Here is a 72,089-nt window from a genome sequence, read left to right as displayed (position 1 = left end):
GAGGACGTCTCTTTTCTATTCGTTTTAGTTACTGTTTGTGGAGTTTTTAGGTAAGACACTCCCACCAAAACTCAACAGATATGTAAACACGATCTGTTTGGGGATAAGCTTAGTTAGTTGAAGGAAGCACAATGTGTCAAGGCTCTGAATGGTGCGTCCAGTAATTCTTTGTTTTACTCACATGCAGAGGTTATGAAATAAAAGCTCTCGACAATTCCTATAAATTACGCAGTGAGTGACCAGGTCCAACACAATCAGCCCGGTCAGGAACAGCGAAGAAACATCAGCAGAATACACCGCACATCACAAGGCAGCATAATATTATCCTTTGCTTCTTGCATGTGAGTTGATCATTGACTATTTTGTTTATTTCTCAAATCTAATGTACTATCTCGCTTAAGTCTCTGCAATATGCTATTCTGTGTTCATCATTCTGTAGCATGTTCGTCTATGAATTCGTTCACTTTTTTTTTGTTACACGAACAAGGTTTGTCATTAATTGTTTTGGTTTGTCAGTAATTGTTTCGGTAAAATCGACGGCAATCTCTCCCCAACATATGCACTCTTTGAGATATAAGTCTCGTATTTGAAATTAATGATAATAGAAACATGGAAATGGTATATGTTCTCAAGGAGGAACAAATCAAATCTTTTAGGAGACCAAGGGGTATTCTCGTAAGTTTGTTAAGGAGAATAGATAATGCTACCTATCATAGGCGCAGGGTCTTTATAAACTTGTTAAAGACTCATCACAGAATGATCGCATAATAATAGACCCTATTCCAAGGAAAGCCTCAATACTTATAAGCACATTCGCCATAACAGCTACTCTATAGACCCATTACCATATAATCTTCATTTGTATACTGCTGCGGTTAATATAGGAATAAAATGATTTTGATGAAACACCTTTATGTCCAAGAATGTTTTATGCGACGGGTGAATGCAGTCTCACGTCCTCTTGTTCCTTCGCTGTCAGTTTTTTTCCAACCCTCAGCTAGGATTTGATTAGCATTCATGCCATTTTCTGGTATCTTTTATCCTGTATTCATGCATGTATCTTTTGTTATGTATTATGCCATGAAGTAAAGATGTGAATATAGATAGATAATAAATTTCAACTCGAAACTTCCAATCTTCAAACTTCAAACTTCAAAGGAAGCCTTTTCAAAAGGCTGTGACCTAGATAGAGCTCCAATAGGTCTACTCGAACCAGAGCAGTATAGCACTGTGGATCTATAATGTACCACCTGGGCATCTCCCCGAGGAGTTCAAATTTATTTGCATCTGGTTTACTCATTACAGAGAAACCCTCTAGATATCACCATGGCAAGACTTCTCGCAAGCGTCGTCCTCCTCGTCGTCCTCTCCGTCAGCCTCGGCCACGCGATCAAGCTGAAGGCCCCGGCCCCTGTCGAGGCCAAGGCCAAGGCACCCCTGCAGCCCCGGTCCGAGTCGGGCCCCAGGCAGTGCAAGGGCCTCGAATGTCCCCGATACACCGTCATCAACGACGGAGAAGTGAGTACTGAACTCAACAATATCTGAATTAAAGCGAACAGTCTTTGATTGAGTTGTGACTGCACGTACCCACGTTTTGTGATTTGCAATTCAACTCAATTCAAATTTTATTTCCAATATCACCGTTAGAAAAAATTTCCAAATTCAATGATTACAAAAATCCAATGTAAAATGACGGATTTAGGGCCTTTTGGAAGCAAGCTCTTCATATATATATGTACATATATATAAATTTGAAAGCGAAAAATTGTATAACTGCAATATGATATCAAACTATTTGAACAAACTTATTGTGTTACCATGGTTACTGAGAAAGAGAAAATACAATACTTTGAAGATTTTATTTAAAGCATTTTTTTTTTGTAGCTATCTTACATTTTTTTTTTTCAACAGAAAGTCGATGATAATAGACCAGACAAAAAATAGGGATTTATTCCCCATCATTTACTGCTCTTAAGGAAGGACAGATTGAAAAGAAAAAAGGCTCATCAAAACAAAAATCGGCATTTTCGGAGTCCAGTTTGAGCCGATCAATTCAGGAGAGGTAATAATTGTGTTATTATGAATCATTCGAATCCATACAAACAATTCTCCTTAGATGTGCCTTTTACCCAACATCGAATTCCGTTATGTGCTTACAGGGCTACGAGGAACGCCAGTATGAGGCTTCAATGTGGGTCAGCACCGAAATCATGAGCATGAACTACGAAAGCGCAGTGAGCGAGGGGTTCGACAAACTTTTCCACTACATCGACGGACACAACGACCGAAGTAAGCTTTTGAAATATTGATTATAGCAATACGAACTGTCATCAGATCGTAAATAACAGATAAAATGTGTAACAACTCTTCTTTATTATATTCATCACATTTGTGCTTACCAATCGCATCCTGTTTCAAACTATTTTCCTTTTATTTTTTTTTCCGGACGATAACAAAATACAACCATCTATTTTCCTAAGTTTATTATATTCCGCATTTACTATTGATTACGAAATTCAGAAATACAAATATACAAAGAACGTAGGTCCTATATTATACCTTCTAAAAAGCATATTTACATACCAATCATACAAAACAAAACAAAAGTTTAATTGATTATGATCACGATGTGGAAGGAGAAACTCTTATACCATAAAACTGTAATAAAATTGTTATAGAGAAGACTGTCGTAACTATATCGTCGTAAAAACTATATTTACCCCCTAAAAACCCGTGATGTGTTTGTTACGCATTGAGCGTCTCTAAAATGATAGTAATGATCGCAATGACGAAGATGATAATGATGATATGAATGATGATGATACAAATGTAACGGTGATGATAGTTGCAGTAGTTAATAGTATTGTAGTATGCATATTATCATAATGATAACTGATACTGCTACAAGTATATTGCACTATATATACTACAATACTAACATGTAAATTATCATAATAATTGTGTATAACAAGTTATCATAATATTAATAATAATGATAATGATGATTATATCAATGACGTATATATACGTCACATATCTTCCTCTTCAGTTGATGTCTGACTTTAATCCCTTTTACAGAGGAGAAGGTCGAAATGACCGCCCCTGTGGCCACTCGAGTCATCCCCGGCCAGGGTCCCGCCTGTGAGAGCAACTTCACCATCCACTTCTTCGTGCCTTTCGGTGTCCAGTCCAACCCACCTCAGCCCAGCGATCCCTCCGTTTTCTTCACCAACTACCCGGCCTCCAGAGCTTACGTCAAGTGAGTTAAATTCACTGGATTGTAACCATTCTATAAACCTCCCCTTCTAACCACTCTCTTCCTCCTACCACTCCTTCTCCTCCTCTTTCTCTTCCTCCTCCTCCTCCTCCTCCTCCTCCTCCTCCTCCTCTACCTCCTCCACCTCTTCCTCCTCCTTCTCCTCATCCCAATCACTCTCCTTCTTCTCCTCCTTCTCCTCCTCCTCTTCCTCTTTCTCCTCCTTCTCTTTCTTCTTCTCCTTCTTCTCCTCCTACTCTTCCTCTTTCTCCTCCTCCTCCTCCTCCACCTCCTCCTCCTCTTCCTTCTCCTCATCCCAATCACTCTCCTTCTTATCCTCTTCCTCCTTCTCTTTCTCATCTTCCTCCTCCTTCTCCCCTTTCTGCTGCACCTTGTTCTTTTTTCTTTTCGTCATCATCCAAGCACTTTATCTGTTTCTTTTCTACTCTTCCTCGACCTCTGTTTCTTTTTCTCTAGCGTTTTATGCCTTTATCCTCGTCATCCATCCATTTTTTCTTCCTTTGTCCCTCCTTCTCTTTCTCCTATGACTTGTTAATTGTCTTTCCTCTCATTATCATCCACTGTCTCGTCATCTTTTGTAATTCCTATACCTTTTCCTCATTCTCTTGTAGGCCTGCCTTCTTCACAATTTCTTCTTCCCCATCCCCTGCCTCACACTCTCTTTCATCTGCTCTACCTCGTCAACCCCCTCACTTGCTCCTCCTCTTTTGCTATCTTCTTGTTTCCCCGTCATCATCTCCTACCCCTCCCCTCCTCCTCCTCCTTCCCCTCCTATTCATCTTCCATGGTATTTGCGGCAATGCCGTCATACGCTGTGAAAGTACTGTATACATCACTACGATAGCCTACGGGGCTAATTTGTACTTGTGCAGAGCTCAAAGAAGTGAAAGATCGCCCTCTTGTGTTGACTGGTGTCGCTTTAAATTGCGCGGTAGAACCGAAAATGGATAGATTCAATGTCAATATAATCATAATCATATTCGTTAAATATAAATTCGATGATTTTTTTTTTTTTTTTTTTTGTACTCATGCTTCGGACCTGTCGAAAAACATAAACTTCTTTATTTAATACTACTTTGTATAGGAATCCTTACGTCATTACATTTCGCATTCACAATTTTCAACGTTTCATGTAATTTACAATATCAATACTTAATTCACGTTTACTTCGATGCCAACCGGGCTGAGGAACAGTCGATGAACGAAGTTAGCATCACTGCTATTATATAACTTCTTCTTACCCTAGCCAAAAAAAAAAAGCGCATTCGTTTTGATATAGAGAATCGTCTTCTGTTTATACAGGACCTAGTCACACTCTAAATCTCGAAGGTTGTGATTTCAGTAATGTCATAAATGTGTGGTTCTAAAAGTCATTTAATTTTGCTTCCTTTGACTGCAGTTGCATGCAATAAATCGATCATTATTACCGTGATCATTGACTAAGTCATTGCGTGGTTCTTGTTACCCCCAGGTCGTTTGGTGGCTTTGCCTCACAAGAAGACTGGATCTCGGCCGCCTCCGAGCTGGCCGACGCGCTCGAAGCCTCTCAGACGTACGACAGCTCTTACTACTTCACTGCCGGCTACGACAGCCCGTTCACCTTCTTCAACCGCCACAACGAAGTCTGGTTCATTGCAAACTAACATGACGACCATTGCCACTCACGTATTTATATCATAATTACACACTATGTGTATCATAATTATTATTTGTGCAGAGTCAGAGCGGTTATCCAAATAAGACTGAGATAATTATTTTTTGCAGATTTATTTTGACGCAATTCAAGCCTTCTTTGAGAAACTTCTGGAGCAGTTCAGAGCTGAGACGATGCGCATTTTCGTATGAGGCGCTCTCTTGCAATGGTAGCCGACGTTTATAGTGGGGTCGCACTTCAGGAAGTCCACTTTATATTTTCTATTATGGTCCTTTATGAGGTTATTTATGATTTAATAACGAAATCATTTTGATATAAACGTCGGCAACAGGGTGCGGGGGAATAGGTTAGTTAACGAGTATCAAAACAAAGGCATTATAAATTGAGGTTGTTTTGTTTTGTTTTGTTAGGAGACCAGAAAGATGTGGAAGACATTATAATGTCAAACGTTGTTCAGTTGACTAACTGCAACATACATGTTTTTCTTTGTAAAGGCGTCAATAACCCCCCCCCCAAAAAAAAAGAAAAAAAAGAAAAAAAGAAATGATTCAGACCAATTAAGAGCATGCAACCTAACGGCTTTAGGAAAGTAACGGGGTATGAAAGACACCTTCAACATCATTATGTGCTGACACATAGCAGTACAGTACTGCCTGTGTCAAGCACACACACACACACACATAGTATAGCTTACACAAAATTGTAGTGATCTACCACACGGCATCATCCATGCGTTCATCACTTTATGTAGTTTTGATGAGTTCATTAACTTCGAATGCTTGCAACCTGGCCAGGCATGGCTTAACTATGTCAATATCTTCTATCGTCTAAGTATCGAATGGAGTAAATGTCTCAAGGACGGATAAATGACGCGTTGTTACACACGCAATAGCACACTGCCTATCGCATGCTAATTATGCCTTGGTAATTGCTTCTGCAGTGACGAAAATTTGAAACGGAGTATCGGACGGGGTTAAAGTCTCCTGGATATTGAAAGAGTTTCATGTTTTGAGTCACATTGTAAGCACTGTGGAAGAAATAAGAAGCTTAAACGATGACATCTCGCGCATGAACTTAGAGAGAAATGGATATTTTATTGATGCCTACTTACTCCTTGCTTGTACGGAGATGTTAAGGGAAGAATGATATGTGCTAAAACTGGATATAGTCATAGTTTGTGAGCAGTAAAGGATTATTATTAGAGGAGGAGGAGGAAGAGGAGGAAAAAGAATAAGAGGAAGCAAAAGAAGAAAACGCAAAAAGTCTCATTTAAATTCGTACTGTGCTCAAAGATTTAATTTATATATTTATATCTTTTTCTTTTCAAAACGAAAATTCATGTGATAACGTTTGTGCAAAATGATTCGTGCATGTCCCATCCCGGAATAGACCGATCAGACGCTCTATGAGACACGCACAGAGGTAGAAAGGTGGACATTAGGGGTAGACTATTTGTGCGCTTTCGCAGACAACAGTGATTAGTTGGCATATCAGAGTCATACGTCACCGTGTTTTATCTCTTAATGGTAAACCAAATCAAACAACTTCAAGCAAGTTACTACGATACACAGAACAAGGTGTCTATGCTAGCAACTATCATAGGGCCTACACTGTCTTGTCTGTTCCTGCTTTCGTATTGAAGATGGTGTCTGGATAACAATGACTGTGTCCTCTTCAGAACTGTGAATATTGTAAAATTATGATAATGTGTATTGATATGCAGTCAAGTTCAAACTGTTCTTTGTACAGAATCTATATGTAAATAAAGACGCTTGAAGCAGAGTAATATGTTTATATACCAAACGACTTTATTCACCCCGTGTTGTATTATGACGTCATGTGTCTGGTATGATTCAAAGATCATACAATCTCTCGTTTAAGTACTGAAAAAAAAAAACGTTGAGTAACACTGAAGTGGTTCTGGAATGATGATTTGAACATAATCATATCTCAGCGATCTCAATGGTTTCAATATACATAATTACATCGATTCTCGGGAAATTGTACCACAACAACAATAGTGTGCAACTCCGTTTCATGCTCAATTTTATATTTAACTAACAAAAAGATTGGTCAAAGACTCATTAGAAGTGGACATGAAAGTGCAGAGTGACGAAATTCTTGATTATAATCAATGTTGTTACACAACCATTCGACAAAGGTGATTTTCAGTTACATTATTATGCAAACTAAACATGGTTATGATGTCATCACCCCACAGTGTTTCCCATTGGTCCGTATACAAATATAAATAATGAAAGCCAGGGCCCTGTTGCATAAAAGCTGCGATCGAGCATAAGTCAGAAAAATCAAGCGTAAGTCTCTGAATACGCAATTCTGATTGGCTGATACCTGACTTATGTTTGATTTCTGACTTATGTTTGGATGCATCTTTTTAATGCAACAGGGCCCGAGTGTTAGTGTAATAATTTCACCAAATAACACCTTCCATTTGAAAAAAAACAAAAACAAAAAACTTTGCTGTATATGGATATTCATGCATATATACTGCAATGATTTCAGATTGCAGATGACATTCGTCTACATACATGTTGTACTTGTCTATAATTAAAGAAATCAAAGTTAACATCTGTGACGAGATCAATGGGACACTATTGAGAAAATGACGTCATCATCAGATCTCATCTCATTGCATAATTATGAAGAGTTTGATCGCTAGTTTTAAAGTTCCACCACTTTGAGCTATGCAGGCCTCATCTTCTTTTTATCAAAGTCCAATAGAACGTGATAGAGAGTTGCACTTTAATTTGTGGGTAAATCACTACTCAGGCTATAAACTACAGCACGTCAATGACACATCAAATCACTTATAATCACCAACCAATCTAATTACATTTTTTTTTCTTACTGTACTATACAAAATACATTGTACATCATATACACCATGTATACACAAAGGCGATGGAATGAACGAATTTTAAGATACTGAGATATGAGGATGTGGCTATTACCATGGCAACGGAAGGTAAGCACCCACAGGGGTTATATCAGAATTGTATGTTGCAATATTATTTCATTAACTCATGATGTATAGAAACACCAAAACCTTCATACAATAATGGCAATTGGCACAGCGGGATTTGAACCGCTTACAGACAATTCTTAACAATTGCCAAGCTCTTACTTATACCAACATTGTCTGTTGAGAACAAGAAGGACGTTATCGCAATTTTAAGGGGTATTGAGTTGTTGGCATCATAATTGTAGAGTTCGATCTCTTCTACATTGCGGTGTAAATTTTAAATCATTTTCATTTTTAGTAAAATGTTAAAAACCAAAAACCACAAAGGCACTATTTAACCCGATATTTGAAACAATACTTATAAATCTACCAACTTTTGATTAAGTTTTTATATCATGAAAATTGATTGTTTCCTTTTTATTTATGCTCATAGCAAATCTTAGAATGCAATAGCGCCCTTCTGGTTGTCAGCTGACGACATAGGTTGAACATGCCGCTCCTCGAGTGAAACGGGGCCCTTGTTCACTCTTGAGATCGAAATTTGACATATTAGTATTATACTGAAACAGATTTCTTCATCTTATCATGAATAGAAATTAAAAAAAAAAATCAAAAGTCGCCATGAAACAATATCGCAATATACAAAGACATTAACATACAAAATGTACATGGAAGCACATAATATTATTTCTTGACTGGTCGAGATGACCGGAAGTAAAGAATGATCAGAGGCGATGTCACAGAGGAAGACGTTTTGTCTCCCGTTGATGAAGTTTGGGTCTACCGGTGGGTAATAATATACTATATCCTATATAACGTTTAGATTTTGCAACATAAAAGCAATACCAAAGCAAACGAGAATAAACTGATTTCATGACATCATGATCATAATTATCAATATAATGGAATGATTCTCCTGTTTTATATCAAACTTAAACACGTTTAAGCCACACTGATATCAGATTAACCGTGTGTGTTTCAAAAAAAATAATTCCAACGGTGCAAACCGGTAAAATTAGAAAAAAAAAAATTACTAACATTTAGACCTATCTCAATGGCACATTATTCCAAAGGTGTTTGAAAGAAAGTCGAATTAATCGAAATGTCATGAACGACACTTTACATAATACTCGACCATCCGTGGCATCATCAGTAGATCTGAACAGAACAGCTATACACTTTTGTATACGTATTACCTCTGGAAAACGATTGCAGTTCGTTATTTCAAAGGTTCGGCAATCCGAAAAAGAAAATGTTCGTTATTCCGAAGGTTGGTTAATCCGAAAATGAAAGAAAGGTTAGTTTTCCGAGGGTTCGTTAATCCATGAAATTAGGTTCGTTACTGCGTAAGTTCGTTTAGTTAGCACCTTCGCTTCATTTTCGGAAATACTAACCTTCGGAAAAAAAGAACCTTCGAAATAAGGTCGCAAATGTTTAAATGAACGACCCATTTTCACTTCGGATTAACAAACATCATCGACGTATACGGTGTTTGTGTGTTTCGGAATGGCGAACCTTTTAATAACGAACCTTATTTTGATTTCGGATTGACGAATCTTCGGAATAACGAACATCAGCCAGAACAACACGCCACGCCGAACAAAGACCAAAGAGCTGTCAAGTCACCTTGATTCTGTACAAGGCTTCCTGAAGGTCATGTCTACATCTCCATGTCCTGACAAGGAAATTTAAAAGACTCCCGATGGAGGACATCGTCGCCTACTGAATTAATCGATGAATTTATAATCGAAAATCATTTTTTTAAATTTATTTTTATTTTTTATTTTAGACCTCCCTCTACCCCACTGCTGAACCTTCCCTTTAAGTAATTAAGTAATTAATTTTGCTTACTGCCAAGTAGACCTTGATTCACAGATTGAGTGACGGCTGACAACTGTATATACATGTATATTTGTAAATATGTTCTATATCGTTATAGTATTATATTTTGTTTATAATTATTATGTACGTTTAAGCCTTTATATGCCCCCACGGGGCCAAAAGGTGTTATTCTCAATAAAGTTCAAAGTTCAAAGAAATGTTTGCGTTACAACAGTTCCGTCCCTGATAGTTTTTCTTTTCTCCCCTCACCTCCCTGATGTTGCTGCGTGCATCCTGGCAGCCCTTCAACTACAAAATAATTATGTTCTAAGGACAACATAAGAACTTACACGTCACATCGGTAAGGCATCATGCATTTCAGCACAGCAGTCATTCACTCAAAATATAAGATACATACAAAGAACAGTTTTGTCATTCATGCACTTACTGTACGTCTGAAAGAAGATATCTTTCTCTCTGAAAGAGGTAAAGTTGAGAAAAATAACATTGAAACGGGTATCTATACAATGGGTCATGCAGTCATAGTATTTTGTAAGGCATGCTGGTTCTTTACATCATAAGTAAAACAAAGATGTTTCAAAGTAAAACAAAACAAGTATAGCAATGAATAACACCGGTAAGCAATAAGAGACGCCAATACACAATAAAAACATCAGGACTGGAAGATCTTGGACAAAGAAAGAACGACTGATTGGCAATCACAGAAGGGTCCTACACTTTGTACTAGCCATTCTAACCTAGAACCAACATTAGCACCTTATCTGGATGTACACGTGGGACTATGCTCTTACTCGCGATTAACATTCAGGACGATATACCACGGGTATATGTGGTGATCATAAAACGATAGCATACGAAGACAATCACAACAATATTAACATATCGCCTGGTTGATCGGTGAAAACACCATTCTGGTCAATCATTGGCGTTTATAACGTGAACTGCAGTTCAGAATGATTGTGTATTTATGGAAAATTGCATTTTTTCCCGGGCAGGAGTCACTCGGCAGGACGTGTATGCATTCTGCAACAAGAGTCCTTATTTCATTATCAAATCAAGCATTCAATCAAAAAGGTAACTTAATAAGAGATCAATTCATTACCTATTTTGTAGATAAACCATTCATCATCTACATTTTTGGCCGTACATTCTTGTCAAAAGGTATAGATGCCTAAATAAAACCTTGTCAGTTCTAAAACACACTTCAAAAATCTCTGAGCACATTATAAATTGATTCAAATTCAACCCAACCACAGACAACGCCGTGCATTTCCGCCGTTTTAGGTAGGCAAACCAATGAAATCGTTTAATTGATGCTTGTAGTACTTCGTACAATATAGTGAAAGGGACTATACTCAGATATTACACAAAGTATTTCTCATGAAGTATCACAAACACATTTTGAATATGAAATCTACATGAATATAGAAGTATCGCGCTCATGTAAACCCTAAAAGTGTGCATAAAATACGTTCTTCCCGGCCGAAAACAAGAGGAAAGAAAGAAAAGCACATATGCAATATACACTTTTAGATCCACTAGAAAGGGACGAGACTCTCCAAAATACAATACAGCTCCGGTAGTGCATTTTATTCACATCTTTGAACAAAAAGTGATTTTCGCGTTTATCAATTATAAAGTTCTTTTGAAGAAGCTGTGTTGTATTTTACTAGTTTTTCCTCCATATGTTTGCGGGTGTATGAATGTAACTTACATAGGATTATGTAAAGTAAGTGCATTGTGTGTGTGTGTGTGTGTGTGTGTGTGTGTGTGTGTGTGCTCGTGATCACTTTTTCTGGAGTACATTCTCCGGGAATTGTCCCTGCACGTTCCCGGCGGGCTCGTAGTTGAAGACGGAGAAGACCTGGTTCTTGTTCTGCGGGTTGACGGCGACTCCAATGCCCACCCTAAGGCTACTCTTCCAGACCAGCTGGGTAAAGTGACCTGTCGACAATAAGCATTAAAAAAAGACAATTTTACAGTCAAACGCTATACACAGGTTTGATTGTACTTCAAATTACATAATACAATGTGACTTATCTGCCCAGTTAAGGTAGGAGTCCTTAGGAATGCTATGCTGTGTTATCACGCTTATTGTGAAAGCGCCTTCCTGAAGACGCGCATAATCTATTATACCAGCCAACACACGCTACAGTGAATCTTATGATGAACCATGATAAACCTTATAAGCAAGTTCGCAATTCCACTTTGCGCATGAGCAGAAAAAAAGGTCATCCGTACCAACATGCATGCTGGTTTTTAGATTCACCGGGATAAACATCTGTGACGTAATGTCTATTCATGTAATCCTTATAAATGTTGCTTGCCAGCACATCCACATGATAGCGAAAGTGGTAGTTGGCCACATCAATAGATAGTGATACATGTACATTCAATGCAAAATAATGAAATGTATGCTTTCCCCAAGTGTTGATTTACGGATCATTCTGGTCATCAGGTCTACGCATTGCAAGTTCTTCTTCTTTTTTCTTTTTTTTTTTTGAACAGGATTGATGAATCCCATAAATTGTTACATAAAGCTTATGCACTATGTCGCTCTGAAAACGAGTGAAGTGCCCCTAACCGACAGAGAGAAAAAAAGGAAGGTCATTTGTGTCAGTGTGCCTGTGAGCTAACTCCACTCTGGTTTATTGTACATCGCTGTGACCTTTCTGTAACGTTTGATATAATAGTCCTCATTCTTACTGTATGTGCACAATGATACAATACTAATAAGGTTTTGAATAGGTGGTCCCTGGAGAGCATGGACTAAACAGCTTATAACGACTGCAACCCGCGAACATTGGCAACTACATTGTCACCTGCTGATTATGCATGGCCGGGTCACAGCTGATTGGTTCGCTCTCGGACGTTGCCATGGCACCAGCCAATTGCAATTATCGTCAACGTTTATGAAAGGCTACAGTGCACAATTCTCGTCGTTTGCTCAACCGAGCAAGAACAAGAAACCGGGAACAACCCGAACGTGCGAAGAGCAAAATAAAAAAGGATCTTGAATATAGCTTAAAGATGGCTTTTTACAAAATACAGGATGTATAAACATCAAAAATCAAACAAACTGAACAATGAAATAAGGTTCATTAAAGTCGTATAAAACTGAAGCCCAGAAATAGCAAGAAGTCTAACGTTATGTTTTTGTACATAACAGTGCATGCATGGTGTCGGCAAATCGTCATAATATTCTATCCAAATTCAGTGAAGCGGTGACAGCATGATACAGCATCACACAAGGTGTTTCCTTGCATTTTTTTCGCACATAATAAAGAGTGGCGCCAGATCTATTTATCGTTTTAAACCCCTTTGAGATAAAGAAATCACTTTTGTATAGGGCCTACACCAAATAAACAAGGTGAGTTGCAACTGTAATGATTTCAGTAATGACGAGTTTGCTAGATATGATGACGAAGGAGTTAGTTTTCATAATATCATTCTCATGTGAGTTGCAAAGAAAGGGTTGTGAGACGATGAAAACGTAATCTCTGTTTCGCGAAAAAAAAAAGCGTGTCAAAATTTGAGAAGTCATAACTTTTACACGTTTGTCCGATTGCAACGGCACTTTCATCGTTTACTTTTCCCAACTTCACTCTTTCGCACGAATATCATTCAGTGGAACGCAAAATGTGAGATAAGTTTTCCTTTAAGCCGCGGGCCACCATTCTCATAATGATATGAGTTCGGATGTATCGCTGTCCCACGAGTCAGGACGCTTTGCTGAGCCATGCTCCATCGCCGAGCATGATCCGAGGCTGTGTGGACAATTACCCACCGAGTCCAGCGACACGAGTCATTGATCGCAGCCCCTTGATGATGTATTTAATCCTGACATACGATTAGTCATAATGTATAACCATGCTGCCAGTTAGGAACGAAGAAGAGCAGCCCCCCCCCCCCAGGAAAAAAAGCAGAAACAAATGCCAAAAACTCGAAAAAAAAAGAAAAACAACTCACACACACAACAACAAAGCAATAACAAAACAACAACAACAAATTTAATGTCAGTACGGTTCTCTAAAATGGAGATAATTATAACTACAATACAATATGAATGCATATATGATTATATTATACAAGATAGATGACAGATGGATGGTAATTATACGTGAAATCAATGATGATGATTATAACATTGATAATCATCCCGGTAAGTTAATTGTTGATACCACTGCTAATAATAACGATGTACTTGAGAGTCATGATAATGTTAAAAGAATAATAATGATTCTTTTTCTTCTTCTTCATCTTCTTAATATTATTATTATTATTATCATTATTATTATTATTATTATTATTATTATTATTATTATTATTATTATTATTATTATCATTATTATTATTATTATTATTATTATTATTATTATTATTATTATTATTATTATTATTATTATCATTATTATTATTATCATCATCATTATTATTATTATCGATATTATCATCATTATTGCATACTATGGCCATTTGTATCGTCATTACGATTATGTGGAACACTTGTGTCCTTTGTGAGGCGACACAATATGTGGCGCAGAATGATACCCCCCCCCCCCCCCACCCGTTATGGATGAAATAGATCGACGGTATAACTTATGAAACAGCAGTCAAACAGGGGGAGGGGGCATTTCATGAAGCGTTTTGTCCGACATTTTTACGAAGCAATTTGTCGTACATATTTGCTCTCAGCCAATCATATGCATGGATTTCAGTACCTTATAACAGTTTGTCAGAAAACATATCTGACTTCATGAAAGAATGCTCCCGGATCGGTCTATGGGAAAAGTTATGAAGACCTATAAGATGAGTAGAATATGATGAAGTGACATTATGATCAGGTTGGATGGTAACAATGGTTTCCCAAATCGGAGGTGATTATCAACTTACCCGTTCCCGATGTGAAGCCAGGGCTTGAGAAGTTATAATGATTGATTTCATCGTAGAATGCCTTTGATGCCATCTCTCCTATACATGTAAAAGAGAAATAGATGAATAGATAGACAGATACATAGATAGAAAGAGATGGATAGATAGATAGATAGAAAGAGGTAGATACATAGATAGGGTACAATACATGAAAGGGCCAGGAGCTGAATACAAAATATACCTAAAGATGTACAAGATTTTCTTAAATCGTTATGAATGCTCATTAAGAATTACGTCAATCTATTTTGCGCTATAGCTAATTAAAATGAAGTGTCGTAATAATCTGTTTTGTCTAAAAAATCCTTGCTTGATTTCTCCACATGGACTCCAGTTATTACATAATCTTCGGGACTAGGGAAAGCACTTTGATATAAAAATATGTATTTTTTTTTGTACTTATCAGACTTTGAAAAACAATAAGTTATTGTTCAAAGATACAAGGACATTTTGAGTCCTTGGGCAAGAAAAACAAATGTTTGTTGCAATGAGAGTTTCTTTGCAGGGAGAGTCAACTTTGAAAGAAAAAAAAATGAATATATGAACAGAAATAAAAGAGACATTCCTATACCTCGAACAAAACGGAGGAAGAAAAAAAAAATGAGATAAAAAGTTTCTCGTAGTCGGCAGGATTCGAACCTGCGCGGGGAGACCCCAACAGATTTCTAGTCTGTCGCCTTAACCGCTCGGCCACGACTACTCAGATGGCGTCAATGATGCCAATCTGTTGATTAATTCTTGGAATTTGTTAATTTCTCTATCGTTCCGTTCCAGTAAATATCCAAAGATAACACTACTTTAATACCCGGGTATTGACATTGCGTGCATTTTACCCATTGAATTACAAAATGTTAGAATGGCAGGTGCATGCTGTATAGAGATGAACTCAAACTAGGACGCAGACCCTTATTGACTGCGTGCCGAATGTTTTGAAACTAGACTAAGATTGCGCGGATGAGTTCCTAAACTGGGAGTAACAAAGAAAGTGGCATACACACGTACACATTAAAAAAGAGATCTTATTCGTATGTTTGCTCATTTTGTTTTTTCACGACAGGGGATACACCCCCAAATCATAACACAGGATTGTCATTTATCATTGTGATTAATGTTGTGACCAAGAAAGATAGCTGATATAGAAACAAACTCGTGGAGGAAGGGTTGAGATAGATAGATAGCTAGATAGAGAGACAGACAGACAGACAAGACAGAGAGAAAGAGAGAAGGGGGGGGGGGGGGTGGAGGAGAATCGAACCACGCGTACCTGTGATGTTCTCTATGCCCCTGGAGTCAAACGCGTAGTGAATGTTCTCCCCGTACTGGTGCTCGCTTCTGTGCGCCAGTTGCGCCTTCTTCGCGCAGTTCTCCGCCCACTTTTGCGCGTACTTGTTGATCTTGCTGTCGATTTTCAAAGGAGGTGCCCCGTGCTCGGCTCGGTATTTATTATGAGACTTGAGCGCATCTCTCCTGAATTTTGAGCGGTACGCTGTCGGGGAAAAAAAATGAGAGAAAATACTAGCAATTGTTAATGCAATCAATGAAGCAAATTAGAAAAGCAATGCCAACATTCAAACTACTAGCAATATCTTTAATGATATTTAATTTGATACAGGCAATCTTAAAGGGGCTGTACAGTACTGGTTGAGGTGGGGATTCATGTTTTTTACATTTGTAAGTGAGATAATGAGAGACCTCTTATGAAATATGAAAGAGCATGTAATTTCAAGAAGGATTCAATGTTTATTTGATGAAAATTGATTTTCAAATGGCTGAGATATCCAAAAAAGTGATAATAATAAAAGACTACAGGCCACAACTTAATTAGGATCTCTTTGTTTCACCTTGTTTTTAGATATCTTGGCCACTTCAAAACCGATTTTCATCAAATAAACTTTTGATACCCCTTAGAATTGCATGCTCTTTGACATCTCATAGAGTGGTTTCTGAATATCTCGCAAAACGTTAAAAGCTAAATCCTCACCTCGACCAGAACTGTACACACCCTTTAACATGAAATATCGTAAATTGTGCAGATAATGACTTTCCTAACTCAAATGGTATGACATTGTAAAATGCATGGTTTTACATGTGAATATTTTGATACAATCAAACTGAAAAATTAGTTTTTTTCTCATTATTGTCAGTGTTTTGATATTATACGCTGTATATTATTGAGAGTTGAATTGGAAGATTACCTTCAAGGCACAGTTTTAAATGAAAACACTCAAAGGGACATCTTCAAGTCTATCCAGGGAAAGAATGGACAGGTGACAAAGTAATTCTGCAGAATGTACTTTGCCATGAGCTTCGGAACGCTCTTTAAGCACCTAAAACAACAGTATTTTAAACAACTTATAAGAAAGTACATACATGCTGTAACTCTTCCCACACAGCGTAACTCAAGTATACAATAGACTGTCCTGTGGTTAAATTGAGGTTTTGTGCGTGTAGAAAATGTACCGGAAGTTACTGTTTTTACTTTCTCCGTACAGCTACGGTTGCCATGGTGCATGTATGGCTGTTATTGCACACATAACACACGTGCCCTACACACACACATTCACACCCAAGTTCACACAAATATACGAGGTATGCATGCACATTAGTTCTGTGACAAATAGATCCCAGGTTGCTGATGTACAGAGATCACACACACACACACACACACACACACACACACACACACACACACACACACACACACACACATCGCAATTCATGGTTCTATAGTGCTGGGGACACCTCTTTACCCTAGAATAAATGAGCTGAAAACAGCATTACTCTAATTCATCACCATAATAGTTATATATGATTTTGATTGAAGTTCGCATGAAGTTGTTCAGGAAATAGGGAATGCCGCCATATTTCCCCTTTTTTGACAATCAAAAATTACTGACATCAATGTTTGAATCACTTAAGGAAATATAAATGTCGTGTGGGAGTCTCAGATTCGAAAAGATGAAATGTGGTCTTTGGCAGAATTTTGAAACACTCACTGGCATCGTGAGTGTGGGTCATCAGAAACAAGCTGAGGTAAAGACAACTAAAACATTTTAAAAAGTGATATCTCTTTGATATCAACATAATCTAATGTGAATACAACTTGCCTTTGTTTTTCTTTTAGCTGTAGTAACAAATATCTTTGAAGAAAAAGATAAAGAGGAAATCAAGCAGCCCACGAATGTCATCGTCATGGCCAGACATGCACGTAGCTTGCATATTTGAAATAAATATATTACCACAGGCACCGCGGGGAGATAAGATTGCAACATCGGAAGTGAGCGAGCATCCCGAAACTCCCTCGCACCCGACCCAAACCGCTTCCTTCTCCAAGCACCCGCTGGCGCGCCTTTCCTGAAACACACCGGGAGCCGTTCATAATTGTTTTGAACATCATAATTATTGATACCACTAACAATAGACCATTTTCACATTCAAATTTATGGGAAGTTTCTTTCCAGGGAACATAATATAGAGACCGAGCTATTCCATTCACCTTTTCTTCTTAAATGAAATTCAACTGCTGGAATCCAGTATGCATATATTACTTGTTGCTATGTCGGACAAGCCTCGGACAAGCTTTCAGGTCGTCAAGAACAACCTTTGTTTAAAACATATGCATAATATTTGAATATGATACGAAAAATTGATGCGCACCAAGAGGAAACCGAATACTCGGTAGTTATTTTCATATGTTTTGTCATGGTATATAGAAATACATATAATATTCGGCAATTTTACAATTTGTATATTCCAAATTATAGATATAATCACTCCAGACGAACAATATGTTGTTGTGCTGGTCCTTCTTTAAGGAATGACTTGCCAAATGATTGAAAGTGTGCTAACAGTATACATTTATTCAAGGAAAGATATAAAATACATTTATTAAGTCAATGATTTTCTGCTTTGTATGATTTTTAATTAAATTATTATGTAAAAGGATTAACATATTATGCTAACTTGCCTTGTTGTATTGCCTCTTGTCGGTTTTGTACTTTGTAATGTAAAGTTTTTATCATGTGTGTATTGTCTTGTCCATGTAAAGTTGAATACACACCGTGTATTTCTTGGGGATTAACTTTGAAAGGCCGGTCTATGCCTATGTTGATTCCTCCACCTCTTGATATAACGCCTAAACTTATGTTTTGTGTATTTTTTATTTGCCTTAATGATGTCCCTTGTATGCTGTGATGTACAATGTTGTTGCCTCTTTTATCAGATTTGTGGAAATACATTGAATTGAATTGAATTGAATTGAATTGTCTATGTGACATTATGTCATGCAAAAAAAACAAAAAACAAAAACAAAAACACCGCTGACACTTTTTTTCCTTGTCATTTTTACCTTCAATATTTCTAAGATCCTCCCACTTTTTACCTCCGTCGATAATACCTGTAACATTCTTATGGGTCACATTTTCAACGCTGTCATTTTCGCCGAATATCACTTTTATCTATAATATTGTTCTTACCTCTTAATTCCTAATACCAGGCACATTAAAATACCAAAACCATGGCATATAAACAGACTGCCGAAGGCTGTGACAAAGTTAAAAACCACCGAAATCACTTTAAGAAGTCGTTTGGGGCGCTTTTTTTTTTTTGGGGGGGGGGGGGAGGGGTGTTCTGTTTTGTTTTATTTTGTTTTGTTTTGCGGGTTTCTTGTGTGTGTGAGTGCGTGTGTGTGTGTGTGTGTTTGTTGTTATTGTTGTTGTTTTACAAGACATGAAACAGTCCTGCAGGTTTTACAACTTCAGGAGGCAAGCAGAGGAAAGAACAAAGGCAAATCTTGAATAGACGAGACAAAAGATGACATCTCTATTCACATCAAATCTCTTGCTAAAGCTGTGTTCTTTCAGCGACAAATAATGCGTAATATCTTTTTTTTTTGTGTGTGTGATATACTTCCTTTTTCCATATGCGACGTCTCCTGCAATCCACAGTGACACGCAGCAAGTATGCAGGACAATCCTCTTCTCTACTATAGAGCGTCAGCTTCGATTGTTTCGCGGAAACTTATGGGCAGCTTCAGCAAACTTTTCCGCCTATAGTCTGATCGCTTGGTATCTGATGGCGCCTCTAGTGACATCCCGACCAACCCCCTCCTCCTCCCTTTTTCACCAACCCGTCCCGGACAAAGAAAAAAAAAACCAAAACAAAACAAAAAACAGAAGCACAGAAGCTTGTTCAAGTGTGTGAGCGGGCGGCTATACAACTACATGCATTTCTGTGGCAACAATTCGCGGAAAGTAACTGTTAAGATTGAAAAGGCTATAAATTTCAGTTCATATTCAAGTTTGGCACTGCATGGTACACTTATGACTTAGGCCTACAATGAAAAAAAAAAAAAAAACCGTGCATCGATGGTGGAAATTTCATCAAAAGCGGACACAGGACAAGAAAGTTGTGGAATTTCACATTTTGACGTTATTTTCATTGTCCTATTATATCCGGACCATGCAGTTGTATAGGTTGCTTACTTGTATCCAGCGATGGAACTTTGAAAATGCACAAAGTTTGGAGGGGTTGTCTGAGTTTCTTCAAACTTCACTGATTATGTTCTACTAATTTTTCTGCATTTGCCAAATTCGCAATTTTATATCTGAGGTAAATCAGTGCGTGCATGTTTGGCGTAGAAAACATCTAGAGATATTCAGTTTGAAATCTTTTACTTTAAGATGGTATTTCGTAGGGAAAAAAGTTTGATATCATCTTCTGTACAGCTTATCTCGAATAGAATTTTTTGGAGGTTGAGATAAAAATATCTTCTTTCAAAGTGTGTAATAAGGGAAACATCCTTAAGATGATTTAATGCGGTGTGAAAATCATCTTCTTTCAGATGCCCGGGTATAGCGTATAAAAGTTCCTATGGAGAAAATATCACGACTGTGAAGAAACTGTCTCCTTTTGGACTGCATAGCGTCGAAAAATCTTTAAAAGATTCATTCATTCCAAGGATTAAAGATCATCACTTTCAAATATTATAGGTTATAAAATCTTCCAGACCTATATACATTGCAATATCATCTTCTTTCACATTGGATACCGTGGACATCTTGTTTCAAAGATATTCCACAGTATGAAATCACCCTTCCGAGTTTATATAGCGTAGAAAATAAATCCCAGTGTCAAACCAAACTTTTTCTTTCTACAGGGTCAGTGTACTATGGAAATGTAGTATAGATAATACACTTGAAATTATGGGTACAGTTCGTCATTATGAAGACTCGTTAATCCGAAAATTCAATAAGGTTTGTTATTTCGAAGGTTTGTTATACTTTAAAAAACGACAAAGATTCTTAATTTCGAAGGGCAGTTAGTACCTTCTTTTCATTTTTGGATCAACAAACTTTTAGGTACTGGGAATTTGTGTGTTTCGAAATAATTAACCTTTGGAATAATGATCCTTTTTTTTTTGAGAGAAGAAAACAAACATTATCATTTTAAAAGACAGAGAATAGGGAAAATCTATCATGGATAATGGGGAATATATAAAATACGGATGATATCCTTTACTAGATGCACTGTGGCATGAAAATCCTTCCACAAAAAAGAGCATTGAAATCTCTCTTCAAGGCACACAGTCGATTAAAATCATTAAGAGTTAAGGTGAAGCATATCTAAATTTTTCTTCCACAGATATACACCTGTGAATATTGGAAAGAATCTTCTGGCGTTTACACGTTTAAAAATAAACGTTTCCGAAATTCCATGTGAATTTATCTTATTAAAAAATGCAGGTGACCACCTCTTCTTTACAGACTCAGTGTGGAACAACTTCTATTCCAGAAGACAGAGGAACAAAAAGAACAAAACTTTAGTTTATCGTTTATTCGATAGCTGATTAAAGCTTCGTGTATACACGGCCTATCCAGAGCACCAGGATTTTAAATTATCTTTCTTTTTTTTCAGACTGACCTGGGGCCTGTTTCATAAAGGTTGGGTTTGATCTTACACTCTTTAATTGACCGCAACTCGGTGAATCCAGCGTAATTTCAATATTAAGCATAAGTCCTGTTTCATAAAGACACTTACGATAACTGATTTCAAGAAAAATCAAGCGTAGCTTTAAGTAGGTTGAGCGTTACTTGCATGCGATAAATCGCAATGTTGTTTATGAAACGCATATTTGCGATTGATTGTAACTTACGCTCGATCTTTCCAAAACAGGCCCCAGGTTTTGCTTTAAAATGCTTAGTGAGATGCATTTCATTATTCATGCATGGCCGATGTTGATAATCTATACACACGTGGCGTCATTCCTCCTCCAAAACTTGTGATCAAGACTCAGAAGTCCTGTACTGGGGGTGTTTCGTAAAGCTGTTCTTAAAGGTACGAACGACTTAAGAACGACTGGAACACGTTCTGATGTGCTATTATATACTTACCAGAATTTCAATAATTCAGCACAAGAACTGATCATCATTCGTTCTTTAGTCGTTCGTATATAACTGCTTTATGAAATACCCCTGATTAGTTTGTGGGTTCCCAGGTTCCTATATACAGGTACCGGCTTCTTTAGAAATTTCGGCTCAAGCAACTCACATGCATGATTATACACATGTGTAGGTTTGTGCACATTTTGTCTACATGGTGTTATGACGTTAATATTGTCCGGGAATTCCGATATGATTTTAGAAAAGAAAAAATCTGAGCAAAACCCAAAACAGGTAAACAAATCAAATAGTCCGTCATTGTCGTAATGGTCAAACGCAAAAACAATCTGCCGTATGAATGATTAAATTTTGATGATTAATTTTTTGTGTCAAACACCAGTACGTATATTTAGAGCAAAAATAGTGGTGTTCAGCAGGACACATGAAGTGCGTTTCAATACCTTCGGCCGGGCCTTCGGCGTTATCAATGAACTTGGTGTCGTCCATGACTTCGGTCGACGTCGACTTGCCGTGGTGAAATGATATCGATGAACAAACAGCAGCTCCTCTGCACACAAGAGCTATACAACAGCCTGTAACACTCGTCAAAGCGCCGTTTTTAGAAATCGGTACATTTCTATACAGACGTGCTTGTAGAACCAGCTGTATTTCACGAAACACGAATGCGATCAATGACACAAAGTCTGCAGTGTTTCTTCTCTTATAACTGAATTATTTCACCATGAGTTTTTTCCCCCATATGAATGTCCTGGTCTTTTGTTACCCATGATGCATAAAATGATTATAATGATTGCATTCTTCTGTACCTCTTACAGGGGGCCAATTGCGGGGGGGGGGGGGGGGGGGGCTTCTTAAACAAATTGGTCCCTGCACCAAAATCAGCGAACCTTTTCGGAATAAACATTTCTTTCTTTCGTGGGTTTTCTTTTTCTGCTGTGTGAGTGTGTGTGTGTGTGTCTTTCTCTCTCACGGCTCGTCTGTGAAACATCAATTTTATGTCACGGCCTCGGTACTGATTTCAGATAAAGGCTTCTAAGATCGTACCATCGCGAATGCCATAGTTGAGTGACCCCATTCACATTGGTCCCCATATGATAGATTGATAAATACAGCATTATATGAATGTATGTTCAACCTCACTGTAAAAACATCGGTGTTAGATTTAACACCACGGGTGTTAAATCTAATACCGATCAAACTTCAATAAAGGACCACACCCACAGGTGTTAAAAATGCACTGTGATGGTGTTGAAAAGTGTTCACCTGACACTTCGTGGTGTTAATTTGACACTGTACCTGGTGTTATTTTGACACTGTACTGGTGTTAATTCAAAAATGACACCACATGGTGACCACATGGTGTTGATTTGATATTTGTTGGTGTTAATATCAATGGTTTAACACCCGTCCAGCTTCAATAAGAGACCACACCAGCTGGTGTTACTTTGGTGTAAATTTATTTTCACATTTTTTCAAAAATCTAGTATTTTAATGTAAAATTCTTGATCGTCTTGTTTAAATTAAAAATCAACAAGAAGTGCAGTTACTAAGAAACTCTTCAAAAAACAGTTTAAACTTTGGAAATGACACCCGGAGGTGTTAATTTAACACCATAAATGAGCACCGAAAATTTAACACCAGCTCGGTGTTCACTATTTAACACCGGACTTTTTGCAGTGCATGCAGGGGGATGGAAGAGTCAACTCTTCGAGTATAGTCTCTCTGGGCTCTTCAATATTTCCAGAAATCCCACACGGCAGAAAACAGGAATCATTCGTCTTCATAAATTATTTTCCCATTGTCAAAGCTGATTGCGTATGTTTGTCTTACGTTACACAATATTATGACTATTTATAACGTTGTTTTTCTTTTTAATCGGAAATAACAGAACAACAGAATTTGAACGAGATTCCATCAATAGCCCGTGAACTGGTATAGCATAACAGAAACAGACCTAAATACGGCAGGGATACCTCCCTGCACACGGTAACAAATATGTACTTATATGTATTGCAGAGTAAAAGAAATTGATGTGTATTATAACCATACTCACACACACTACACTTTATCTGTAGAATAAAATGAAAATGGAATAAAATTGCAAGGGTAAAGCAAATTGTCACTGCTTGGCTATTACAGCAGCATCGGGTCATCCCACGAGACCGACACCCACGAGTCATACAGCCTACGATTTCGACATACAACACGGGGCTTAATATGTCGGTCTCGTGAGCCTTGTTTTGCTTAGTGTCGAACTCGTGGGTTGTAGGACCTATATGACTCGTGGGCTGTATGACTCGTGAATGTCGGTCCCGTGACGTGCACCCAACAAACCCAAGTTTCCATGATTCTTTGTAAGTTTGCAGTTTTTTTTTTAATGTGTGTGTGTGTGTGACGTCATTGGAACAGCGTCTCTAAATTTCCCTTCCAAAAGCCCAGGGGCCTGTCTTATAAAGACTTGTGATAGAAATCAATCACAAGTTTCTTGTGAGCTGCAATGCAAGTTGCGATTGATTTGGGGACTTGTGATTGATTTGAAGGCTTTATAAGACGGGGCCCAGGAGGTCAAATCCTAACCCATTTCCATCCTTAGAGGGAGTATCTCTAACTTGGGAATCGGGAACAAGCATAATGTGCATGGTTGACTGCCTGAGGGAAAGGGGATGTTTATCACAAACACATTAATCATAGCAATCAAACCCATGATTTGCGATAAGTTCCATTTTTATCATCTTTCCTATAATCAATAGAGTCTCATGCTCCTGACTCGGATCGAAAGAGTACCGGTGGTAAGTGGAAAACAGCAATTGTCAGGATCAGCACGGCAACAATCAATCAGAGGCGAACATCTCGATTTTCGATTGTCCAAAGTCCAACTAAATGTTTTTCAGTGAAACCGAGGTGTGAAACCTCCTTCATGAAACGATCAGTACGCGACATTTTAGTCATAAATTTCTAGGGATTCATAGACTATTTCAAAGAATAACTGGTCAGCATGTAAGATAGGCAAATTGATTTGATTTAGTTGATCGTCAATATCCTCTCTTTTTTAATTCATTACCTGTATAGTTGAATGAATCGAGAATGCAGCACGAGTCACGGACAGGTGTATGAAGGCGCAATCGTACCCCTATAAGGAATGAAAGTAAATCCTTCGTCCGTTTGTGTACAAGGTGTTTGCTTGTCTATTTATTTTGTTTCATCCGCAGTGAACTGGTTGTCACTGAGGTCGCTTGACAACGTCCATATGGGAATTCTGAGAAATATAAGGTCAATAAGATATCAAACAGACATTCAAAAAATACTTTAAAATCTGCATTGCACAACCAATATATATAATAATAGCTATATACATATGATATATGTTATTATCTCAACCTTGGCATGATTGCCACTGCCCCGTAACAAATTAAGGTTGGTTTTTTTTTTCTTTTTATTCTAGGCGCCCCCTGCACTCTCCCTCCCTCCCCCCCCCCCCCCGCCTTTTGAACCATGGTGATCTTATTCTTGGTTTTGTTATTATCATCATGATAATTGCTGTTACACCAATATGTGCTTCTGCCTTTAGTTCAAAAGAACAATGTCATGTCAACATTAACAGAAGCACCACACGCTAGATTAGTCGACTTCCGGTGGGCTTGTCGCGTTGACCATCATGGCCACAGGCGGTGACCATGGGTAACAGCCAATTACTTCCGGAGCAAATTTGTTTCGAGGCGATAAGTACATCCACCGCCATCGGTTAAGGGGAAACTTCACTCCATGTTGAAGCTGGTATGTCATGAATACAATTTTTAGTCGAACAAAGAGAACAGCAAAGATCCATAAAAACAAGACTTATATCTTCTAGGAAGCTTCCATGGTTGTTTGCAGAAGCTTGGAAATTAAACGATTTCACAGAACACTGATGTCGCGTCACGCTCGCATTGTCATGCAAAATGTAATGAAAGGAAGTCTCCCTCGGTCTTTGCAACAATTTCTTGTGATGGATCGATCAATAAACATATTTTCTTCTTTTAATTATTTCGAACTTTAGCTACCAGTACTCAGGGATGTATTTTAAGCTATACAGACTTAAAGGCCCGAATTCACGAAGGTGGTACAAATAAATGAAACCATGGTTTAAACCATGGACAAAAACCATGGAGCGCCAAGTGTCGCATGGAATATTTCGTTACGAAATTAGTCATTAATTCATCGATGAAATTATTATTTTGTAACGAAATTACATCTTATAACTAAATGAACATTTCGTCCACGAAATGATAATTTCGTTAACGAAACGGTCATTTTGTCGACAAAATGACCAATTTCGTAACGAAATATTCCATGCGACACTTGGCGCTCCATGGTTTTTGTCCATGGTTTAAACCATGGTTTCATTTGTACCACCTTCGTGAATTCGGGCCATAGAGAGAGGTAATAGAGGAAAAGATAGAGTTGTAGAATCACTGACAATGGATTCTTTTTTTTGGGGGGGGGGGGGCATTATGGGTAAAACCATTGTGGAGAACGAAGCATGGGAGTTCTTTATTCCTCGGTGCGTTGTAAAGTATACAATGCCCAATTTTAACAATCTACCCTCCCTCTCCCCTCCCCTCCCCCTTATATAGGGGGAGGGGGGCAAAGTCTGCTCTGACATTTTTCAATAACTTTGTCATTTTTTCCCAGACTATTTCTGTTTACACATCTCTGACATTTTACTCTTTGACACTATAGCCACTGGCATTCTCAGCTCTTGTATTTTGTGTTCTCGTGCACCGCTATCATCGCTCTGATATCTTTTCATAATATAATACTTTAAACCATGTTACAATCATCACCCAGTGTCATTTTTCCCCGAACCACTCCTTTTTGGGCGTCGGGTGAATGGCACACAGTAACTTTAAAAGGGGAAAAATACCACACGATGTATGACAAGCCAATTTTTTTTTTTTTTTTTTTTTTTTTTTTTGTGGTGGTGGTGATGGTGGTGGTAGTGATATGATTGCTGCTAAAGGCTGCATTCATTTCTCGCAAAAATGACATCAGCGGTGTACTGCCATTTTTGTTATTCGTCGAAAAAAAAAATACAAATGATTCTAATCCCCGGCCCAAAACCAATCTCGTTCGTGGAAATCACGGAGCATCTTCAATTTTAAAGAGAGATTAAAACAACACGATCTCAGTAAACGGGAACTTGCCAAACATGTTAATATTACTTTTAAGGCCTAAACTATTATATGCGAGGAAGAAGAAGAAGAAAAAAAAATAGTCTTGCAAATCCAGACAAGAATGCGGAAAAAATTCGGACTAATAATATTGTTTGATTAAACAATTAAGATGATGACAAAAGGAAGAATGGTTTGTCAGGGGACCTATACAGATTCTCAGAAATTCAGATTGTAAAAGTCCTGTTTCGTGATAGGGTCGGACCAGGGAGGTGCATGGAAAAGATCTTTCCACCTCCCTGGTCGGACCTTCGATTTTCTGACACACATTGAAGAGTCGGACTGCTCCCCCATCACGACTAAAATACACACACACACACAACTTAATATATATATATATATAGAAGTATTGCAACAAGTTCACTCGGTTGACATCAGGTTCATCAGTCAGACCGCAACGTCCTGAAAAGCCTTCGCATTTATCGTACGCGTATGCATGGACCTCGCGGACATGAATACGTAATGAGCTTGGAGACCACATTTTTAGAGTGTCTGTAAATCTAAACGACATGATCAATCTTCATGATTTATACATCGATAAAAAGCTGAAGAGTTGTACTTTAATGAAATTTGACCACTTAAAAGGTTATGACATATAAAATATACTGAACAAGGAAATTATAAAACACAAAATTTGCATATTTTTCATTTTTCTTAAGGGGTACACTAGACCAACGAAATTAAGGTGGACCAAAATGGAAGAGGTATAAAATGAAAGAGGAAATATCATTCTATGAAAACATAATGACTTTATGTGGACTGATCCTATGAACGGGTCAGGTTGGCGAATAAATCATTGCGTTGTACAGTTAATTTTTGACGAGATTTCAGTTTGCCGCGAATACGCGTTTCTGATTGGTTAATTCCCTCTGAGTGGAGAGTTCAACGAACCTCGCGGAATGACAGTAAACGTGTACTCTACATAACAGTAATACACTGTGTGTAGATGACAGTGTAGGACCCTATGGTGTGTGTGTATGCGCGCGCACAATGTATGTATACGCGCTCAGGTTCAGGCAACTGCATGCAGCTAAGATCTCCACGTAAACAACAAGAACAACACTCCACTCTGATCGACAGCTCAACTTTGGCTTGAACTTTGTTTGCACAACTAGATAGAGTAGCGTGTATTAATAAATAGCATACAAATCAATAATAAAAGATCTAGCACTATAAGTTTGCGCACATGAGTTCTTTGGGAATCTCTATTTGGTATTAGAATAATTATTCCTTATCAATCCACTGTATACATCGCTGAGTAATTTATCTAATGATACCCTGGGAGCGCATGATCATTCATGTATCTCAAATTGCCACACTATGATTTTTACTCGACGAGACTTTCAATGTTTATTGTTTTCTAAGCTAGGGACCAATTCAGTTCTTACTGTGCTATTACAACAAGTATATCTGAAACGTTGACTATCATTCATGTGGTGATTCAACCTATGAACGGGTCGGGTTGGCAATAAATAGACAGCCTTGTTATAATCCGTCTCAGGGTCGTTTGCAAAATATCGATATAATGCAGAGATATGAATAATGGTATCATAAGCTCATTTTATGTAATGTAAGCATTAAAAGGTGTGATTTATTTCAAATATTCACAAACCATGTCAATTAGTCACGGATAGTAGATCTTCATGTCGTCAATAAGTGAATCTCGTAGACCATGCACTTTGTCTCTGAATTATCTCGCAAAATCTCGGGTGCTGAGAAGGACATGCGCAAAAACCTGCGCGTACGATAAATTTTTGATTTGAGCTCATTAACAGCAGCGTTGCGGTCTGACTGTCATCCGTATTCTATTGCTACTCGGAGTTTCATGCCACCTTCATTTAGGGGCAATCATCAGGCAATGATTAAATACATCCCAGAAATGCATTTGGATTGAATTAACGCATTTTTAGCGCGTGATACCAAAACAAAAACAAAACAAAACAAACTATACGCGCCTGGACCATAGGGACCAGTGCGCACTTAATCATATCCATTATTACGTATATCGGGCAATGATTAAACCGTTGGACAATGCATCGACATCATAAGCTTGTGCGCTATGACCGTAGTTACCAGCGCATACTGAATCACATTCATTATTACGCAATAATAATAATTACAATTGTTCAATGCATCGTAATAATGAATGTGATTCAGTATGCGCTGGTAACTACGGTCATAGCGCACAAGCTTATGATGTCGATGCATTGTCCAACGGTTTAATCATTGCCCGATATACGTAATAATGGATATGATTAAGTGCGCACTGGTCCCTATGGTCCAGGCGCGTATAGTTTGTTTTGTTTTGTTTTTGTTTTGGTATCACGCGCTAAAAATGCGTTAATTCAATCCAAATGCATTTCTGGGATGTATTTAATCATTGCCTGATGATTGCCCTTAAATGAAGGTGGCATGAAACTCCGAGTAGCAATAAAATACGGATGAACCTGATGTCAACCGAGTGAACTTGTTGCAATACTTCTGTCTAAAGCTCTTCCTTTGAGGATATCGAGCACTCTTCATAGAAGGGTAAAATCACCAAGTATATATACATTATATATATATATAGGCTGTCCACGTGTTGGCAAGATTAAAAGATAAGTAACAAAACTTATCTTTTAAAATACAAACACATTTTACTTACATTTCACTTACCCATTATGGCGAGAGCTGAGAGGATTTATTGCATAGCCTAAATACCAAAACTATGAATAACAGTATGATAGAAGATTGCGCATGAGAAAGCAAGAAAACAAGAAAGTGAACATTGCACGGTATGGCATTCAAGTCAGCTCGCAGTCGGTATGAATTTGTGTTTATGGTGATAATGCCGTTTAGGGGCCAAAAATTATGATCCCTGAAGTTGTAACAAACCAAGCAAATATTAAACGAAGAGATCGTTTCCTCAACGAGGAACAGAAATCATGAGTATACCCTAGTGCGCTCTCGGAATGGGAATCTTCAAATATTATCTTTCCACTTGTGGAAGGGAGGTACGATGAACGCCGAGTTGCGGGGAAACTGTGTTGGTTCTTTTTGTCTTTGTTTCAAATCAGTGAAAACACTTATAACTTAAACAAAATGAAGACCTAAACTTTCTCGGCAAATCCGCCAATTTGTGAGCGGTATATACATATTGTTTTGTTTCGTTTCATTCAGAACAACGTCTGTGTTGTCGACTTTATGTTATAGCAATAAATCACAATCATTCTTAGATGATCAAATCTTGCAACCCACAAAAAAGTATTGATGAAATAGAAACAGGAAGGAGATGGAATGAAATGAACCACCATCATTACCACCAACAACAAAAATATCATCATCAACAGCAACACAATTGTTACTACGGATCGCAACAAATCCACTATGAATATAATTTCAACCTGATATTACTTATTGAGGGGAGAAAGATTTGCGTTAGCAATGTAACACCATGTGAATGTATATAGTCCTTGTTGGGATCGTGGCTTGACAGAAGAAGAGAATAGAAAGAGGAGAGTTGAGGAGGAAAGCGACATAGGGAGAGTGTAAGGGAGGCAAATACAGTGACAATCGAGGGGCAGCAGAGAGCTGGAAGTTGAAGTTACACTGGTGGAGACAGAGAAAAGGGAACAGAGAGAATCGTGACGGAGAATATTCAAAGTTCCTCAAAATATTATGCACTCATGTAAGTGTTATTCATATAATATTGCTTTTTATTACTTTATGTTGAAATAAAATCACTTGAATCGAATATCGTGAAAAACAAGTAAAAGGTTTGGACATCGCGGGGAGGAGAAAGATGAAATAGAAGGGAGGGGGAGAGGGAGAAGTTGAATGTTGGAAAATTATAGAGATATAAGAGAGAAATGAAGATTCATGAAACGAAGGGGGAGAGAAACAAAGTCGGTGAACGATATTACTTTACGTGTCTTTTGTTTGTTTGTTTGTTTGTTTGTTAAGAAACAAAAGAGAGAGACCCGCGGAGGGAGAAGGGAGTAGACGAGAGAGAACATTCGTAGTTTACTACTGTGTGAATGTCCTCGCATTGAAAAGACTTGTCAATAATAGGCAATACCATGCGTTATTCAATCCACTTTCACTGTTCAGTAAACATTTAGAATAAAAAAGAACAGAAAATGTTCTGAAGCACATTCTCAGTCGTCTATACTAACTGCCCCATTACACACACAAAGGACTAAAGCGACTTAGTCCGCACACGTGCACATTTTCCAGTAAGTTGTTTCATTACCGATACTTTCGCATAACTAATGTTGCGGAAATCCGTGGGGACTATCCGTAACATGCAGTCGAGATCACAATACATGTTGTATACTTCAGACGATGCTCTTTGAATAAACCCCGAGAGAATGCGCGCCAAAATTTAGTGGGCAGACGATCATGTACGGAAGACCAACTTACCTCCCATCCCTTGGTCGCTGCTCTGGCATCCACCCATGATTCCCGAAACGTCAAAATTCTCTGAAACTTCGTTAAAAGACAAAAATCAGACAAGATTCAACTTCCAATTAAGACAACGCAATGTCGGCGACAGAGAAAGAAGTCCACCGTTTCGATCAGTGGGCGATACGGCCTTTTATCCTCCTCTTTCTGCGTATATGTGTTGTTGATTTGTGACCAATGAAAGGGAATCGATCCCAGTTCAAACAAGACTTGTCAGTCTATTCAAGGATCTGCGGTGAGAAGCGAAGGACGTCGCCGTGTACGCCACATCAAGGGGTACACTCGACGAATTGAAGAAGGGTTAGTTCTTTTAGTAGTGACGTAAAAATATCGCTGGAGACGGATGCTCACAGTGCACCGCATTGCAGGTTCCGCATTAATCCAAACGCGCCAAGGTCTGCTGTTATTGTGTATCAGTATGTCACGCAATGGCTGACAAAGGCAATCTCTTTCTCGCACTGTCTTTCGTGAATCCGCTTCGCAAACATGCGTAGGAAGTCCGGAAGACGCGGGACAAGTCGGCCCATATCCGATATGTCTGTAACCGAGGTGATTTAATGTTGTATATCTTCCGATTGTTTTTTGTCTTTTTACTCCGGTTCAGAACGCGCCCCAAACCTAGGTTATTATTAAAGACGCCGTTTGACAGATCTCTCGCGCGTGATCGAACTGCGCTAACTGGATGTTCAATATGGACGATACAAGAAACACTCAGGCGTATATACAATAGTTTTGGAAACTTAGTGCTGTTACTGCCTATATGTAGTGGCACCACTGTCTTTAATCAAACTATACAATACGCGTTTCCGAAATAATTCATTCAAACGCCAATTTCTGTGCATCTAAGGGAGAAAATGAGTATGAAAAATCAAACAGTAAATAAACATACAGTATCATCGCATGATCATAAAGGATCAAGTCACGCAGACTAGTCAATCTCACCTGGTAACAGTGTTGGATAGTGATATACAGAATGAAACTAAAATGATTATGCTCGGCACAAAAGACAATACATCCAGATAGGTCTCTATATGTTTATGTTGGTTATACATATATAGAGATCCATGTCAGAAAATGGTCTCCAAAATTCCCAGGTTACTACTAGACTATATTTGAAAGCAGATAGGAGCTTTAATACAAACATCACATTCAGCGGCGTAGCCAGGATTTCATCTTAGGGGGGGCGGTTAGTCTGCGAGGGAGCGAAGCGACCGAGCCCGAGCGAGCGGAGGGAGCGAGGGGGGGAGGGTGTGGGAGGGGGGTGTCCCCCCTCCCACGGTGAGAACTTTTTGCATTTTGATGTTGTAAATGGTGCAATTTGATGCATGTTTTTGCGCGTTTTATCGACGTGAAACAGTCCCACTTGTTTAAGGTAGCAGTTTATTTTGATGTAGATTATTATTGAACAATTTGCCTATAAAATGGTATAATTTAAATACACTTCTTGTATTGATTCTTTTCACTGAATATCATGAACGCGACTGAACCCGAGCGAGCGGAGCGAGCGGAGCGAGCGAGGTGGGAGGGGAGGGTGTGGGAGGGGGGGGGTGTCCCCCCTCCCACGGTGAGAACTTTTTGCATTATGATGTTGCAAATGGTGCAATTTGATGCATGTTTTTGCGCGTTTTATCGACGTGAAACAGTAACACTTGTTTAAGGTAGCAGTATATTTTGATGTAGATTATCATTGAACAATTTGCCTATAAAATGGTATCATTTAAATACACTTCTTGTATTAATTCTTTTCACTGAATATCATGAACGCGACTGAACCCGAGCGAGCGGGCCGAGCGAAGGGGGAGGGGAGGGTGTTGGAGGGGGGTGTTCCCCCTCCCACGATGAGAACTTTTTGCATTTTGATGTTGCAAATGGTGCAATTTGATGCATGTTTTTGCGTGTTTTAACGAGTTGAAACAGTCCCACTTGTTTAAAGTTGCAATATATTTTAGGGATTATCGAACAATTTGCCTATAAAATGGTATCATTTAAATACACTTCTTGTATTAATTCTTTTCACTGAATATCATGAACGCGACTGAACCCGAGCGAGCGGGCCGAGCGAAGGGGGAGGGGAGGGTGTGGGAGGGGGGTGTCCCCCCTCCCACTGTAAGAACTTTTTGCATTTTGATGTTGCAAATGGTGCATTTTGATGCATGTTTTTGCGCGTTTTATCGACGTGAAACAGTAACACTTGTTTAAGGTAGCAGTATATTTTGATGTAGATTATCATTGAACAATTTGCCTATAAAATGGTATCATTTAAATACACTTCTTGTATTAATTCTTTTCACTGAATATCATGAACGCGACTGAACCCGAGCGAGCGGGCCGAGCGAAGGGGGAGGGGAGGGTGTTGGAGGGGGGTGTTCCCCCTCCCACGATGAGAACTTTTTGCATTTTGATGTTGCAAATGGTGCAATTTGATGCATGTTTTTGCGTGTTTTAACGAGTTGAAACAGTCCCACTTGTTTAAAGTTGCAATATATTTTAGGGATTATCGAACAATTTGCCTATAAAATGGTATCATTTAAATACTCTTCTTGTATTAATTCTTTTCACTGAATATCATGAACGCGACTGAACCCGAGCGAGCGGGCCGAGCGAAGGGGGAGGGGAGGGTGTGGGAGGGGGTGTCCCCCCTCCCACTGTAAGAACTTTTTGCATTTTGATGTTGCAAATGGTGCATTTTGATGCATGTTTTTGCGCGTTTTATCGACGTGAAACAGTAACACTTGTTTAAGGTAGCAGTATATTTTGATGTAGATTATCATTGAACAATTTGCCTATAAAATGGTATCATTTAAATAATCTTCTTGTATTAATTCTTTTCATTGAATATCATGAACGCGACTGAACCCGAGTGAGCGGAGCGAGCGAGGGGGGAGGGGAGGGTGTGGGAGGGGGGTGTCCCCCCTCCCACGGTAAGAACTTTTTGCATTTTGATGTTGCAAATGGTGCAATTTGATGCATGTTTTTGCGCGTTTTATCGACGTGAAACAGTAACACTTGTTTAAGGTAGCAGTATATTCTGATGTAGATTATCATTGAACAATTTGCCTATAAAATGGTATCATTTAAATAGTCTTTTTGTATTAATTCTTTTCACTGAATATCATGAACGCGACTGAACCCGAGCGAGCGGAGCGAGCGAAGGGGGAGGGGAGGGTGTGGAAGGGGGGTGTTCCCCCTCCCACGGTGAGAACTTTTTGCATTTTGATGTTGCAAATGGTGCAATTTGATGCATGTTTTTGCGTGTTTTAACGAGTTGAAACAGTCCCACTTGTTTAAAGTTGCAGTATATTTTAGGGATTATCGAACAATTTGCCTATAAAATGGTATCATTTAAATAATCTTCTTGTATTTATTCTTACGCTGAATATCATGAACGCTGTCTGTTCAGCAATCAAACAGAAAAAGCATGCACACGAGGGTGTAGATAGGGGCATATCCCCTCCCACACGAAGTTGATTTTGCGTTTTCAGACCTGAAATTCAGCGATCTGGTGCAAATTTTTGGTGCAATATTTTTCATCGAAGTGTTAAAATCACGGAATTTAGCTTTTATTCCGAATGTGCACCATCTGTGTGTATATACATGTATAAAGTCTAGTGAGGTAGAGCTTAGGGGAAGGGGGATTCCCCCATTTTTAGAATTGAAATAAAGCGATCTGGGTATAGCCACAGTCTACTTCTATGCATGGCGGAAGGGGGGGGAGGGGCGTGCGAGCAGGGAGAAGGCGTGGGCGAGTATTATCTCCACCCTTCCCTTCCGATGGAGCTTTTGCCTTTTTAAGGTTGAAATTGAGATATCTCGTATACGCATATTTGATGGAATCAACATTTGGGAAATCACACACACAAAAAAAAAAATGATGGGGAGGGGGACTGAGGGAGGAAAGGGTCGATTAAAAGGGGAAATTCCCCTTATACATGAGGGAACCTAGTGATAAGTCTTGTGCACTCAGAATTATTCATAATTTTTTGGTAAATCTAAAAAGTGTACTACTAAGCTAGGGAAAGAGGCACAGAGGGGGAGGGTTTGGGAGGGGGATACCCCCTCCCAAGCACGAGAGATTTTGCATATTTTGAATTGAAATTCAACGATTTGGTGCACACTTTGAGTGAAATATTCAAAAAAAAATATCTTATTGATGAAAGGTTGCAAAGGAGACCGGCTTCATGTGCATGCATACAGTATACACGCATTTTTTTTTTCCGCCTCCCAAATCCCCGGTCCAAATCTTAGGGGGGGCGACCGCCCCCATCGCCCCCCCCCCTGGCTACGCCAGTGATCACATTATAGTCCATGGTCAAAAACGCGACACTAGTATCTTCATCGGCCATCAAACTGTCCTTCAGCTGTATATAGGCGCATTAAAGATATCCTCTGCACTCCAAAGATAAAAATGACAGGCGAAAAAAAATCAATGCAGAAGTCTAACGTTTAGCGTTAAGCCATAATAGCAGAGCTGGCTGTGGTATGTACGAAAATTGACTTCATGTCTGCATATATATGCGTATACGCAATAAAAAAAAAATGATTAGAACATTGTACACCATGTTGTTTTTAAATGCTTTATTCCTTCACCACCGCAGTGAACTTCGGCACTACCGATATTATCTTCGATCCCTTTGAATTGTTGTCATGCTCAAAGTTCAAACATTCTCTTCCCCCCCCCCCCTCTCTCTCTCTCTCCCTCTCCTTCTCTCTCCCCTCTCTCTCCACTGGCGGATCTACGGAGGGTTAGGGGGTTAAGCCCCGGTGGACTCCTTTTTTGTGTTTTTTTTTTTATTTTGTCTGGGTTTTAGGGGGTTAAACCTCCCCCTTTAGTTTTTCTGTTTTGTTTTTTGCTTGTCAGCGGATTGTTGGAATGGCAGTAAAATATGTTAATTATATTATTATTATCAATATTATTATTATTATTATTATTATTATTATTATCATTATTATTATTATTATTATTATTATTATTATTATTATTATCATTATCATTATCATTATCATTATTTTCATCATCTTCATTATCATCATCGTCATCATCATCATTATCATCATTTTTGCTTGTCAGCTGATTTTGAAGGAGAATAGGTAGCCAATGTGAAGACTACTGTTCTAATACACTTATCTGACAGTGGATCGCCTGTATTGTTCATTCTTTTTAAAGCTAGAATTGACATGTCTACCTACCTTCCTCTCTACTAACATACCTTTGGCTGTATATAGGTGACATCATTGATGTTTTGAGTTTTCTCTAGTTTGTCTACCCTCTCTACAAATGAAATTTGTAAGATCGCAACTGCTGATCTACACAAACATTGATAAAAAAAAAGGGGGAGCCAGTGTAGGAATCGAACCTATTCATGCTATTCGAGCAGCAGATGCGATTTAACAAGTTTTATGCCTCAACCTTCACTCCTTGCTTCAAAGTGACACCATTGTTAGAAGAAACTCTTAAACAATTTAAAGGCAGAATGGCCTGTTAGTTTGACCACTTTCACAGATCTCGTCCATTCAGTAAGACATTCATTGTTTCTTCACAATAACACTCAAACTTGGAAAAAGTGCAATTTGTTATTGCTGTGTTAATAAGTTCATGTGCTCAGTCATACATGTCCATTTGTAGGTATCACTTTATATAAAGAGGAAGACTTCTCCTTTCTTCGTAAGCAATGTTGCGCTCTCCATAGCTGACAACTATACGAAATAGCAGCCCTCCAAAATTGAGTAACCTTCTTTTTTTTTTTATATATATATATATATGTATACGCACTGTATAGTTATCCAAAAAGTGTACACATGTATACTACTTTTTCAGCAATATCCGTCAATTCGTCTTTCATCATGGCTAATCGGAGCGAATATACAGGAATGATATTACAGAAATTTGGGGTGCCGAGTGGACATATTATTACTTATTTCTGCAATTGTCTTCTTATAGCATTTCTCTTGTTTATATAAACCTTTTTCTACCATGACTCGTAAAACTAATACAATGAATTTCTCTTTAAGTACCAACGCATATTATTCTCTTATCAATCAGTCAACATTTACCTCCATAGTTCGCTGTTTATTTTGCCTTGCCTTTCTGTTTGTTTATATATCAATCTGTCACTTTTGTCATAGATTATATTACTCCATCTTCAACCTCATCTGCACTTCATGTCTTGTCTTGTATGTTTTTATATAATGTAAATAAAGCGAAGATAACAGCCCTTTCAGTCCCTTTCGTTTACATTGTTTTCGTCACTTTGAGACGAAGTACAGTAGTCCCAAGCATATCATTAAATTATGTTTCTGTTGTTTTTATGTGAACGCACACATGCAAATTAACACTAATTGAATACACTGGTTTATACTTGAAAAATAAACGAACTGTTAACATTTATTTTGTATTAAGTGTTGATAGAATAATGAATCTCTCTCGATGGGAGTGATGCTTTCGCAGCAGTTGAACGATATCGACAACATCTGACTTAGAATTTCATTAAGTGCCATAGTAAACAATATCAACAGAGCACTTCACTTGGCTCCTGTAGAGGGTTATTATGGAGAATGATTTTAGCAAAAAGTCGATAGAATTTGTGTGTTTTCAATTGAAGTGTCACATTCTTAAGAATAATGAATGTAAATTCTTATAATCATAAAACTGTAACTGCGTTGCAAAAATCATTGTTATGGAGTCCATGTCAAGAGAGGGCGGTATACATTGTAAATGGGACCTGGGGTCATGAAAGTCTTGTGAGAGAGTGACTTTTCGCTCATAAAACACACTTATGAGAGGCTTCATCGAACATATAACTTTTTTTTTACTTCTCTTTGACATCCTCACGTAACTATATACACATGAGCGACTTTGGCCATTTCTGATATTTATGTAAAGACTTTTATGTGTCATGACTTCATGAAACGAATCCCTGGTTTTACTTGAAAACACCACCATGGCAATGAATAATATCTTTAGCGTTTCTCACGATTTCTGTGGAGAGAGAAAAACCAATTCATTCAAGCATAATTATGGCACAATCAAAGTGCCTGGTTGATGCCGTTTGCTGCCTTTTGCTAGGAGTAGTCACGAGGGCGTAGGGTCGGCATCATTCGCCCGTTTCTTGTGTGGGTGGATTATTGGGGGACTTGACTTGACTGGGTTAAGCACCCTCTTTGCGATGAATGAATGCGATGAAATGGAAAAGGATCTTTTTGGTGCGTAAACTCACACACAGGTATATCTATACGAGGGACAGAGAGAAAACCGATAAACGATTTGGAACAGTGGCTTATTATGAAATTCTCCGAGTGTTTGTAAGTTCAGTTCGTGACTTTTGTCTGTTTGTGGGGTTTCACGCAACGCGTTTAATAAACAGAAAGATCTGTCTGTCCGGTGGAGTCTTTTATTTATTTATTGTTTTTTTTTGACGTTGTCGCTCTCTTCCGTAGAGGAGGGGATCCGTGAAGCCAGACGCAGTCTCCGCCGAACATATCCCCGACGACCAGATACAGACCGATCTTTCGGTCAACGCGGTTAAATGCCCATACACAATGTTTCAATCGATTTTAAATCATCTGTTCCACTGAGACAGTACTGTTGACCCTTTGTGTGTGTTGAGTGTTAGTGGCATTTAGCATTGTATACACACCGTCGATTGTACCTAGCGTAGACAGGTTATTTCTTCTGTGAATATACACTCTGTTTATTATACCGAACGATTTCGTGAGAAATCGGATCGCCGTAAAAAAACAAAACAAAAAAACAAAAAACAAAAACAAAAAAAAACCACCAAAAAGTTGGTGTGTAGCAAGCAACGTGTACAAATAATCCTTTCATAAAAAGAACATACGGAGTGGAAAGAAACCCTTCATGACAGCCTGCAACCAGAGTAAAAGCAGCATAAATGCAGGCACTCAAATTCGTTAATCATCACGCAATTTCAAGTAGTTGCAATCAGAGTTAACTAAGAATGTGACATCAAGGAAATGAAAACGGGAAAGAATTAAATGAGAATGAGAAAGAAAAAATACGAAAAGAGGGGGAAAAAGAAAAAATGAAAGAGATGAAAGATAAAGCCAGAAATTTGACCGTAAATATTGCGTAGGTGTGTGTATGTATGTGTGTATGTTTAAAGTGTATATTGGGTCCTGACACGACTGGATTTGTTTCTGCTTCGATTAAGAAAACACATGCATTTTTAAGTAGTGAAACAGAAGGACCTCTCTACATTTTTTTTTTTGATGAACCCCTCGAAAATTCTAGGACTGAACTGAAACAAGTTGATTACTTAGATATGAAGCACGAATTACATTCGGATCGTAGGTGTATTAATTCTTTCTTCTTCTTCTTCTTCTTCTTCTTCTTCTCCTCCTCTTCCTCCTCCTCCTTCAAGTTCAAGTTCAAGTTCTTCCTTCTCCTCCCCCTCCTCCATATCCTCCTCCTCCTCCTTCTTTTCTTTTTCTTTTTCTTCTTCTTCTTCCAGTATAGTACAGTCCCACTGGCGTAGCCAGGGGGGGGGGGGGGGGGGCGATGGGGGCGGTCGCCCCCCCTAAGATTTGGACCGAGGAGTTGGGAGGCGGAAAAAAAAATGCGTGTATACTGTATGCATGCACATGAAGCGGGTCTCCTTTGCAACCTTTTTCATCAAATAAAATATATTTTTTTGAATATTTCACTCAAAGTGTGCACCAGATCGTTGAATTTCAATTCAAAATATGCAAAATCTCTCGTGCTTGGGAGGGGGATACCCCCTCCCAAACCCTCCCCCTCCCGCTCGCGGAGCTTTTTGCTTTTTAGAATTGAAATAAAGCGATCTGAGTGAACTTTTCTTTGCATGGCGGGAACCGAGGGAACAGGAAGAAGTTTGGCGTTTAATCGCCACTCTTCCCTTCCTCAGCCCCATCTTTTTATCTTTTTACCAAGGCTGAATTGAGATATCTCGTATACGCATAATAATGTTGATTCCATCAAATATGCTTATTATGCGTATACGAGATATCTCAATTTCAGCCTTAAAAAGATACAAGCTCCATCGGAAGGGAAGAGTGGAGATAACACTCGCCAACGCCTTCTTCCTGTTCCCCCCCCCCCCCCGCCATGCAAAGAAGTAGACTGTGGCTATACCAAGATCGCTTTATTTCAATTCTAAAAACGCAAAAGCTCCGCGAGCGGGAGGGGGAATCCCCCTTCCCCTAAGTTCTACCTCACTAGACTTTATACATACGCACAGATGGTGCACATTCGGAATAAGAGCTAAATTCCGTGATTTTAACACTTCGATGAAAAAGTGTTGCACCAAAAATTTGCACCAGATCGCTGAATTTCAGGTCTGAAAACGCAAAATCACCTTCGTGTGGGAGGGGATATGCCCCTATCTACACCCTCGTGTGCATGCTTTTTCTGTTTGATTGCTGAACAGACAGCGTTCATGATATTCAGTGTAAGAATTAATACAAGAAGACTAGTGTGTTTGAATTATACTGTTTTATAGGCAAATTGTTCAATAATAATCTACAATAAAATATACGGCAACCTTAAACAAGTGGGACTGTTTCAACTCGTTAAAACACGCAAAAACATGCATCAAATTGCACCATTTGCAACATCAAAATGTAAAAAGTTCTCACCGTAGGAGGGGGGACACCCCCTCCAACACCCTCCCCTACCCCCTCGCTCGCTCAGCTCGCTCGGGTTCAGTCGAGTTCGTGATATACAGTGAAAAGAATTAATACAAGAAGTGTATCTAAATTATACCATTTTATAGGCAAATTGTTCAATAATAATCTACACTAAAATATACTGCTACCTAAACAAGTGGGACTGTTTCACGTCGATAAAACGCGCAAAAACATGCATCAAATTGCACCATTTGCAAAATTAAAATGCAAAAAGTTCTTACCGTGGGAGGGGGGACACCCCCCTCCCACACCCTCCCCTCCCCCCTCGTTGGCTCCGCTCGCTCGGGTTCAGTCGCGTTCATGATATTCAGTGAAAAGAAATTAATACAAGAATTGTATGAGTGTATTGGAATTATACCATTTTATAGGCAAATTGTTCAATAATAATCTACACTAAAATATACTGCAATCTAAAACAAGTGGGACTGTTTCACGTCGTTACACGCAAAAACATGCATCAAATTGCACCATTTGCAAAACCAAAATGTAAAACTTCTCACCGTGGAGGGGGGAAACCCCCCTCCCACACCCTCCCCTACCCCCTCGCTCGCTCCGCTCGCTCGGGTTCAGTCGCGTTCATGATATTCAGTGAAAAGAATTAATACAAGAAGTGTATTGGAATTATACCATTTTATAGGCAAATTGTTCAATAATAATCTACATCAAAATATACTGCAATCTTAAACAAGTGGGACTATTTCACGTCGTTAAAACACGCAAATACATGCATCAAATTGCACCATTTGCAAAATCAAAATGTAAAAAGTTCTCACCCTCCCCTACCCCCTCACTCGCTCCGCTCGCTCCGCTCGCTCGGGTTCAGTCGCGTTCATGATATTCAGTGAAAAGAATTAATACAAGAAGTGTATTTGAATTATACCATTTCATAGGCAAATTGTTCAATAATAATCTACACTAAAATATACTGCTACCTTAAACAAGAGGGACTGTTTCACGTCAATAAAACGCGCAAAAACGTGCATCAAATTGCACCATTTGCAACATCAAAATGCAAAAAGTTCTTATCGTGGGAGGGGGGACACCCCCCTCCCACACCCTCCCCTCCCCCCTCGCTCGCTCCGCTCGCTCGGGTTCAATCGCGTTCATGATATAAAATATACTGCAATCTTAAACAAGTGGGACTGTTTCACGTCGTTAAAACATGCATCAAATTGCACCATTTGCAAAATCAAAATGTAAAAAGTTCTCACCGTGGGAGGGGGAAAACCCCCCTCCCACACCCTCCCCTACCCCCTCGCTCGCTCCGCTCGCTCGGGTTCAGTCGCGTTCATGATATTCAGTGAAAAGAATTAATACAAGAAGTGTATTGGAATTATACCATTTTATAGGCAAATTGTTCAATGATAATCTACTCTAAAATATACTGCAATCTTAAACAAGTGGGACTGTTTCACGTCGTTAAAACACGCAAATACATGCATCAAATTGCACCATTTGCAAAATCAAAATGTAAAAAGTTCTCACCGTGGGAGGGGGGAAACCCCCCTCCCACACCCTCCCCTACCCCCTCGCTCGCTCCGCTCGCTCGGGTTCAGTCGCGTTCATGATATTCAGTGAAAAGAATTAATACAAGAAGTGTATTGGAACAATACCATTTTAAAGGCAAATTGTTCAATGATAATCTACTCTAAAATATACTGCAATCTTAAACAAGTGGGACTGTTTCACGTCGTTAAAACACGCAAATACATGCATCAAATTGCACCATTTGCAAAATCAAAATGTAAAAAGTTCTCACCGTGGGAGGGGGGAAACCCCCTCCCACACCCTCCCCTACCCCCTCGCTCGCTCCGCTCGCTCGGGTTCAGTCGCGTTCATGATATTCAGTGAAAAGAATATTTGAATTATACCATTTTATAGGCAAATTGTTCAATAATAATCTACACTAAAATATACTGCTATCTTAAACAAGTGGGACTGTTTCACGTCGATAAAACGCGCAAAAACATGCATCAAATTGCACCATTTGCAACATCAAAATGCAAAAAGTTCTTATCGTGGGAGGGGGGACACCCCCCTCCCACACCCTCCCCTCCCCCCTCGCTCGCTCCGCTCGCTCGGGTTCAGTCGCGTTCATGATATTCAGTGAAAAGAATTAATACAAGAAGTGTATCTAAATTATACCCTTTTATAGGCAAATTGTTCAATAATAATCTACATCAAAATAAACTGCTACCATAAACAAGTGGGACTGTTTCACGTCGACAAAACGCGCAAAAACATGCATCAAATTGCACCATTTACAACATCCAAATGCAAAAAAGTTCTTACCGTGGGAGGGGGGACACCCCCCTCCCACACCCTCCCCCCTCGCTCGCGCGCTCCGCTCGCTCGGGCTCGGTCGCTTCGCTCCCTCGCAGACTAACCGCCCCCCCTATACCCCTTTCCCGCTGCCCGTCTCGGTGAACCACCGAGAGGTTCCCCGGTGAATTCACCGGGGAACCTCTCGGTGAAAGTTTGAGTGCCGTCGTTTCACACTGCTCTCGGTGAAACTTTCCCCTAGACGGGTTTTCTGCTCGCAACGTGGGTGATCTTATGTACTTGAGTTTGTTGTGCATCTGCGATTTGGTTTTTTCGATCCCATGTTCAGCAAGTTTTCGGAGGAGGGACTCGTACGCGGCAGCGTCAGCCGACGTCCCGCTCAGTTCTTCGTTCACTGCTGCCTCGCTACGTACTCTCTCTTCGTCTTTGGTCCACACTCCAGCCGTTTGCAAAATTCCCTCAAATTTCAACAGCACAAAACGTCAACGGATTTCTCCTGCACACTGTAAACCCAGCACTTGACGAGAAAAGCACAAAATACGAAAAAAATCAAGCAAGAGGCGGACTGTATCAGACTTTACTGAAAGAGTTAAGAGCTAGACACTAGAGGAAGACGAAAAGGGAGGACGCATCAAATCGATCAAGTACACTGTAAACCTATACACGTATCAGCTTTGTATATGTATACACGGCGTGCTAATTAAACAATACAATCCACAGCACGATGCAAAACAACGACATACAGTATGTAGTGTCGAGTGTACTAGTATGTTTACAAACACGAATTACTAGTACCCTGTACGTGTGGATTTGGGAGGTCGAGTGCGCGCTAGCTAGCTGAAAACGTGTGCATGACCAGAAGCAAAACATGACCTTTGACATAATCTGCATATTTTCCCCGGTGTTTCACCGAGACAACCTTTCACGCTGGGCGCTCTCGGTGAACCACCGGGTGATTTCCCGTTGAACTATCGGAGTTTACCCAGGACGCTTCTCGGGTAAAAATTGCCCAAAATTTCATCGGTGTTTCACCTAGGCTTCCCCTAGGTTCCAACCGAGTGACCTTTCACACTGCGGGGTTCCCCGGGTGCCCCCAGGTGCCCCCGGGGAAGATTTTCTTCAGCGGGAAAGGGGTATTAGATGAAATCCTGGCTACGCCGTTGTACAGTCCACCATGAGGTGTATCAGCGTACTGGTTCTTCCACTAGAAGTAGTGTATGCTTCAGGATTTGAAGATTATCACACTGGTAGAGTGGTGCGCGCACATCAATCAAAACCATGAGTGCAGATAACCCTCAGGCAAAGAAATGTTTTCTCCTCAGCTCTTTGGCTCTCAGTACATTTTATGTTATGGAAGGCATCAAATGATGGGAAGTCATGCTTGAGTGTATTCTATTCCTTGCTTTTGTGTGGTTATGGGGAAAAAAGAAAAGAAAAGAAAAGAAAAGCGCGTCCCCGCCACAGAACTTTTCTGTGGTTCCCGCCCCTTGGTGCGCCCAGTAACACACCCTTGACACACCTCTTGTCTCAGCCAATCGTATCGAAGCAATTTGCCAACGCGAACCTGCACAACAATACATGTACAATGTACTACGATCGGCTCTTGAACTGGTGCCAATTTTGGCGCGCGTTTGTGTGTCTACCTATACAAATTCGCCCTAAATATATCGGCGTCTACCATTGACATTCGTTCTAAGAATCACAAATACGGGTAGCAGTACGGTGAACTGTCGTCCTTCCATCTAACATGTTTTTTTTTTCAAATTACTGATAGGTATTCTCTTTACATGGTGTTACAAATATCTTACAAGTTGCCTACTACTTCTAAAATGCCACTTATCTGAAACAGAAACGACACTCCGTAAAGGATCTGCTTGGTGACAGACTGCACCCAGGTGGCGAGCTATCGTGGGGCGATTATTGTTATGGTCGAACAACAACTCGACCAAAAGCCACTTACAAACGCGCCAACTGCGTGGCTTGGTGGGTGGTATGGTAGCTAGGGCGTGGGATCCGAGAGTCTATAGCAAAGATCCTACGTGATCTTTGATAGTAGTAGCACGTATGCCTTATACGTTTACGTAGAGACATTCCGTTATGGTTCGGAAATCATTTTTGATTACTGCAAAATAGAAATCTGCTGTTGTAAATGACGACGTGCAGTGCAGGAAGGAAGGAAGGAAAGAAACCGTAGCGTCGTTGGACTTGTGAGACTCACACCTTTGCATACACCAGCGTAACTATGACTCTAGCTGGTATGAAATAATCGGTTGAAGGAAGAAAGAACCCCACAACGTACAACTCGCATTTTGAGCGCAATACCATTATCTCGGAGTCGGAAAAGGTAGGTACATGTGTAACGTTGGTAAACTCTTACGCAGTTTTCACGTCTATATATTGTTGTGCTCTGTCTTTAAGTTTTAGGCATTTAGTGGCACAGCGTTTGGTGAACTTGCAGTTTCCGCTCAAGCTACTTTGTAAATGCCAATAATAAAATTCGATTCTGCACACAGCCACAGTCTACTGACTCGAATCCGGTCAAAACGTCCCCACGTCAAAACGTCCCCGCCGTGTTCCAACCAAAACGTCCCCGGGTCAAGTACCAGAACGTCCCCGCTTTTGTCCGCGCGCGACGCTAGTGTACTTTCGCACCTGTTTGTCGAATGACCTCCAAACATGCACAAACTCACCCTAGTTATCCAGTAACCTAAATACTTGCATCTGAGTGAGATTCGAGTCCAGTAGAAATGGAATTTTCACCATTTTTTTTTCTTGTCACTTATCTACTTATGGGAATAATCTTGATCGCAACTACTCGCTCGGTGATCAGTTTGGCTGCGTTGCATCGAATTCGCGTTGCATAGGAGCAGACACCGCGCACGGCAGCACAGCTAGCTAGCAGCGACCTAACCTACCTAAATGCTGCTCTAAATAACAAAATGTCTTCACATTTACCGTTATGAATTGATAAGTGATACTTAGATTTTATAAAAAAATTATGACATAGTACATTTTGACCCGACGACGTTTTGGTGCCAGCTGGGCCCGGGGACGTTTTGGTCGTACCCGAGGACGTTTTGGTCGTACCCGAGGACGTTTTGGCTCGGGGACGTTTTGACGTGGGGACGTTTTGACCGGTAAGCTACTGACTATGTCTAGTTTAGTTTACCAGCTCATGTCCCTAAATACTAGGTCCTATATTAATCCCATTACCAAGTTTAATAGGTCCTAAGGCTATACTAATTTAATCAGGGCGGGAGGTGGAGACCAAATTATGCCAGGAAATATTAGTAATAGTAGGCCTATTCTACATGTAGCAGGTGGTCAAATTTTGGATGGCATTCGTGTCAAATTATGAGCGCAGACAGACAGCATTTTTGACAGAAACAATAACTGCAAAAAGTGTCGTCCTGTGGTTGTAGAAAAAACAAAACACCTCAAAATTGTGTAGAACTCTAGATCCCTAGCATGATTTGTTAAACTGTATGATTATCAACATAAGCAAAAGATAGCCCTGGAGCTTTGAGTTCTGATTCCATTTTTCTTTTTTTAACCTAGGCCTATCCCTCCATTCCAATTGTTTTCCAGAAATCTTGATCACTCAATCAGTCATGGCCAACGGTCAGACCCAAGTGGCCATCGAGAATTTCATCGATGGCGAATTTGTTCCAACGTCCTGCCACGTGGACAGCTACGACCCTTCGGTTGGAAAAGCCTGGGCAAAAATTCCAGACAGCGGCAAGGAAGAAGTCAATTTGGCAGTGGCAGCTGCCAAGCGAGCATTTAAGTCGTAAGTGCGATGTTGGTGTTGCTCATGAGGCCACAGTCCAAAGCACAAAGAAATATGTCAAGTAAATCCTTGAAAGGATACCTGTGAGTTGAATCAATTCACGGCATTTATTACCTCTGCCAATGGAGGAGGGTTATGTTGTAATTGGCATTTGTTTGTTTGTTGGTTGATTGGTGGGTTTGTTTGAGTGTGTGCAAAATTAAACTTAAAAAGTCATGAACGGATTTGGATGAAACTTAGAGGAAAGTTTGAGAATGACACAAGGAACAGATATTTACAAAAATTTTGGTACTGATCCAGAAATTTTTTATGGATTTTATGAAGGATTTTTGATATTTTGGTAGGTAGGGTCAATGAACTTGGGAGTACAAACTGCACATTTTTTGAGGTTTGCATATGCGCACTAAAGTGCATGCTTTAGTTTCTACTAGAGCGAAGCATGCCATGCAGCTGGAAGTTGATGACGTAACAAAAGGCTTCTGTATTGGGAAAATACATTGTATGTACAGTGTATGGGTGGAAATGACTGATCTCTGTGGAAGAACAAGATCAGTGTATTAGCTGCTTGGTGGAGGTCTGCGTTCTCAGAATGCTTTTCTAGTTTTGAATGTAACATGCAGTAATGCTGCACCTGTTTCTGTCTGACTGAGAACCGAACCTTTATTCATGTTCCAAAGAGAGCTACTAATTTAGTATTGAAGGGGGCAATAATATAAAGGAACAAATCTAGAACAGCACTCTGAGAGCACAGACCTCCGCCAAGCAGCTAATTTTCACCCATATACACTCGATGCTGCTGAAATTCGCCCAATTACCCAACAATACAGAAACCTTTTGTTTACGACGTCATCTTCCACTTGCATGGCACCTTGCCCGAGAAAAGCACAGACTGCACTGTAGAGCGCATATGCAAACCTCAAATATGCGCAGCTTGAACTCCCAAGTTCGTTGACTTTATCTGCAAAAAGATAACAAATCCATGTAAAATCCATTAAGAATTCCCAGATCACTACCAAAATGATATATAAGCAAAGTATAGTACAAACAAATAGTGATGTAATAAATTTAAAATGAAAGAAAAGTTTTACATGGTTGTCAAAATTTCATTGGATGTTGTGAAGATGGTCCAGGACCAGTCCAGCTGAGAGGTCAAAGGTGATGAACAAGATCGCGGACCTGATTGAGGCCAACCTGGACGAACTCGCTCGACTGGAGTCACGTGACCAGGGCAAGCCCGTCTGGTTGGCCAGGGCCATTGACATTCCACGTGCAGTGCACAACTTTCGCTTCTTTGCATCCTTCATCTTACACACAAGAAACAGGTATGCGCGTAAGGAAGATTTTGAATAAAGCAGACTTTTTTCTTTTTGCCCCTCAACCTGTATTTAAGAATACTTCATTGTATTAAAGATACTTCTATTATATATGCAAAGCAATATCCCATTGAGGACAGACTGATTTTGCTATATAACACACATTTCCCATAGACACTTGCCTGAGTATACTCTGGACTAGTCTTCAATGAGCTAAGATGTGTTTGTTGGAGGGATTGTGTGAAAAATCTGACAGTATGCCAAAAGATCACGTAATGTTTTTACAGACATACTAAACTTGTCCCTTTGCTGAAATGGCTGCATGGGCAATTGAATATATCCATGTTCTTTGTATGTTATCAAAAACTAATTTTGTGTATAAGTATTGATAATCAAATTTTAGTCATTAAAAGTTAATCATCTGATAATTCTTCTACAGATGATTTATAATCTTCCTTCCCACAATGATAAGATCTAAGCAAGGCTTTTTTTTTTCATAAAAGTTTTTAGGACCCCATTTATTAGCTCACCTGAGCCAAAGGCTCAAGTGAGCTATTGCGATCGCCCTTCGTCCGGCGTCCGTCGTGCGTCGTGCGTCCTGTGCGTCGTCCGGCGTCCGTCGTCCGTCATCCGTCGTCCGTCGTGCGTAAACTTTTTACATTTTCATCTTCTTCTTGAAAACCCCAAGACCGATTTTCATCAAACTTGGCAGGTAGCATCCCTAGGGGGGTTAGGAACTCAATTTGTTAAAATGGGCACCATGCCCCACCCAGGGGGCCCCCAGGGGGGCCCAAAGCCCCCCAAATTAAGGAATCTGTAAAAATCTTCTTCTCTAGAACCAGAAGTGATAGAGCTAAGTTAATACTATGAGTTAGTACATTGATGACTGTAGTTTCAAGTTTGTTCATGGCAGAATCAGGGGTGCCCCCCTTGGGACCCAGGGGAGGGGGGTGGGGAGGGATCCTAATGGGGCCTAAATTATACATTTTCATCTTCTTCTTGAGAACCCCATGACCAATTTTCACCAAACTTGGCAGGTAGCATCCCTAGGGGGTTAGGATCTCAATTTATTAAAATGGGCACCATGCCCCACCCAGGGGCCCCAGGGGGGCCAAACCCCCCCCCCCAAAAAAAAAAAAAATGAAGGAATCTTTAAAAATCTTCTCTAGAATCAGTTATAGAGCTAAGATAATACTATGAGTTAGTACATTAATGACTGTAGTTTCAAGTTTGTTCATAGCAAATCCAGGGGTGCCCCTCTTGGGGGCGGGGGGGGGGGGGGGGTTGGAAGGTCCAAATGGGGGCCTGAATTGTACATTTTCATCTTCTTCCTGCAAACCTCATGATGGATTTTCGTCAAACTTGGCAGGTAGCATCCCTAGGGGGTCAGGATCTCAATTTATCAAAATGGGCACCATGCCCCACCCAGAGGGCCCCAGGGGGCCCCCAATCCCCCCAAATTAAGGAATCTTAAAAAATTTGGGCCTTTATTGTACATTTTCATCTTCTACTTGAGAATGCCTGGTCAAATTTTAGTAGAGCTGTGAATAATTTAGATTAGTGACTGCGTGAAAGGTGAACTTGCGATAATCAGGTGAGCGCTAGACCCGTGGGTCTCTTGTATTTCATATCAAACATGCTCTTTAACCATCTCTAAAGCTCAGTACTGTACCACCCCCTTAAAGTATCGTTGATATGTATGCAGTGCAAGTTTATCTGTGGTAACGAGAGAGTTAACCATTCTTCCCACGTGGGCAGCTCCACCATCCTGTCGGAGGTCAACGCCATCAACTACACAATGCGGATCCCCGTGGGCGTGGCCGGCCTCATCAGCCCCTGGAACCTGCCCCTCTACCTGCTCACCTTCAAGATCGCGCCCTGCATCGCCGCCGGCAACACCTGCGTGTGCAAACCCAGCGAGATGACCTCGGTGACCTCATGGAAGCTGGCGGCGCTGATGAAGAAAGCAGGTGAAGGCTTTGGGGCCGTGGGTCCACTGTAGCTTGTCGTATCTCGATACCACTCGTAACTCTTATTGATGGAAGCCCTCATTTGCAAAGCATTGTGGGATGTAGGGTGGGGTACAACCAAACAGGCCTTTAGATTATCAGATTATTTCATCCTTAATAAGTCATGTTTTGGGTGGGGAAGAGGTGAGGGTTTAAACTTGAAACTTATCTTAGCCCATTTCTGCATGGAGCGATGGTGATGCATCGTACATGCATACAAAAATATAAACCAAATGGCTTGGAAAAAGGGGTCCTTTACGGGAACGATGACTTGCAAATCCTTTTGATAATCTTGTTTCCAACCAGGAAGGGGTAACTATGATGGTGATGAAAATGTCAAATTCCACAATCATGCACTGCTGATGGCATGGAAGAATCAGAGTGCATGCTGCTCTGTCAAATCTGGGCTTCCAGCGTGTAGCAAGGGAGGCAGTTGTTGCATGACATCAAATCATGGCTTAACACCGCAACCCACCAGGCCCCAGAAACCAAATTCTTCTGGGACTCGATGGGTTTTGGGTAGCCTGGGGCTGAACAGCTTCATAAATATTACTTAAAGTCTTTGCAGTCATGTTGCTGCTAGAAGCGTTCAATTGTGCCTGTGGTTTGTTTTGTGTGTGTGTGTGTGAACGTGGTTTGTGTCATGTATGTGAATGATGTGTGTGTACATGATGATGCATGCTGAGTGTGGGAGCAACAAACTGCAACTTAAACACCACAGTTGGGGGAGAGTGGCAACTGAGATATATCCAAGTCCCGCCCTGCATTTGGTCATGTGCCCTGACTGTTTAATGTTCTGCACATTTGAGTGTGGTGGCAACAAACTATAACTAGCCTCAGTAGGGGAAAAGTGGGGACTGGGATATATCCAAGTCCCACCCAAATGTGGTTGTGTGCCCACACTTTTTAATGTTGTGCACATTTTCCATGCTCTTTATGATCCTCGCTTCAGCCAAGCACTGTTCACTGCGACAACTGCCTCCCTTCAAGAGATAAGCATCTGTTTAGTTTGAATAAATTTAAAACACTCCTCAAGTTAATACAAAGATTCCAAGATTGAACCAAAAACAGCTGTTACAATACAAACATTATATTCAGCCTCAAGTTAATACAAAGATTCCAAGATTGAACCAAAAACAGCTGTTACAATACAAACATTATATTCAGCTATTTCCACAGATTCTTTCCAATTTCAAACATGATGTTTAAAACGTCTTTGATGGAAAATGTTTTCATGGATGTCACCTATTTGCTAACTCATTTTAAGTCTGCATTTTAAGAGTTATATCTATTTTCATACCAAAAGCTGCCTAACTTTTCAAAGTTTAAAAAACAAAGGTTAATCAATAATATAGACCTAAATGTACTAAAAAACAAGAATAAAGAGATGCTATACTCTAATTTTACATCACTGTACCATAGAGTACCAAAGTATGATGTCATAGACATTCATCGCTATGGAAACTGGTTCAAAACAATTTCGTCTGGCCCGCATGTCCTTGAAGACAATTGTTGCTCTAAACTGTGCTTCAAATTTGTTCCAACCCATCCTATAACAAAAGTCTGTGACATCATCACTTCAGTGCTCTGTTGAGTCATCTTGAACTCTGGGGGTGTTTCATCTAGCATTTTGTCAGATATTTTTTCTGACGTACTGTTTTAAGCTACAGAAATCCTTGCACCTGATTGGCTGAGAGCAAATTTGTACGAAGAAAAAATCTGACAAAACACTTGATGAAATGCCCCTGATTATATTCATTGTCTATTCTGCAAGTTTGAATTCATACTGAGGTTGAGTCTTCAAATATAAAATGATTTAAAAATGCGGAATGCCAGCATTAATCATTACTCCACAGTGGATGGAGCACAGTATTTCCACATAGTTTTTTGTAGTTTAAATGCAGTTTTAATGTCCCTCAGAGCAAAGCATTGAGAATGGTCTGCGTTTTCAAGTTGGATATGATTGTATTCATCGTTCACCACTGCAATTTTTTTTTGTCTGCAACAATTGAAAACATGAGATGATGTTGTTTCTGCCGTTCAACTGACAAATGGATGATGATCATTCGTTTGCATATGAAGCATTCTGGCAATTAACTACTACAATGAGAAAGAAAACAATCTGTCTGTTTTGAAATCGGTAAAATCTCTCGATATATGCATCAACTCAGTATGGATTCATTCATGTGTAATCACATGCCGTATTCAAAATCAGATACTGCATCAGTTTGAATTGATTCTAGAATATTGAGTTTTGGAGAGACTCATTTTTTTTTTTGGTTATTTTCTTTTTATAAGTATTTTTTTTTGTGTTTTGTTTTGTTTATGAGAACTAATCAGCCATCTCACTTTAACGCTTTGCTTTGTACATCGCAAATCTGTACACAAATATGTGCGTAGGTCTCCCTAGCGGGGTCGTAAACATGGTGTATGGTTATGGGCCAAAAGCCGGCGCAGCCCTGGTCCAACACCCAGATGTCCCTCTCATCTCCTTCACCGGAGGCACCGCCACCGGCCTGAAGATCACCGAGCTCTCTGCTCCCTACTGCAAAAAAATATCACTGGAGGTATTCTTTATTCGTAGCGTGGAAGACTGTCGCCAAATGTTTGGCGAGTTAACCTTTTTAATTGTTTGTTTTTCATGTGCGTGTGTCTTCTTTTTCCCTGATATTCTTTGTCCTTTCTGTCATATTTTCACAGAGGAAGGACAAAGGTCTCTCCAAGAAAAATTGAGAGTTGGAGAGGAGAGAGATCAGGATAAAGCAGGGCTTCTTATTTTTTTTAATTTTTTTTTGGTCCTGCAGCATGTGAAGACACACTTAACAGAAATCATATGTGTGTGTGCGTGTAGATGGTTTTTTCGTATTTATGTCTTTTTTTTTACAGTTCATTCTTTTCTGCGCTTGGGCCAGTTACTTGCCGCAAAGGCATTTGGATTATTGTATTTGTCTCATTTGTTTTTGTTTTTGTTTTTGTCCTGTCTTTCATGTTTTCTACCCATCTCTGCATTGCTGTTGTTGTTGTTGTTGTTTCTTTGAGCACCCGTTGTTTGTCTCCATGCCTGCGGCAGCCCGCGATAGGATGCAGATTAAATGGTGATCCTCATCCAGAAGTGTGGAAAGAGGAACTTTGAGCGTTTCTTTGTATGTGTACCTGGTATATGTGTGCGTGTGTGTGCGTTTTTGTGTGTGAATTTGTGTATACACACATGGAGCTGTATGCTGTTTCTATGTGATGTATACTATTTCTGTGTTCTAATGTGCACGTCTGTGTCTTTGTACTTGTCTTTAACCATGGGGGAAAAAAGACTGAGAACTTTTGTTCATTGTGTGTTCAAAGTAATGCCCAAATTATCAGATTGTCAAAAATTCACATTGAATCCTTAATCTGTGTTTGGAGGGGTAAATGTGTCCAAGACTTCTTTTTCACCTTCACCATTATTATAACTTATGTCCACCTTCCTTTTTGTCTATTACAGTATTCCTTTTGAAACACATTTTGGTCTGAAGTACACCATATGTGAAAGAGTGGAGAGGGAAATTGCATTAATTATCTTTTTGTCATGTTTGAAGACAAATACAAGTGTATGTATGTGAGTGTGTCTGTCTGTGCCTGTATTATGTTTATCTGTATATATGTTTATGCATATGTGTATGCGTATGTTATATGATGATATGGAGAGAAGCGCAAACTTCAAGCACGGTCCAGTGGTGGCGTCTGTGACGTTCATTCTAACTGACCTAGGGTCGAGTTCACAAGGTCATCAGATCCTTTTAATACAGCGCTCCCTCTTTTTGCCAAGGTTCTACAGTGCTGCACCAGATCCCTCTCTGCTTGTATTGTTTACATGTGATTTTTTTTTCTTACCGTCTACCTCCTTTTGTATCCCCTGTACTTGTCATCTTTCATAAATCCTACATCTTAAAGGTAATCACCCTCCTTTGCCAGCATTCTTAAATCTACAATTATATTTCTCTCCCAGTCCCCTCCAGAATCGTCACATCTTCCAAGCTGAAACTTGTCTCGCTCCTTTCTTTGACGAGGAGCCGCGATAAAAGTGTCTTTTTTTTTCTTGAAAGCGTCTTTCGGTTGTGCGCTGGAAGCATTTAAATTTCTTCTTGCAATCAATTCAGACTGAGGATTCATATTGATTGGAGATGTTGACTTGACATTGTGATTCAGATAATATGCCTTCGGAAGATGGCGTCATGCAGTAACGACATGCAGCAACGATTCAACAAGATATTTCTTTTCTCTCCCTTGATGCTTTGCAAAGGAGGGTCTTACCTTTGACGGTAGGCATTCCATACTCTCTGCTTCCACGCATAATGTCTTTCTTTTCTTCTTGTGTTTTGCCACCAAATTGGCCCTTTTGGCCTCAATTTTTCAGTTTCATCGATTTCATAAAATTTTACTTTACGTCGGCGTCACGATAACGTGGCCTCGCTATCACAAGGAAACACATTGTTAACATTTTTCTGCTCTTCCTCTGTGTGTGTGTTTGTGCGTGTGTGTTCGGCGAATCTGGTTCTTCGTGCGCACAGCTCGGGGGGAAGAACGCGGCCCTGGTCTTCGACGATGCGGATGTGGACGGGATGATCCCAACGTCGGTGAATTCGGGGTTCATCAACCAGGGGGAGATCTGTCTCTGCATGAGCCGAATCTACGTCCAGGACACCCTCTTTGACAAGTTCGTGGAGAAGTTTGTCGCTGCGGCCAGGTGAGCAAGAGCTAGAGGCTCAAGTCTATTTTTTTTTTTTTTTAATAAGGGAAGGGTCCAAAGTGCCTCGTATTTGGAGAAAAGTGTAATGATGAACAACTGAAACAGATCAATTTGGACTTATGCTATTTTATGGATGCCCTTCAGCAGACTTTCAATTTGATCATTTTTCAGCTGTTATAAAAATGATTGTATTCATTCCATATGAAAGTGTGACCAGCCGTCAATCTTATTGTGCATCTTTGAAAGTATAGATGACAGTCATGACTTTGTAGATGTATTATGCAGATGTTTTGACTGTATTTAAAACAAGAAAACCAAGAATATTTTGATCGCAGTTCAAATTTCTTGATTTTTTATTATGCCTCCACCACGAAGTGGTGCCAGAGGCATTATGTTTTCGGGTTGTCCGTCCGTGCGTGCGTGCGTCCGTCCGTGCGTCCGTGCGTCCGTCCGTCCTTCCGTCCGTAATGAATTTTGTGGACAGCGTAACTAAAAAACCTTATGAGGTATCCTAATGAAACTTGGCATGTATGTGTATTAGGGGGTGAAGTTGTGCCTATCAACTTTTGGGTGCACATGCTCAAGGTCAAAGGTCAAAGGTCAAGGTCAAATACGTAAAATTTCATTATTTCCACCATATCTATGCAATGCCTGAAGATATTTTCTTGAAACTTAGTGTATACTTGTATTACATGTATTACCCAATTAAGATTCTTTGGTGAAAGTTTGGGGTCATGAGGTCAAAGGTCAAAAGGTCAAGTAAAAATATTAAAACTTAACTTTTTCCTCTGTATCTTGGAAATTGTTTAAGAATGGAACATAGTATATATACATGTACTAACTGGCAGTGAATATCTAGAGAATTTAGGGTTCATGGGTCAAAGGTCAGGGGTCAAAGGTCAAGGGCAACACTTCAGAATTTTACTATTTCCCTCATATTTATGCAATGCCAGCAGGATTATCTTTTTTTTTTACACTTGGTGTATGCATGTATAACCTAATAGAGATTCTCTGGAAGCTTTCTTTTTTCTTCTTTTTTTTTTGTTTGCCTCAAAGGTCAAAAGGTCAAAGATCAAGGGAAAGTGCTGAACTAACTTTTTCCTCCATATCTCAGAAGTGGCTCAAGTTATCTTGAAACTTACTACATATTCATGCATGTTGTGCCTGACAGTGATTATCCTATGAATTTTAGGGTCAAAGGCCAGATGAAAATGGTAACAATGAACTTTTCATTATAGACATTGCACTTTTTCTCCATACCTTGAAAATTACTCAATGCTTAAACTTATGAATGGGTCAAAGTCAAGTTAAAGACCTTAAATCCCCAAGTACATGCTCTCCTATTCATCCAATTAAACCTAGGTCAAGGAAGGTGAACATTCAACACATTTGTGACAAACTTGTCATTTTAATATTTTGCCAATTTTGTGAAAATGTAATCACACATTGTCTACATGTACTATAGACCTATTAGGAGAATCGTGCATTATGACGGAGGCATACCAGTCGCCTTAGCGACATTTCTAGTTAATGTCTGTAATGGGCCAGAATGTATTGTTTTATGCCACTCTTTCTACAGATGTAATCCAGGGCAAAAATGGGGATAGTAAGAATAAAACAGTCTCCCTCTTGGGGTTAAGTTTCAGTATTTGATCCTGGCTTAACTTGCTGAGCTTTTTCATTAGCATTCAGAATTCACCATGGTGATGCTATATTGGTTAGAGGGATTATGTAATCTCTCTTCATCTACCATTAGTTTCTGGGCATCTGTGCCAATCGGCAGAAAAAGTACAGCGTACTCCAGCCTGGTAAGGTTTTGGGGCTATGACTCGTAAAATGGAGGGTTTCTTAAAATCCAAACATGCATTTAGAATACTGAAAAACATGATATATTCGCGGCATGAATTTTTCGTGAATTGGAGCCGATGGCCTTTTCTGCTGCATGAAATTTTTGCGAACTGCCACTGGCATTCAATGCATATAGTGTAGACAAAAACTTTTGCATGCATTTTAATTGCGCGAATCTTGGCGCACGCGAAATTCGCAAAATTCAAATGCACGCGAACATTCCTCGTTTTACAGTATGTGTGTCTGTGTGTGTGTTTGTGTGCATGTGTGTGTGTATATTAACGTGTGTGCTTATATGATATGAGCAGAGAAATGGTTGTCGGACCACCTACCAACAATGATTCGAAGCTTGGCGCCCTCATCAGTCAGGAGCATCTCAACAAGGTCAGAGGTTATGTAGCCCTTGCCAAGGAGGAAGGTGGCACAGTCCATTGCGGAGAAGGGGTGGACGACCTGACGCTACCGGAAGGCTACAAAAACGTGAGCAGACCGGTGCTTTTCATAGCCGCAATATTGCAAGCAGATTGTTCCATTGTCAGCCTCATGCTTCCATATCAAAACCTTTCAACATCTGACCATAAACCAGGGAGGTACATAAACTTTGCTCGACAAATGCATGCAAGAAACGGGAGAGCGCACTTACACTCACACACCTTTACCATAACACCAACACAATAACAACAATGCGAAAATTATTCAGAAAAGGTATGAGCCCATATTTCCTGGAGGTTCTTTAATAGCCCAGTAAGAGCAGTAGCAATCAGGTGGACATCCCTCCTCGCCACTCATGTGATATTAATCATCTTCATTGATTCATAATTGTGCATTGCCATACATTTTGGAATCTCAAGTTAACTGAAAAACAGAGCTACAATGTCTTCTTGATTCTCCAAGAGGCTCCTGAAACTTGAGGTATTTCTTTATATCTTGGCAAAAGAAATAGATGTATAGGAGCCTCTCTACTTTGGAGTTATTCTATCTAATTAAAAAAAAAAAAAATACTGTCGATATGTGTAACAGGCAAGTATCCCCTTGAAAGCTCTTTAGAACTTCTCTGATCTGTTATGGGTGAATGTTTGCAGGTTTGAAAAATGTTCAACTGGATGTGAATATAGGCCTACTGTCTTAAAGATGACAAGTTGTATATGATCTGTCCTGAACTGTTCCAGAAGATACACAGCCAAACACGTCGTAAGCATTTCTGTGATTGAATAAAGCTGCACTGAATGTGCATGAAATGTGCACCAGTCATATAAGAAATCTAGTACTGTGCATTCAACATCACTGCCAAGTTAAAGGGGCATAGTCCCGGTAATATAGATGGCGCTGTTGATGATACTGCTGATCATCGTTAGCATTGATACGAAGATTACCGAAGTTGAGCTGTCATCAAGAGTAAAGTGTGTAGGTGTTGCTAAGTAATGTTGCCTTTGTTGTCTTCTTTGCGCATTGCGCAGTCTGTAGTAATGCCAGGGTGCGTGCATATGTGCTTGTTATTGTGACATCACAAAAGAAGTTTGCTAAAGCTGTCATCCCCCTCAGCCGATTCATGAGCCGAACTGTGATCGGACCACTGATTACACTGAATCGGACTTCTTCGGACTCGGGGAAAGTGGGCCAAAGCGTAAGCGCCAAAGAGAAGTCAATAGCGTAGGTCTCTATAGGAAACTTGCGCCGTGCGCCCGCGTACGCATTTGACTAAAACACCGGGACCATACACCTTTAAAAAAGCATATGGACCATATTGCCTCCATCCTTACAGGGTTACTACATGAGGCCCACAGTCATCACGGGCCTATCCCAGAATTCCCGGTGCATCAAGGAGGAGATCTTTGGACCTGTTGTCTGCATCTTGCCATTTACAACGGAGGAGGAGGTGTGTAGACTAAAAATCACTAAGTCAACATTCAAGTTGGCAACGCAACTACAGCAAAAGAAATGTGAAGAAATTGTGGAATTAGTGAGATTGCTCATCTGGATTTTCTTGCCATATAGAGGTTGTAGAGCTTTCCTTGATTAAAAACAAATAAAAGTGGACAGTCAAATTGGCAACTTGTCCCCCCCCCCCCAAAAAAAAAAAAAAAAAAAAAGAAAGAAAGAAAGAAAGAGAAAGAGAACAAATCACAAGCTCTGACTTTTGATGTCAAATTTTATGAGTCACAATGAAAAAACTTATAGGATTTATTTATTAGGTAAAACAGAAGTGGTGATGATGGGGATCTTACATTTGTCTCTGCAAGATCGAATGCTAGCTTGGAAAGTGAGTTTTGAATCATGGCATGTCTTTGAACAATTGGATCAAATAAAGTTGGATTTAGCTGCTGTTTAACCAGGGGGGTGTTTCATAAAGTTGTTCGTAAAGTTACGAACGACTTACGAGCGACTGGTGATCAGTTCTTGTGCTGAATTATGGAAATTCTGATAAGTATAGCACATCAGAACTGATCACCAGTCGCTCGTAAGTTGTTCGTAACTTTACGAACAGCTTTATGAAACAGGGCCCTGGTGATACATTTAAATGACATTTTGAGGTTTTGTTTGTCTTAAGTTAGGAAGTTTGCTTCTGGCTTCAAAGATATGAAATTGGGAATGAAATAGGTAAAGTATCTATACATATGAAATTAGTTATTTGGAATGAAATTTTTTTTTTCACTTGTTTGTTTAAACCCAACAATGCCATATACCTTGTACATGTAGTTTGACATTAAGACATCTGCTCTTCAGAAACCATTCTGAAGAAGCAGCAACTGCTGAATGTAAATGATATTTCAAAACGGATATACAAAGCAAAAACTCTTGAAATAGGCAATGAAACAGGCAAAAATTGCAAATTTACAATCATTTCGTTCACTCATACATAATTTCAGCCAGTTCACCTCCCCCCCCCCCCCATGTATTGATATTGGTGTTGTGTTTGATGATTTCCTTCTATGTCAGGCCCATGTATTGATATTGGTGTTGTGTTTGATGATTTCCTTCTATGTCAGGCCCATGTATTGATATTGGTGTTGTGTTTGATGATTTCCTTCTATGTCAGGCCATTGAGAAAGCCAACGATGTAAAGTATGGACTGGCAGCTTGTGTTTGGACCAAGGACGTGAGTCGCACACACCGTGTCTCACAACAGCTCATGGTAAGAAGGATGAGGGTAGGCCTACTGATGCTAAGAGGAAGGGCACATTTAAAGGGGATGGCTAGTAACTGATCAGTGGGAATGCTGGAGGATGATTGTTCCAATCCTTGTGAGATTCATTTAATAGTACATTACATATCTATTGTTGTGTGAAAATTATTTGCTTCAGAATGGTCTCATATTCAAGTAATGTGCAGTTTAATGTTTCCAGGTTAGCGTGCCTGGTCAGTGACGGGGCATTAATCTGCCATTACTTGAATATGAGACCGTTCTGAAGCAAATAATTTTCACACAATAGATATATCATGTACTCTTACATGAATCCCACAAGGATTGGAACAATCATCCCCAGCATTCCCACTGATTCCCACTGATCGGTTACTAGCCATCCCCTTTAAGGCTCTTCTTCTAGATCTCTCAAGTCTCAGGCATCAGGTGTTATAGTCACACCTCATCTCGCTGTCTTCCATACATTCTTATGTCTGACAAGCTTTTTGCCATGCCCTGCAAGAACACCACCCCCCCAAAAAAGAAACCTTTGTTTTGTTTTGTTTTGTATTGTTTTTTTACACGTAAAGCTTTAAACCCACTACAGGTCCTTCCCATTGCAGGGGGACATCCCCCTCCCACACCCTCTACCCCTACTCGGTTGATTCGCTTCCTCAGGCCTGGCAGTACTGATAATTTACACCACAAAAATCCCACTCCTGCATACCTGCTCTCTGATCATGCATCTCTGCTCTTGATATGCCATAAAAGCTGATTTCAAGGATTTGGTATTAGAAGGACTGGTTGCGGTTGAGTGAAAGGGTAGAAAAAGATGATGAATGAGGTCAGAGATAAAAGTTTGGTTAAAGATACTGTTTGCCATTGGGTGCAGTGATTTAAAAAATGATCAAGTTATCACATTTGATGCATATTTGTAGGTCAGTTGTATCACAGAATATCCTACAATAGAAAGTTTTGCAATAAAGCTTAAAACATAAGGATATATTTCTATTATTCTCAATAAACCATAACAATTTCATTGTAACTATTCACATTTTATATATTCAATAATAATCAACATTGATAATACTGCTTAACATTTATATATTGGTTGTTGCTATCTGTAACTCACATTTTAGAACTATTTTGAGGCACCAATGCTATTTTTTTCTTTCATCTGCAAATGGTAAATAATGCCTTTAATTTGTATTTGATTAGATTAATCTGAAGAGAATAACTGTGTAGAGACAACAACTCAAAAATGATTTGTTGTAGTGTTATGTCACAAATGTTTGGTTTGGACACTTCTGAATCACTGGCAACAGAAATTGCTGAGGATTTGTTTGATTTTGAAAATACTGTTTAGATGCGTCATGTTTTAATTCTTTCATTTTTTTTTTTTAAAATCTCAGGCTGGTACTGTGTGGGCCAACTGCTGGCTAGTTCGTGACCTCAACATGCCCTTCGGAGGCATGAAGGCATCTGGCATCGGTCGCGAGGGGGTCAACGAATCCATGGACTTCTACACAGAGGCCAAGTGCATCTGTATCAAGCATTAATCTTGTTAAGTATTCCGAAAGCCAAGCGAAGGATGGGATGAAACGCAGTGAGGCTGAATATCGTGTGTGTGCGCAGATCCTAGGTCTGTAAACTTTGTGCATGTGTCACATGAAAATTGTTGCATGCAGTCCAGTCTTGAAGACATCAAACTGCATGTACGCTAAAACACATAAATGGGACTAAGTGTGAAATGAAGATGGGATTTCATGCTCTAATGGATTAAAAAAAAAATAGAGAGCTGCTGATGAATTTGTGATTTTTCATAGATATATAAGAGAATGAATGAAGAAGAGGGGTATTTCATTGATGAAAGGTTAACAGGGTGATATTTTTGTTTTGAATGAAATTACTTAATTGTGTATGTCTGTACTCTGGCATACACACACAAATATTTCAAATGTGAAATGTGTGTCGGCCTAGCTGTCAGTGTAAGATACACTGTAAACTAAATCTGTCTCCTGAAAACTTGCACATCATGCGTAGAATGAGTGATGATGGAGGCCTGAAATTATTTTCAACAGTTTGTTCAACTAGGTTTTTTGTGCATTCCTATCTGTATGATGATAGTGTGAAAAAAAGCCCAACACCACTGGGTATACAGTGTGCTTTGGTATCTTTTGCAGCTGCTAATAGCCTTGGAAAAGCCATATGCTGCTCTTTTCCTTGTAAATATGGCAATTGAATTCATAATGCAAATCTTGACAATAGGCAGACTGTACATATGGTAACTGTGTAGGCAGGGCTCGACACTAACGGTGGCCCGGGGCCACCAAAAACGCACGTCGGGTCACCAAATTTCAGAAATGAAGAATTCGGTGGCCTGATCAGGCCACCAAAAAAGGTCGGATGTTTGCCTTATTGGGCCACCAAAAATAAAAGTTAGTGTCGAGCCCTGGTGTAGGTATGCCATGTATAGGCCCTATGGCTCTTTCCCTTGTAAATATGGCACTTAGATTTATGATGCACAATCTTGACGATAAGCAGGTATGTAGTGACTTCATAGTTATGCCATGCCCCCAGCCAATCTTACAGAGCTAATATGCATGCGATCTCTGAATTACTGTACACATGGACTGTAGTGTGTCGTATCTACAGAGAATTTAGGATTGAAATGATAGAAAGAGCCTGAAGAAATGGTACTGCACCCTTTCCGAATTATTACCTCCACCAAGGGAGGAGGTTATGTTTTCGTTACCGTTGGTTTGTTTGTTAGTTTGTTTGTTCGTCCGTGTGCAAAATAACTCAAAAAGTTTTGCACGGATTTGGATGAAACTTGCAGGAAAGGTCGAGAATGACACAAGGAACAGATGATTAAATTTTGGTAGTGATCCAGGAATTTTTATGGATTTTATGAAGGATTTTCGATATTTTGCCAGGTAGGGTCAGTGAACTTGGGAGTTCAAGCTACGCATTTTTGAGGTTTTCATGTGCGCACTAAAGTGCATGCTATAGTTTCTGCTGGGGCGAGGTGCGCCGTGCATCTGAGGGTTTATGATGTAACAAAGGCTTCTTTATTGGGAAATTGGGCGATTTTTCAGTGGGTGGAAATCACTGATCTGAAGAGTTAGATCATCGGTGGAAAGTAGCTGCTTGGCGGAGGTCTGCGCTCTCAGAGTGCTTTTCGAGTTAACATTATGATATATGGCACTTTGCCTCCTCATCAGAGGTTTTCATGTGTGTGAGTGTGTGTACAGTTTCACTTTTAGGGCTTGCTGATATGTATCTTTGAGAATGATCCTTATAAAAGACCACCATCACATTGTGAGTGAGTAAACTGTTATATAATCTCTGGTTGATCAACCAGGAAGTGATTATAATATTCAGTGGGACAGCTTAGGCGGTCCCAATTCTTGTCAAAAGTATGACCACAGAGTGTTCTGTTGTAATGAAATTTCAATGTAATGAAAGAAAACTGCCAGTCCCAAGGACTTCGTTATAACAGGAGTCCACTGCACTAGGATTAGTTAGCACATTGTTGCTTTCGTTTGCCTCTTGCCACATACAATGTATCTGCACCTAGCTGAATTCTTATTCCAAAATCCCATAGATGCATAGACACTCCTTGCCTAAACTTTTTTCTCACTCTTTTTTTTTACGTGCCAATTCCTTGTACATACATTCTCCCATTGATTCTTGAGCAGCTGTTGCTACATCAGTGCCAACTTTCATTTATTAGAGATATGCTGTTTTTCAGATCACCCTTAAAAAGCAAAATGGGCCGTTTAACCAATCCTTTTATAGATAAGAAAGAAACTCATAATTATTTTTGTTTGTTGAGAACTTTGTTGGCATCACTTCCACAAATGTTGAGCTCAGCACTTTGGCCAGGAATTTTTTTTTTTTTTGCAGTTTGGAGCTACGCATTTGATGGGTGCTAACTGCTAAAAACAGTTTTGGCCCAAACCAGAACACAACTGTACAGAATACAACTGAAAGATGACAACTTCTGAAGAAGTTATTTGGTAGACTTTCTAGGCATGAGCTTGGGTTCAACGATGTAGACTCTAGGTTGTGCCAAGAGAGAATGCCACCCAGGTGCTTTTGAAGGTGGCCAAGAACTTGCCCAAAGCAGCAAGCAACCATCCTTTTAAAAACGACAACAAAAGTCTTGCCAACTCCCAATCACCTAACCATGTCTAAAGCCCGCCGCACACTACACGATTTCGCCCCGATTCACCGGTCTTAAGACCTTAAGACTAGAAGTGTGACGTCACAGTCTTGCCATTTTCTAGTCGTACGACTGGGTCTTAGCGCCAGTCGTAGAGATTTGACATGTTGAATTTCTACCGACTGGTCGTGGGCTTTCAGCCATTCACAATGCAGTAAAATGCAAGCGCACGCATGTGCGCACTGCGCGCGCTTTACAGTCGGGTCGTATAGTGTGCGGTGTCCGGTCGTACGACTGGTCTTAAGACCCAGCTTGGCTTAAGACTTTAAGACCAGTCTGATCGTGTAGTGTGCGGTGGCCTTAACATTCATGCGATGAATGCTGTGCTGGACCTGCACTGACCAATGAGTCAGTGTGAACAGTATACAAATAGTGAATGGTCATGAGTGCGATGGTACAAGATTTCACACGAGGAGAAAGATAGGGGCGCTCTATTCAATGAGGCGAATTGAATAGTGCGCCTCATCATTCACCAAGTGCGAAATCTTGTTCCATTGCACGAGTATAGACAATACACTATTTGTTTTATACAACACCTCAAACGTCAACAGATGTGGTCCACACAGATTCTTGAATTTAGTGTAGAAATGGAAGCCATTTTCCGTGAAAGAAGAATGTGTAGCCGCACAGTCACCATGTACATACATATGCATAGCTGATTGGTTGAAGTTGTTAACAGAAATGTGTGACAAAAGTATGTGCTTGTGAGCGCGCTTCTAATTGTTGAGTGCATGTGGCAAGTGTTTGTTTATTGTGACATCAGAGCCATGCAATGGGACAAAAACTTTGAGTTAATTGTGAGTTTTACACAGGAGTCAATGGAAATGGGAACAGTGTGCGATGGTACTTTTAACTGAACGTCACATGATGGGCAATCAACCAATTGGATAGCTACATTCTTTTTCGGCGTTGTATAAAAATCGCCATCACCAAAAGTTGTCTGTCTCAAGCTGTCTGAATAGTGCAGTGCTCTGTTCGTAAGAAACAAACTCGGTAATTGTATTGACTAGTTAGCGCTGTAGAAGGCTTTCTCATGTGTAAATTGTATGTGAAAAACTTTGACGCTATCTATTACAAAAACTCACAACGATCTCTTTCAAGGCCAAATAGATTTGCACAGATCTGCCTGTGGTTTACAGTCCTAAGAATTTAAGAGCCCACTTTAGTTTTATGAGATTTTAGATCATGTTTGACCTGTTAATGAATGAATTTGAATTTGATTTGACTATGCTGTTTGCCTAAACAAATTTGTTTTCCACTGGAAAGTTACAATCAATTAACACTTTCATGCTCTTCTCACTGAAGCATGTTACTATGAAGCAGAACATGCTTTCACAGATTCTACATAGCTAGCCTTCTTTCCATTTATCCATTCTACACTCCAGGATGAAATGAAATGATCTTTTTAATTGATCTTGTGATTTGTGTATTATTAGTACTTCAAGTCTATTATTTCATTTGTTCATGTGCTATAGTTACAATGATTTATAAAGTGAAAAGGATTGTACAGTATATCTATTTTCATAGTATCGTAAAAATGAGATTGGAAGAAATTTTTAGTTTTGAAGTGCCTTTAATAAGCAGTCAACTTTCATCTCAGTTACAAGAAACATGACTACATGTATTCCCTCACCTTCTCCAAACAATCAGGGAAAATACACGGAAATTAGCAAGTTAAAGTGATTAAAGATTCCCGTCCATACATGAACACCGTAGAGCACAATTTCATCAGACTGCAATAAGTCAAAGCCAAGTTTCTTATTTTGTGTGTTTGCTGTTGTGGTTCGTGTACATTATACTGCTTGCAGTGTTGCCTATAATGGTAAAATATGTGTTGTTAATAATTAAGTATTTTAGTTTTAGGTAGAGTTTTGTGATTTCGCTAGCGTGATATGTTTATTGCAGATAGGTTTGTGGATTTTCATCTTTCTATTTTTTATATATCATTACCGTACCTAAAAATTTGTGCTCAGTGCTTTGTTATGTGCTCTCAGTATATGAAGTCATGATGTGTAAAGTGTTGTAAAATTAACGTGAGACATTTTACCATTTTCTTTCTACTATTTTTTATTTGTTTGTTTTGATGGATGTATTTTAGGGGTCATCCAACAAGACCGACACCCATGAGTCATACAACCCACAAGTCCCACAGCCCATGAGTTCGACACTTGGCAAATAAAGCCCATGAGACCGACACTAGGTAAAAACAACTTACGAGTCCAACAGATACAACACAGGGCTTAATGTGTCGGTCTCATGGGCCTTGTTTGCTTAGTGTCGAACTCGTGGGCTGTATGACTCGCGGGTGTCAGTCTTGTGACGTGCACCCGTATTTTAGAGTAAAACTATGTGCTTCTATTCTGACAAGAGAAAGAGTAAGAGAGAGAGAGAAAGAGAGAGAGAAAGAGACAGACAGACAGACAGACAGACGGACAGACCTTGAAGGAGAGGAAAACATAGAAAAAAAAAGTAATCATGATCATGACTATGTTCTTTCGATGGAGATAAACGATGAGCAGATGCACTGCTTGTATGTATCTTTAAAATGTGATGTAATGGGCTCTCATCACCATACAGCGAGAAGGCCTTGACAAAAGGCTAAGCAAGGTGTATCTGGCTATGGCACTTAATACCAGAATGGTATGTCAGATTGGAAGTTCCCAACCAATTTTAAAAAAAAAAAAGTGGAAAAACAACCAAAGATAAACAGGGTGATAAAATCTTAATGGCAATATGAGCATATGAAGTTGAAAACTTTAAACTGCATGTATTTCAAAGAAAAAAAAATACACGAAAACAGTATGTAAGAGAAATTCTGAATTTTCAATTGTTTCCTTAGCAATTTCTCTTTTCTTTTCTACTTTGTATGTAATGCAGAGAGGCCCAAGAGAGAAAAGGCAGTGTTTTTCCCAAAGGGATACTTGTATTGTATTTGAAAACTGTATTTAGCCACAGCTTGTAAGGCAAATAGATGCCTCAACTGATGTTGTCCAAAGAGTGTTATGTATCAATGCATGTGATTCATATGATTAACAGTGTAATTGGCAAAGAAATGTGTAAATGAATTTAGAGTATTCCGTTTATATCAAGGCTGTTGAATATGTGCTTGTTTCGCACATGTTGATGCTGTGAAAGTACCATACTTAATGTAATTCTGCATGCAAGTATGATGAGATGTTCCCTTTAAGCATTTGTTATGGGGAGATCTATTGGCTGATTGCAAGAGTTGTTAACGTGGCATAAATATTATGCATTGAATTTCTGCCATTTCAAATTAAACTTGTTTTTGTTTCCTCAATCTGCTTTGTCAACAGCTTTTTATTCGCCTTTGTCTCTAACATGGATTTTTTTTTGATACTGTAAAAGTGGATATTTTCACGCTCAGCGAGGTTAGAAGAGTTTCACATGTTTTTAATTCCACGTAATCAAGACATCAACTCCTGGAACATATTGCTAGCAAAAATATTCGCATGCTTTATTTTTGAGCTAGTTTCTGGTTGCGCAGATTGGGCGAAAATTTCCACTTTTAAAGTATATCGTAAAGCAAGAAATTTTTGTGAATTGGAGCCAACAGCCTTTTTCGTGGCACGAAATTTTCGTGAATTGCCACTGCATTCAATACAGTGTAGACAAGAATTTGGCATGCATTTATTTCAGTAATCTTGGCTCTCGCGAAATTTGCGAAACTTAAACTGCACTAAAAAATTTCTTGTTTTGCAGTGCGTGGTATTACTAGTCACAAGTAAAAAACATAGGGAAATGAAAAGGGAACAAAACCGTAAGCTTCTGAGTCACAAATGCTACTGTTTAAATATACCAAATGATTACTGTGAGGCGAGAGTGTTAGAGAGAAAGAGAGGGAGGGATGGATTTTCATGATTTCAGATTCAAGCTACTTTGTCGTCTGATAATACAAGTGTAATACAGAGAATCACCTTCCCGTAGCCAAATGAAATTTAAAAAAAAAGAAAAGAAAGGAAAAAATATACTTGTGGAAAGAAGGAGAAAGAGCTATAGATAGGGTGAGAGAGAGAGAGACAAGATGGGGAGAGATAAGGGAGGGAGAGAAAGAAGAAGAAAAAGTAAAAGAAAAAGAATAGAGAGAAGAGAGAAATAAGAGCAAGATCACAACAACTACAGTTGGCTTCGCATAAGTCAACCCCACAAGAGTAAAAGAATTGATCAAGTCAAAGAAAAATCCGAACCCACAGGGATATGAAGCATGTGCTAATTTTGTTGTGCAAGTAAAAATTCATGCCAAGTCTATAAAGATTTTTCCAGTTCCTTTGGATTTGACGTAAGTGAAGTTAAAGGGACATTCCAGATGATTTTCATAATCTCACATCATGTAGTACAAAAATCGACAACTCCATGTATAGATTTGTGGAATTTATTGTGGTTCTTGAGCAGAGAAACAATACTTTGAAAAATCTTAAACAAATTACACTGAACAAGGATGATGACATAGGAGGTTCACATATTTCAGAAATGTAGCAGACAGTGTAATTCCATTACAATACCGCTTGCTTGCGAGTTCACCTGTGTATAATCTATGCATGCCTTCTTCTTTTGTTCTGGTTCCTTGAGCCCCAACTCATGCATTCTTATGGTGACTCTGCCATGTCATCATCCTTGTTCATTGCAATTTGTTCTGGATTTTGAAAATATTCTTATTCTTCATCCCAATTATCACAAATTCTGAAACTCTGTCCTCAGTATAACTAATTTATAGTTGTTTAAATGTAAAAATCTGAAAATCATCCGGAGGTCTCCTTTAACTATGCATGGTTATTAGTGAAAAGGAGTCATGGGGAAAAAAACACAATTTCTTTCTGCAAATTTAGTCACAATATCACACAGTTCAACACTTGTTCACTGTATGTTGTAAATATCTGTTAGTAGTGGTGTGAACATAAGAACTGCCCAGATACATGTATTTAGAAGAGTAACCATGGCAGGGGGTATCAAGTAAAGCGGGAACAGAATGTTGTTACCAGTACTTGGTAATACATAGGCCATGACATTTTAATACTGCCCTCTTTTTGTTTCTCATGTATGCCGGGAGCGATGATTACAGTGATGAACAATGGCTGTCAATTCTGTAGAACACGAGGGACATGACATTATCACCAACACTACTACTACCACCATCATCATTTTGTGATGTTAGAACCACATCTTCATTGTCCCAACAAAAATCATCCCCACCACGTCAAATCTAGTACCATTGTCATTTCCATCACTACTACATGTACAAGCACTATCATCATCATCATTATCACCACCACCACATCATAACCAGAATTATCATCTTTGTCATCTCAATAAGTATTTCCTTCCTCACCATTTATACCTAATTACAGTTGTATTTATTACCACTGCCACCACCATCATCATCATCATCATCATCATCACCACCATCATCATCATCAGACATCATCATCATCATCATCACCACCATCATCATCATCAGACATCATCATCATCATCATCACCATCACCATCACCATCACCACCATCACTATTATCATCACCATCACCACCACCACCATCACCATCATCACCATCACTATCCTCATTATCATCATCATCATCACCATCATCATCAACACCACCATCACCATCTGCATCATCACAACCACCATCATCAGCACATTGCCAGTCACTGCTATAGGGTCATCATCATGATAATGAGCAGCACCAATACTATTGCCAACAGAAGACCAGCATCATCATCGTTTCCATGACGACAAATTCGGTGATCATTAATCCATACTTTCTTCTACTTTTAATATCTACCATGGATCATTTACCCCCCTCTAAACCACCATCAACATTCAGTCATCTTTGCTATCATCACCACCAGCATCTCTCATAGACAATCACCTGGGATAGCTGGGGCAAGATACAATAATAATTGTGCAGCTTCGTTGGTACAGTGCGCTCCCGTTGTAATGAACAAGGTCATGGTGAAATTTTGTTACGACAAAGTAAAAATTCAGGTCCCAAATTTATAATCTATATCCTTAGACTATAAAGATTAAAAAATAAACTTTATTTGTTCAGCAAGCACAAAATTTGGATACATTAAAATGAAAGAAGACTGCGGGTCCTGCAGACTTTGTAGTAATGAGAGTCGCCTCTATCACGCTCTGAATCACTCTGCACGAATCACCCATATCACAGCCACAGACACCGTAGTACGAAAAATCCAGGGACACTTTGATTGTGATAAATAGCCCACACAGTGAGACTGGCTATCTTTTTCATGTACCAATGAAAATTCATAAAAATAAGTGACATCAATTTTACCAATAACAGAGTGCATTGATCTGTACACAATCCTTAGACAATCATCCTTTTAAAATAGCAGAGATCATACCGAAGATAAAATGATGAAAATAGCATCTCAACTGCGCTTCAGTGTATCACGTAAAGAATAGCAATTATTGAAGAGCAAAGGGAATGTTGCGAATTACAAGCACAGGGTCAGGCAGTGCTGTTAGCGTAATGCAAGGACAATCTGACAAATCACACACGAATTATTAAATTTAAGTAATCAACAAGGGAAATCCCACTACAAGCTCGCTTACAACGATGTGTAGTTGGGTGTCCAACAATAGATACTTAAAATATCTCACAATTTGCCTGAAATTCTACTCACATGTAAAGAAAATACTCTGAATTCACAAGCGTGCATCAAAAATGTGATTTGCGGTACACACTCCAAGATAACTGCTTCGAATGCGTGGGTTGTTATTTTGACGCTCTCAGCTGCGCCGTAATTTTGAAACCAACACCCCTACCTTCTATTGACAATACGTGTGAAATGCACATAATGCTTTTCCAATGTGCATTTATAATGTACGGTATTATTGTTTTGCTGTTGATCTTGTCTATTATCAGGTTTTTCAGTAATATTTGGACATCATCAAATCCCCAGTGAAGAATGCAAAACCACTGCGCGTGGTCTCATGCATGAAAGATTGTTCTTTACGCGCAATGCTATAAATAAAGGGATGTCGGTTTCAATGTACAGTGTCGACGTCTTAGACACCTACTAATGCATACACATTTTCACAACAGGATTTCATCAGTCCCGATTTTCCATTACCATATTTAGCTGGTCTCCTTTTTAGTTTGTCCGTACACAACAAAGCACCATTTATAATGAGGTAAGACTGGCAGTCAAAGTGACTTCATTCTAATGAGATTTCCCAGCATTATTATGAGATTAACATTAGAGAGATGGAACACCATGGATATGCCATGTTTTTGTCTACATTGTCACTTTATGAGCAAATAGACCATTTATGTGACCCGCTACAACAAAAGGATCCGAAAGTCGGGGGAGGACAATTTTTTGAAAATGG

The 72,089-nt window shown here is 39.4% G+C and overlaps 3 protein-coding genes and 1 non-coding gene across 4 annotated transcripts; 2 read left to right on the top strand and 2 right to left on the bottom strand.

Annotated features, from left to right (window-relative positions):
* The first annotated feature begins 1,326 nt into the window (after positions 1 to 1,326).
* LOC140239790 (heme-binding protein 2-like) lies at positions 1,327 to 5,021 on the top strand. Its single transcript, XM_072319610.1, has 4 exons — positions 1,327 to 1,518; positions 2,160 to 2,289; positions 3,079 to 3,259; positions 4,749 to 5,021. The coding sequence occupies exons 1-4, from the start codon at positions 1,327 to 1,329 to the stop codon at positions 4,918 to 4,920; spliced, it is 675 nt and encodes a 224-aa protein (XP_072175711.1). The 3' UTR covers positions 4,921 to 5,021.
* Positions 5,022 to 11,542: 6,521 nt separating this feature from the next.
* LOC140240076 (Golgi-associated plant pathogenesis-related protein 1-like) lies at positions 11,543 to 32,144 on the bottom strand. Its single transcript, XM_072319884.1, has 4 exons — positions 31,697 to 32,144; positions 15,950 to 16,171; positions 14,650 to 14,727; positions 11,543 to 11,700 (listed from the first exon to the last, which is right to left on the bottom strand). Exons 1-4 carry the CDS (start codon positions 31,731 to 31,733, stop codon positions 11,543 to 11,545), a joined length of 495 nt encoding a protein of 164 aa, XP_072175985.1. The 5' UTR covers positions 31,734 to 32,144.
* Positions 15,304 to 15,385, bottom strand: Trnas-aga (transfer RNA serine (anticodon AGA)). The gene has a single exon. It is a non-coding gene; the product is annotated as a tRNA-Ser (tRNA).
* Positions 32,145 to 47,295: 15,151 nt separating the features above from the next.
* LOC140239789 (2-aminomuconic semialdehyde dehydrogenase-like) lies at positions 47,296 to 62,123 on the top strand. The gene is made up of 9 exons (XM_072319609.1): positions 47,296 to 47,474; positions 48,596 to 48,796; positions 50,546 to 50,757; positions 53,197 to 53,363; positions 55,341 to 55,516; positions 57,676 to 57,847; positions 59,130 to 59,243; positions 60,405 to 60,500; positions 61,901 to 62,123. Exons 1-9 carry the CDS (start codon positions 47,296 to 47,298, stop codon positions 62,045 to 62,047), a joined length of 1,464 nt encoding a protein of 487 aa, XP_072175710.1. The 3' UTR covers positions 62,048 to 62,123.
* Positions 62,124 to 72,089: the final 9,966 nt, after the last annotated feature.

The sequence above is a fragment of the Diadema setosum genome, chromosome 16, assembly GCF_964275005.1.
Source record: "Diadema setosum chromosome 16, eeDiaSeto1, whole genome shotgun sequence".
Taxonomy (NCBI): domain Eukaryota; kingdom Metazoa; phylum Echinodermata; class Echinoidea; order Diadematoida; family Diadematidae; genus Diadema; species Diadema setosum.
This window is presented reverse-complemented; position numbering and strand designations above follow the sequence as displayed.

Bases quoted from the DNA above. Each gene is read 5' to 3' on its own strand.
- LOC140240076 (XM_072319884.1), bottom strand. From the start codon at position 31,733: ATGGGTGGATGCCAGAGCAGCGACCAAGGGATGGGAG. The intron at 16,172-31,696 runs GTAAGTTGGTCT...TTTCCCCGACAG, and splicing joins CAGCGACCAAGGGATGGGAG to CGTACCGCTCAAAATTCAGG. The intron at 14,728-15,949 runs GTACGCGTGGTT...TTACATGTATAG, and splicing joins GGGCATAGAGAACATCACAG to GAGAGATGGCATCAAAGGCA.
- LOC140239789 (XM_072319609.1), top strand. From the start codon at position 47,296: ATGGCCAACGGTCAGACCCAAGTGGCCATCGAGAATTTCATCGATGGC. The intron at 53,364-55,340 runs GTATTCTTTATT...TCGTGCGCACAG, and splicing joins GCAAAAAAATATCACTGGAG to CTCGGGGGGAAGAACGCGGC. The intron at 55,517-57,675 runs GTGAGCAAGAGC...TGATATGAGCAG, and splicing joins AAGTTTGTCGCTGCGGCCAG to AGAAATGGTTGTCGGACCAC.
- LOC140239790 (XM_072319610.1), top strand. From the start codon at position 1,327: ATGGCAAGACTTCTCGCAAGCGTCGTCCTCCTCGTCGTCCTCTCCGTC. The intron at 1,519-2,159 runs GTGAGTACTGAA...ATGTGCTTACAG, and splicing joins CCGTCATCAACGACGGAGAA to GGCTACGAGGAACGCCAGTA. The intron at 3,260-4,748 runs GTGAGTTAAATT...TGTTACCCCCAG, and splicing joins GCCTCCAGAGCTTACGTCAA to GTCGTTTGGTGGCTTTGCCT.